We start from the raw sequence: 72,089 nt of genomic DNA, 5'->3' as shown, positions 1-72,089 counted from the left end.
CCAAAGTTCACTGGGGGAGTTGGTATCCTTGTCGTAGCAAAATGTCAGAGTCCATGCCACAGTCTTCGTCAACATAGGTCAGACAGTGACCAGCAAGTCCATGTGGCAGAGAATGTCATGTGCTGCTATTGGGCCAGAGGGCCAGGTGCCAGGCCAGGTGACCTGGGAGATGGTGATGTTCTGCTGACTCTCACAGTCTTTTTCGTGGACGACCCACCTTCCTGCGGGGACCCTCGGAAGCAGTCCGTGACGATGTCTGTGACGCTCCGTCGGATGAATCCTCCTCCTCCTGATCCCTCCCTGTGTCTGGTAATGGCCTTCGCCTGGTGCCACAGGGAGGGTTGCCCATGTTGTCGGCAATCCGACGGAGTACACCGGTCATTTGGGTTTGCACCGCCACGAGCTCAGCCTGTCTATCCTCCATCCTTCCTTGGTGTTGCAGTTGACAGGCATGTTGCTGGGACTGCAGGGTCTTCATCTCCTGGAGGGTCCCCTTGATGTCATTGAGGGTGGACGCAATCTGGTCCATGCCCCTGGTGTCACGCCGGTATGTATCCAGGATGTTGCTGACCTGGGACACTACCGGGTCCTGAGCTGCCTGGTCAGGTTCGCGCCTCCGCCGTCCTCCACTCCCGCCACCCCTGCCCACGTGCACCTGGCCTGCCGTTGTGGGTGCATCGGGTCTCCGGGACCCCTGAGGGATGGCATCTGCGTTGCCGCCTGCCTCCTCCTGGGTGCCCGGAGGACCGTGTCCCTCCTGGGCAGACTGGCTGGGTGGTCGTGTGCGGGCAGGGCTCCTGGACGTCTCCTGGGATGTGGCAGGAATGGGGGTGGTGGTTGGCACAGTTGTACCTGACGCAGGTGCTGCAGGTGGTTGGACACCAGAGGGGCCAGGTTGGTCTGGGTCATCCACGGAGTGGTGAGAGTCATCGCTGGCGGTGGGGTCATCATCCCGCGGAGCCTGGTCCTGTGTGACTTCCCCCCCAGTGTTGGGGGGTGTTCGTCGACGTTGACCTGTGTGTGAGAGAGACAATGTTAACAGTGTCACATGTGGCATCCATGTTGCATGCATTTCTGATTTGGCACTCTTCCTCTGGGTAGTTGGATCTGTCCTGCATTCCTCTCACAGTGCACTTGTGCATGGCTATGTCCCTTGGCCACAGCTGTCAGGGCTTTACGCATGTGTGAGACACAATCTTAGTTGATGCATCTATTTGGGTACACAGTCAGCAGTGTGGTGTGCGGGCGTAGCGAGCCATGCAGAGGCGCCTTACGTGTTGCACTGTACGTGGCCAAATGGTGTTTTGGCAAGGCAATTTGATGTTGCAGGTAGGGGACTGAAGCATTTGTGACAGGGTTCTTACCGACACGGTGGGTGGGTATACTGGGTGTGTGGTTAGGTCTGTGCCTGCAGCACGGATGGACTCGTGCACAGATTGACACATGGACCGGTCTTCATCTACGGAAGGGGGGGTTGAGGCACTGCCAGACCTGGTCTGCATGCACACAGTCCACCGGCTGACGAGTGGACATGGCCACACCACCCAAGGGTGATTTAGTCTCCCTGTGTCTCCCTTCCTCCCTCCCTCTGTCACCCTCCTCCCTCCCTCTGTCGGTCTCCCTCTGTCACCCTACTCCCTCCCTCTGTCTGTCTCCCTGTGTCCCCCCTCTGTCTCCTTCCCTCTCATTCCCCCTCTCCCTCCCTCTCTTTGTCACTCTCTGTCACCTCAGGCCAGCTTCCTGGGCACACACAGTTAGCCGGTCTTTGAATGGCCATTGGCTTGTTCATGTGAGTTAGTCCCTGTTCTCCGGGCACCCATTGGGCAGTGTGTCTGAGTGTAGGCTGCTGCTGTGGCGGTGTGTGCTGAGACTCTATCAGAGCGATGCATCTTCATTGTCTGCTGTTATGTGCAAATTGTGCCTTCAGACCCATGGCATCCTGCATGGCAGCCATCATTTGCAGGCAAGACAGTACTGTGTGGGTACACACAGTTTGTATGGCTGTGCCCTGGGCCATATGGGCTGAGGGCATTGTTGTGTGCTTGTGAGTTGCTCAATGTTAGTTTTGCTGCCCCCACTCCCAGCATCGACCACATCCTGTGTTGTGTTGGTGTTTTGTGTGGCCTGTGACTTGGCATGGCCCTGATTGATGCATGGGGCATGGAGGCGCCAGTGGCATGTGTGTGTTTGTGGAGTGTTGTTGTGTCCGGTGGTGGCTTGGGGGGGGTGGCATGCATGATTGATTGTGTATGGCATCCCCCCCATGTGAGGTGAGTTGTTTGTGTACTCACCAGGGTCTGGGAGTCCTGGCAGTCCGTGTAGTCCCTCCACCGCCAGCGTGGACATCACCTTCTCCTCCCAGGGATGGTATTGTACCGGTCTGGGGGGCGGCCCTCCTCCAGTGATGTTCCCCTGGTTGTGATTGTCAGTCATCTTCCTCTTGACCGTCCTCCGCAGATCGTACCACCTGGATTGGCACTCGTGCCTGGTCCTTCTGGTTGTCCCAACAGCATTCACAGAATCGACGATCCTCTGCCACATGGCGGTTTTTTCGGATATGCTGGTCTGTCTGACCAATGTCCCAAAGAGCTGTGGCTCGACTCTGAGGATTTCGTCGACAAGGATCTCCAGCTCCTCCTTTGTGAACTTTGGATTCTTGGTGGTGGACATGGCGTGGGGTGTGGTTGTGGGGGTGTGGGTGTGGATGGCTGTGGGTGTGTGGGTGTGGTAGTGGAGGTGTGTGTGTGAATGTGATGAGGGGGTGTTTGTGTAGGTGGTTGTGTGAAGGTATGCAAGTGTGAGGTTCAAGTATGGTGGTGTGGGTCGTCTGTGGGCTCTGGCAGCAGTGGGTCTGTTGCAAAGGCTCATGGTTTGTGTGTGTGGTCCATTTTTATTGGTCCATTTGTGGGTGTGGCTGTGTTTGAAATTTGTGTGGGTGTGTTATGAGGAGTGATTGAGTTTTGGGCCTCTGTTTGGCAGTTTGGCAGTTGCAGGTGAGTGTATGTGATGTTTGTGGGGTTGTTGGGCCTGTTTGGTGGTGTGGGGAAACTCTACTTGACTCTCCTTGTGTAAATATGGTTTGTCCGGGTTCAGTACGTGTTTTTTTGGCGTCAGTACGGTCCGTACATGCACTGGTGGGGGTGCGGTCCGTACATTCCCTGGTGGGGTGGGTGTTTGGTGCGTACATACACGGCTGGTGGTTCGGTGCGTACATACACGGCTGGGGGGGGTTCGGGGGCGTACATACACGGCTGGTGGTTCGGTGCGTACATACACGGCTGGGGGGGGTTCGGGGGCGTACATACACGGGTGGGTGTTTGGTGCGTACATACACGGCTGGTGGTTCGGTGCGTACATACACGGCTGGGGGGGGTTCAGGGGCGTACATACACGGCTGGTGGTTCGGTGCGTACATACACGGCTGGGGGGGGTTCGGGGGCGTACATACACGGGTGGGTGTTTGGTGCGTACATACACGGCTGGTGGTTCGGTGCGTACATACACGGCTGGGGGGGGTTCGGGGGCGTACATACACGGCTGGTGGTTCGGTGCGTACATACACGGCTGGGGGGGTTCGGGGGCGTACATACACGGGTGGGTGTTTGGTGCGTACATACACGGCTGGTGGTTCGGTGCATACATACACGGCTGGGGTGGGGGTTTGGTGCGTACATACACGGCTGGTGGTTCGGTGCGTACATACACGGCTGGGGGGGGTTCGGGGGCGTACATACACGGGTGGGTGTTTGGTGCGTACATACACGGCTGGTGGTTCGGTGCGTACATACACGGCTGGGGGGGGTTCGGGGGCGTACATACACGGGTGGGTGTTTGGTGCGTACATACACGGCTGGTGGTTCGGTGCGTACATACACGGCTGGGGGGGGTTCGGGGGCGTACATACACGGCTGGTGGTTCGGTGCGTACATACACGGCTGGGGGGGGTTCGGGGGCGTACATACACGGGTGGGTGTTTGGTGCGTACATACACGGCTGGTGGTTCGGTGCGTACATACACGGCTGGGGGGGGTTCGGGGGCGTACATACACGGCTGGTGGTTCGGTGCGTACATACACGGCTGGGGGGGGGGGTTCGGGGGCGTACATACACGGGTGGGTGTTTGGTGCGTACATACACGGGTGGGGGTTCGGGGCGTACATACGCGGGCGGGGGGTGGTGGGGTGTTCGGCGCGTATGCGGGCACATGTCTCCATGGTTGCTATGGGAGTTCAGTTCGGACGGTGTTTTTTGCGTACGGTTGTGAAATGGGGAGGACGGGAGGGATCGTACTTGCGCAGTCGGACTTTATTTTTCCGCACGGTGGGTTTCTCGCCCGGGGACGTGTCGGTGACTTTTCCCGACCCGAGGACGTGTGGGGAAATCTTCCCAATGCGATTCGTATGGACTTTTTTCCGTTCGAATCGTACTTGGCAGTTTGTACGCTACTTTGACGATTCGGACGGAAAAAAATCCGGATACGAGTCGGACGGGGAATTTTTTTACCGGATCGGAATTGGCACCTATGTGTGGAGGAACCTGACCTCTTACAGGAGCTTGGAAAAGATTCCATTTCCTCAGATGATTTTGTTAAAAAAACTGCCCAAACATGCCCCACCTAAAAAATGATGCTTGACAATCTTCGGTCAATTCTGGTAACTCAGTGGACTAACGATTTCCTCCAGAAATATGTGCTTCAGCTCTTAGAGCAAGGCTCACATCACAGTGAGTCCACTTTTATAAAATGAGTACCATCAAACTGGGTAACAAGAGTATACGAGCAGATGTGAAGGAGCCACAGGAACTGGGAGCAGTTCTACGAGTGGCCGTGTCCCCCCAGAACTTTGACCACCTCTGAAATCAACTGGAGTTAAAGACCCAGCAGTGATCATGAAGCCCAACCAATCTTTAGGAGCATCAGTGGATCAATCCACCAGAGGTGCCTTCATCTTGCGACCCTGAGGCTGCATTCTCCTCATCAAGCCTTTTCCTCAGGCGTAGAAGCTGCAGTCCCCCTGATGACGCTGCATCTGGTCTGTCCACCCGACTGTCTCTCGGATCAACTCTGCTTGTTAGGAAGTGTCCAGGGAATCAAGTAGGCAGCAGCCAGAAAAGTACTATGCATACTACAAGATCACGTACCTCCAACCCTAAAAGCATACTACAGATCACATCACTCCAGCCCTACAAACATACTACAAGATCACATCACTACAACCCTACAAACGTACTACAGATCACATCACTCCAACCCTAAATGCATTCTACTGATTTCATCATGCCAACCCTACAAGCATCCTACAGGTCACATCTCTCCATACCTACAAGCATACTACAAGATCACATTACTCTAACCCTGCATGCATTCCACAGGCCACGTCACTTGAACCCTACATGCATTCCACAGGTGATCCACGGCCCGATGGCCCTTCTGCAGGGCTCTCTGCTTTGATCGCTGTGTCAACCAAGGACCTGGACCTACATTAATCTGTTTGGATCTCCAAAGATATATTTAAGGTAGACGGTCTTCAGTACATCAGAAGATGTGCCTCAGTGGTCCAACATTCTCTATTCATGTGCCTAAACTCTGGAACTCACTGATGGTAGAGAAAGGAAATATCTACAAGTGCTTGGAATAAGGAAGGCAGTGAAGAACCACGCTGGACCCATCAAAGCCACCAAGGTGGACCACGTCTTCCCCAGTCAGGCCTACAGTGACCTAAATGGATGACTATTAGCCATGACCTATGTAGTAACACACACTGGCATGACACAAACGTATCCAAACCATGTCACATGTATGATGATAGGGAACTGATTCCAGTAATGTGCAATGGACAGACCTCCCATGAGAGGGGTGGCTAGCAGCCTCTCTCGAGAGGCAAGGGAAGAGGGGACTGTACCCCTAGATAATTCTGCTCTGTACTTCTTCTTGATGTGGGTGGTTATATCTGTGAGGATCTTTCAGTTTTAGTGGCAACATCATGTCTAGATCTTTGCTATGGCAAGTGAGTGAAGAGCACCTCTGGTCTCTAAGATATACATGTAGCAGGTGTCTCACAATAGGACTTTAAACCCTTTGTGGCAGTCACAGTAAGCAGTGTGAGGGCCCATCATGGACCTCTATCACATAGTCAATATGTGGCATGACGAGGGAGGTGGTCTCATGAAAGTAATCATGTGTGCAGTCATGCAAGTAGTCATGTGTGCAGGCACACAAGTAATCATGTGTGCAGTCATGCAAGTAATCATGTGTGCAGTCATGCAAGTAATCATGTGTGCAGGCACGCAAGTAATCATTTGTGCAGTCATGCAAGTAATCATGTGTGCAGTCATGCAAGTAATCATGTGTGCAGTCACACAAGTAATCATGTGTGCAGTCATGCAAGTAATCATGTGTGCAGTCATGCAGGCAATCATGTGTGCAGTCATGCAAGTTATCATGTGTGCAGTCATGCAAGTAAAAATGTGCGCAGTCATTTCATGCAAGTAATCATGCATGTAGTCATGCAAGTAATCATGTATGAAGTCATGTCATGCAATAATCATGCATGTAGTCACACAAGTTATAATGCATGCACGCATGATGATCAGTTCCTCAATGCTCATGGGGTAGCAGAAGACACATCACGATCCCAATGACACCCAAGGGTGACCTCTGTCCCTCTTTTCACCGCTCAACAGCCTCCTACTTCCCACTAAAGGACCAATGAAAGGCCAAGAAGTGAAAACTAGAAAGGGTAAACAAGGCTCGTAGAGCTGACGTTCTGGTCTGAGACCAGGGATAGCAAGGTCAGTGCCAGGGGTAGAAGCGAGGAAGTCACGGGTAGCAGCTGCTACCCTTGCCACCCATAATTGACATCCATGCTGTCTCCCAGGTGGGGATTGACAGATTTCACAGCCTTCTCTGTGTTTTTGCTGATAATGTTTCCTGCACACTTTTTGCGCACCCTGATGCCGGAAGTGGCACTGTTGTAAACACAGGAAGGTGTATCACGATGTGACAAGCGTTTACCTTGAGAGTGCGAGAACAAGGAGAGAGCGCTCCATTTTGTACCGCTCTTCAGATGGCCTTCTGGCCTTTATTCTTACTCCCATGATTAGAACATGGAGCCTCTTTTGTGCCTGACAGCATCAATTACAGGCTACATATGTCACAGTCAAAGCATGCCATCCACACTCAGGACCTTTTGTCAGCACTGGGTGTTCTTTCTCTAGACAATACACAAAAACCTGCTGGGCAAGGCTGTCATTCGTTGTATTGTATTAAATGTATTTGTGTTCTTAAAGCATTTCTTACCTCTTATGAGCTGCTAAAGTGCATTGTGGGCTGGGAGTGCCACAGATGTGAGTTCGTCTGTCACCTGGTCCATAGAGAAAGACCAGGTGCCCCGCATGAGGACCAAATAGCCTCTTATTTTGTTTTTGTCAGTGCATTGATGCATGAGCCTAAACCAAAAATGAGTGAGGGACAAGTAGTGTAAGAATAAGGGACAAAGTCATGCCAGGGTCACATATGCCGTTATGAATTCAGTCATGCAAGTAATCATGTGTGCAGTCATGCAAGTATTCATACATACAGACATGCAAGTAATCATGCGTGTAAGTCATGCAAGTATTCATACATGTGGTCATGCAAGTAATCATGCGTGTAACTCATGCAAGTAATCATGTGTGCAATCATACAAGTAATCATGCATGAAAGTCATGCAAATAATCATGTGTGCAGTCATGCAGGTAATCATACATGCGGTCATGCAAGTAATCATCTGTGTAAGTCATGCAAGTAATCATGCATGCAGTCACGCAAGTAATCATGCGTGTAAGTCATGCAAGTAATCATGTGTGCAGTCATACAAGTAATCATGCATGAAAGTCATGCAAATAATCATGTGTGCAGTCATGCAGGTAATCATACATGCGGTCATGCAAGTAATCATCTGTGTAAGTCATGCAAGTAATCATGCGTGCAGTCATGCAAGTAATCATGTGTGTAAGTCATGCAAGTAATCATGTGTGCAGTCATACAAGTAATCATGCATGAAAGTCATGCAAATAATCATGTGTGCAGTCATGCAGGTAATCATACATGCGGTCATGCAAGTAATCATCTGTGTAAGTCATGCAAGTAATCATGCGTGCAGTCATGCAAGTAATCATGTGTGTAAGTCATGCAAGTAATCATGCGTGCAGTCATGAAAGTAATCGTGTGCAGTCATGCAAGTAATCATGTGTGTAAGTCATGCAAGTAATCATGTGTGCAGTCACGCACGTAATCATGCGTGTAAGTCACGCAAATTCATGTGTGCAGTCATGCAGGTAATCATACATGCGGTCATGCAAGTAATCATGTGTGTAAGTCATGCAAGTAATCATGCGTGCAGTCATGCAAGTAATCATACATGTAAGTCATGCAAGTAATCATGTGTTTAGTCATGCAAGTAATCATGCTTGCAGTCATGCAAGCAATCATGTGTGCAATCATGCAAGTAATCATGCATGCATGCAATAATCATGTATTCAGTCCTGTCATGCAAGTAATCATGCGTGTAAGTCATACAAGTAATCATGTGTGCAGTCATACAAGTAATCATGCGTGTAGTCACGCAAGTAATCATGCATGCAGTCATGCAAGTAATCAGGGCATGCAGTCATGTCATCCAATAATCATGCATGTAGTCATGCAAGTAATCATGCGAGCAGTCATGCAAGTAATCATGTGTGCAGCCATGCCAGTAATCATGCGTGCAGCCATGCCAGTAATCATGCTTGCAGTCATGCAAGTGTTCATGCATGCAAGTCATGCAAGTAATCATGCGTGCAGTCATGCAAGTGACCATGTGTCTAGTCATGCAAGTAATCATGCATGTAGTCATCTTGCAAATTATCATGTGTGCAGCCATTCCAGTAATCAGGCGTTCAGTCATGCAAGTGATCGGGTGAGCAGTCATGCAAGTAATCATGCATGTAGTCCTCATGCAAGTAATCATGCATGTAGTCCTCATGCAAGTAATCATGCTCGCACAGCCACACTTCCGGAATGGCCATGTCTGGGATGGTTCTAGTATATGTTTAAGTCCCTATACTGTAAACTCCACCAGTTTATGATTATTGTAGTCTTAAATGTTAACGCTCAGCCGTAGTTTATGATGCAGATTCTATCCAGTGTGACACGGTGCACAATTGTTGTTCAGTTTTGATGCTCAAATTACCTACGTGTAGTCGGACCTCCTGTTGCGGTGTGCCTGGTCTTCAGAGCTTTCTAGAGTTCCAGGTGGATGTCAATAGCTTTTGTCTTTGCCAGAAGAGAGTTCTGAAGCTTAGCTGATTCAACAACTAAGATGATCGCCCCTCTTTACTTCTTCTTGATATGGGTGGTTAGATCTGTGAGTATCTTTCAACTTTAGTGGCACCATCATGTCTGGATCTTTGCTATGGGGAGTTTTGAAGAGCACCTATGGTCTCTGAGATATGCATGTAGCAGGTGTCTCACCATAGGACTTTAAACCCTTTGTGGCAGTCACAGTAGCAGTGTAAAGGCCCATCATGGACCTCTTTCACATAGTCAATATGTGGCAAGACGAGGGAGGTGGTCTCCATGAACCTTCTCTGAGAATCCTAGAGAAGGATAAATTCACCTTAGGGTCTTGACGGTGAGAAGGATTTTGTTTCGACCCTTTTCACTTGCAGATCCGGGGAAAGACTGGAATCCTTAATCTCTTCCACATTTCAAACTTTATCGATGATGCTGAAGGTACTTGAAGTTGCTGACGTCAGAATGTCGGAGGATGATAGTTCTTCTAGTATACGACCATGAGGACATCTATTGGTCGATGGCTCAGAGGCAGTGGTCTATCCTTCATCTATCAGGATAGCGTGGGTTTGCAATATCATGAGGATTTTGTGTCAGCTGCACACGTGCAGCTTTTTAGGCTGAGAGCTTTGATGAGTTCTGGTAGTAGACTGAAGTAGACATAGAAGAGGAATAAAGTAATGATGGATCTTTGAGTTACACATACCTCTGTATGAAAGGACGGGGTGTGAATGGTGCAGTATACCTAATCTGTCCTATTCCATGCCTCTCCCTAGGGCCCCATTTACAAGCCCATTGTGCCCCCGGTTCGTCACTTTTTTAGACGCACCAGCGGCACAGTGAGCCTACCCCTATTTACAAGGGCACCTAAAGTCATACTGCATGACTTTTCATGGCCTTAATATATATGGGCTTCTTTCCGTATTACTTTGCGTGAAAGGGGCCTTCCATTGGTGTTGCTGTGTGTGTTTCCATGCATCATCCATGGAGCCTGACACAGTTCCAGATTTAAAATGTTTTGTAAAGCTGAGAATGTGTCAGAATCCTATGCCTCCCGAGGGGAGGCGTTGGAGTGGTGCAAAGAGAAGAAATACTTTTATTTCTCCTTGTTTGTTCCTCTTTCTATGCATGCTGCATTCTGAAACATGCATTGAAAGAGGTGAATGTTATAAATGATTGTTTTTTGCAGGAAGACACCTTCCGACACAAAAACCAATCATCCCGGCAACACAGGCACCCTTGCAACATGACGATCAGGTGTACATATTGCTTCACGGCTTCTGTTTGTGCACCAGTGCAGGGGAGAAGGACGGGAGTGCGCCCTCATTGATTTTGTCTCTAAAAAAAAGAAAGCTTTCCTTCAGAAACAGAAAAATATATTGGCCCATATTAAACTTTTGGAACATGAATTTTATATCTCCTCTAATAATTCAATTTCACCAGAACTCATACGAGCTAAACTTGAGTTTAATAAAGCTACTACTGATAATGCATCATCAATATTGCTTCGCAGAAGTGCTCATTATTATGGTGGTCGAAATAGATCGGGGAAACTCCTTGCGAATTTTCTCAAAGTGCGCAAGGAACGTTCTCTTATAGACTCTATTTACTCTGCCGATAACTCTCTTTTGCATTAAAATCAGGAAATACTTAATGAATTTCAACTTTTCTATCAAAATCTTTATACACCAGAATCTCCTCCCACTCCTTCTCTCATTCAGTCTTATTTTGAGAAACTTCCTACTCCTTCTACTTCCCATCTCAATTTTCTTGGTCTTGAAACTGCTCTTTCCCTCAACGAACTCTCCAAAGCCTTAAATACTCTAACTAAAGGAAAATCACCTGGTCAAGATGGTTATCCTGTTGAATTTTATATGCATTTTTCTGATCTCTTACTTCCTAAACTTTTAATTCTTTTTCAATCCTTTTATTCATCCGGCACAACTGCAGGCACTTTTCAGGAGGCCACTATCTGTCTCATTCCTAAAGAGGGTCGGGACCCTCAATTTTGTAAAAATTATCGTCCGATCTCTCTCGTCAATGTGGATTATAAACTATTTGCTAAACTGCTTGCTTTGCGCTTGGACCCCCTTATGCCTCACCTTATTAGTAAAGAACAATGTGGCTTTGTCAAGGGCAGACTTACTTCGGATATTTCTCGTATTTTTCTTAATGTTTTAAATAAAACCCCCTCTCTTTCTATCCCTCTGGCTGCTATCTCTGTTGATGCAGAGAAAGCTTTTGATAGAGTCGATTGGTCTTTCTTGTTTGAATCATTACGCTGGCATGGTTTTGGTACTAAATTCATATCGCTTATCTCCTTATTATATGTTGCTCCTAAAGCTGCGGTCCTGGTTAACGGTTATATATCATCTTATTTTTCTCTTCACCGGGGTGTTCGTCAAGGTTGTCCTTTGTCCCCACTTCTTTTTGTTCTAGCTCTTGAACCCTTTTTGACTTCTATTCGTAATAATAACTCCATCTCTGGTTTTCCTTATGGGGATCGTCAGTTGAAACTTTCTGCATATGCAGATGATATTCTGTTATTTTTTTCTGCTCCTGAAACCTCTATACCCCCTTTATTACTTGAAATTAACTCTTTTTCACAGGTTTCTGGATACAAAATTAACTCTGATAAGACTGAAATTCTTCCTCTCACAAAGTTCTGTCTTCCTCACTCCTTCTCTTCCACTGGGTTTGCTTGGAGTAGTTCGAAAATTAAATACTTAGGTATTTGGTTCTCAAAGTCCATTGCCTCCTTAATTAATCTCAATATGTCTGCAACCCTATCTCAAATTGAAAAATCATTCTCCGCTTGGAATCCTCTCTTTCTTTCTTGGTGGGGGCAGCTGGATTCGATTAAAATGATGATCGCTCCAATTTTAATATATACTCTCTCTATGCTTCCAGTTCATATTCCTGCTTTTTATTTTAAACGTATTGATTTGTGTCTTTCTAGGTTTCTTTGGAACAATAAAAAATCCAGAATTGCTTTAACATCTCTTCGAAAGCCATAATCTAATGGTGGAGTTAATTTCCCAGACTTTCGTCTTTATAATAAATCCTTTTCACTTCGCCAAGCCTCAAGATGGCTCACATCAGACTCCTCTCCCTCTACTCCCCTTTGGCTTTCCATTGAACAAAAATTATTGTTACCCTTTTCCTTTAAGGAAATCATGCGTTTTTCCACCAAAACCTCTTATACTTCTCTACCCCTATTCTTATACACTTGTTCCCTCGTGAAATCCTTGATACATCCCGCCACCATGTCACGTGAATCTTTCCTAGACACTCCTATTTGGTACAATTCTTCTCAACAACGCACCCGTCTTTTGGAACACATGGAGATTAAAAGGTATCCTATGGGTTAATCAGTTTTTCGATGGAATTTCTCCTTGTTCCTTTCCCCAATTTCAGTCCTTGTTTCCTTGCCCTCGATCCTTTTTGCAGAGGTTTACTAGTCTTATGGCTGTTATTCTTGATACTTATTACTCTCTTCCGTCTTTATCTTCACCTCTTACTCAGCATCCGCGGCCCGTGGAGGGAGTTCCGTGGGGCGGTAAGGCGGGGCGGGGGGTTCTAAAAACTGGAATATGGATAATTGCAGGTAAGTAAACAGTTAAATAAATAAAACGAAGTCTGTAAAGTGAGGCTGATGTATTTGGATGTGAATAAAACCAATCTGGCCACTTTGCAACTGTCTTGCTTTATTTAGGTATGTATTTATTTTTCATATTTAAAACCTTCTATTTCTCTCCATCCCGCTGCACTTTGGAATAGAAACATGTCAGAAAAAGGGCATTTCCCGCAAGAGTGTTTTTCTTTTTTGGATCCATTTCACAAGGAAGCAACTAAATGAAAGATGGAAAGAGAGGTTGTGAACCGTTTCTTCAAGTCACGGTTTTCAGTAAGTGAGGAGCAAGACAGAAAGAGAGGGAATAATAGGAAGAGAGGGGGGCCAGCTGCCAGCACAAAAAAGAAGAGGAAATTGCCCGAGTCCTATTGCTTCTCTGCCCGTCCCCGAATGTCCATGAAAGCAAGCCGAGCCTTATCTGAATGCCTTTGTCCGCCCCCAAAATAGTGCCGCCTGGGGCGGACCGCCCCTACCGCCCCCCCCTAGCTACGCCACCGGGCCTTTGTGAAAGGATTCCTGTTAATCCCAGCACCAGTCATGCGCTGCAATTAACAGGAATATTTTCACAATGGCCCACAATCAGCACCCAGGTGCGCTGTATTTGGAAAAGAAATGAAGCAAGTCCGAAAGCACGATGTGTAAAGCACACGTCGTGCTGTTGGACTTGATGCATGTCTTTTCTCAATAGAGAGAAGCTGCGGGCTGATTGTGGGCATTTGTGAAAGTATTCCTGTTAATTGCAGCGCATGACGGGCGCTGGGATTAACAGGAATCCTTTCAAAAAGGCCTCAGGCAACCGGTAAATTGCCGTTTTTCGCCGCTCGCGTTTTAAACGTGGGCGGCGGCGAGAACGTGTGCGTGCTTCACATGGGACACTGCGCGCTCAGTGCCTTAAAGGTGCGCCAGGCGCACACGTTAGAGGGAACTTAGCCTGTGACGTAATTTCCCATAATGGATATGGGGCAGGCTGATCTAGGTGTTGAATGGACAATGACATAATATGTATATGGGGTATATCAATTCACGACAATACCGGAAAAAAAATGTCGCTTACACAAATATTGCTTTCCTATACTTAAGTAAATAATAACACAAATATCAAGAACCAAAATATTGCAGGGAAAAATATCTATTTCTACGGATCTATCGAGAACAAAAAAATCAGAAACAAAAATACCTTTACATTTAAATAAACATATAGTTGTCCCAAAATATCACAACACACAATATCGACTTCATTAATAGCACCAGACATGAAGACATTGATTACTGAACATTGAAATAAGGGCATTTTATGTTAACCAAAAAAAAAACCTAAATCAACATTATAATGATGTCTTATCACTAAAATATAATTAAACCACCCCTAAAAATATGCACTTCAATTCGTTAAAATATTATGTAAAAAAATAACTTTCAAGTCAGTTCCTATATAGAAAGATTAAACAAAAAGAATTGCAATAATATACATAAATAATACATGCAAAATACTACAAGAAGTAGAAATATTTAGTCAACATTATATCAATCAGTATTCACCATAAAAGGTAATAAGTGAAAAAAAATCAAACAAAATTACTAATAAAAAGAGAATGAAGTAAAGTAACCAATAAGACGAAATTATCAATGAAACAAACAGTATAAAAGGCATACAAAATGCGACAGCTTACTACATCAAAAACTATGAAAGCTGCAAGACAATGTTACTCTGACGGATTTGCCAAAGACAATCCGAAAACTGTACATACAACTACCTTTTAAAGTAAATAAAACATGTATTTAAACAAACTTAAAAGTTAATTCATGAAAAAATTAAAATGATAAATAAACAAATCACTCTACTTATTTTAGCTCTTAAACGTTAGATACTACAGAAAAGTTACTACGCCACTGAGAAAATACTTACATAACAAAAAAGTACAAGTATCACATACCTGGAAAAAGGTAAGTAAATAAAAAAATGTTTCTAAAGCCAAACCCACCCTAAAATGCTAAAAATTAAATTTAAACTCCCTCACCCCCACTAGCTAGCAACAAACAAATGTTTAAAATAAAACTAAAATAACTTTCTTTCCCCAACAATAAAGGAGCCACCTAACTCCGAATTACAACACCTCAAATGGAAATCGAGGAAAAAAAAAACTGCAATCGCCAGCAAGAACACATATGCATGTATAAAATGGAAAACGAGTAGCATAACTTTGTATGTCAATAACAAATGTAATCTAAATATTTTAACATTAAATTATTTGGATTATTACACTATTTTCAGAAAAAATGACAGAAAGAGCAAGATTCATCACATCACAGAAAGGGAAACACTTATACACACAGTCAAGAAAGTACAAGCATTGAAACTATCAATTGGAAATGTACTAAAGATTACTCTAATGCTTGCTATGGGAGGGCGACTTCAAAAGATGTGATTAATGTATGAGCAAACAATCACCCTCCAAATGTCACAAAAATCGAAGTATGGCATGTACTACAAGATTGAAGAGAGGCGAGCACTTGTTCCCAAAAGCCTACAACTAAAATACTAAAAGACATACTCCCTGAAGAATCTGAACACGTCACAGACCAGCCACCATCTATACCCAGCTTAAAGTGCTTAATATCACAAACTAAAAAAGCTCCAGTGATACCGCTCCTACCCCTAGAAGATACCAAGATATCCAAATTCCAGAACACAAAGAGGGACCCTTCCTCTTGCATAATAACCTTAATGAAAAATGCATCATAATATTTGCTACAGCAGTTAACTTATTATACCGAAGCCATTGTCGTACATGAATGATGGATGGGACATTCAAAATTTGCCCAAAAACATTCACTCAGACACGCACCATACTTGGTGATTATAAAACCACTAAGTGCAGCGGTGGTGGTGTTCTGACCACCCTATTACGACCTGGGCTATTCGACCGCCACAGCCCCACTACAGCTGCCAGGTAACCGCCCTTCTCTGGCAGTGTTACAGTGGTCAGGAGACCACAATATGCTTGGCAGGACTGCCCCGGTCCTGCAAGCATATTACAAGTTTGCTCTCCACTGGCGGTGTCATGGAAGTTCCTCCTCCATGAACACAGTGGTGGAGAGGAAACAAAGATGGCCCCTCCACATGTATATGCACACAGGAGGGACCACATGTGCACACCAGTTCCTGAACAGCAAGAACTTTTCAGTCCATGCTTTCCAGGAACTGTTTTTGGCGTGCACATTGCAGTGTCCATTTTCAAGGCCCCTCCTAATCTGGTGGCAGGTCTGACCACAGCTTTGGTGGTGCAGTGGCAGGGCGGGCCCCGCACCACACCGCCAAAGTAGTAATCAGGCCCTAATATATTATTCATATACGCTGTACTACCTAACAAACAAAGTAGAGGTTACTACAAACAACTAAACCACATTAAAATAAAATCAAACAACTACTCGCCACATAAAATGATTGATTCTGAACAAGCCACGATCGCAACTATCCGTAAACTATACCCACACAATCAATCAACATTTTTCCGTTGTGTCACCGTTGTGGGGTACTGGGCGCTTGGGTGCAAGGTCTCTGTCGAGTCAGCTTCCCCTGCGACAGGTCTTGAGGAAACTGCGGGAAGAGGGAAAAACAAGCAGAAAAAGGCAAATCAGAGGGCAGAAAAATGAGAGAGCAGACAAGGCAAAACAGAGCTAGGAACAAGCAGAGAAAGCATAAACCGGGGTCAGAAAAACGAGCACAAAAGGCAAAACAGGTGGCAAAGAAATTAGCAGGAAAGACATAACAGAGCAGAAGAGGGAAAAACAGAGGGCAGAAAAAGCAAAACAGAAGGCAGAAAAATGAGCAGAAAAGGCAAAAAAGAGCAGAAAAGCATGACAGGGGCAGAAAAACGAGCAGGAGTGGCAAAACAAAAATCAGAAAAGCAATCAGAAATAGGCGAAATAGAGGGCAGAAAAACCAAAACAGAGGAAGAAACAAGTAGAGGAGGCACAAAAAGAGGGCAGCAGGAGACAGGCAGCAGAGGGAAGTGGACTGTTGGCAAGCTGGACAGTAGAAGTGTTGCGGGAGAAGCTCGCATGAGGACCTGCACAGAGTCATACAAGGCCTTTTACTACCATTCTAACCAAAGCATTTGGAGACACCTGCAACAGTCTGCACTATGTGTAGAATTTGCTACAAACAGCCAATGTGCCTTCAATATAACGCAAAATGATTGCACTACACTGTGTCCCTGTACCAGAGGCAACTAACCGCCACAAGTCACTTATAAAAAGTCTATTCTACCAACAACAAAAACACAAACCATTGGGCATATTTATGAGAGGCTTGCGTCACGTTTGCACCACGCAACTTGTACATGCGTGACATAAACCTCCAAGTCAGATTTTTGAAGCCATGCAAAAAACTACTTTGCTTTGCTCAGAGTGGCTCTAAATATCAGGAGTAATACAACGCAGTGCAAATCGCTGCGTTGTGTTACTCTGCTCTGGGGAGGCATTACATCGGTGTTGCATGGGTCTTCCCATGCAACACCCACGGTTTTCGATGCATTCCCAGATTTTCAAGACTTTTCAAACCTGGGAATGCTTCAGAAATATCTGCCTCTTTGTTACTTCCTCTTTCTATGTGTGCTGCATTTTGCAGCACACATGGAAAGAGGAAAAAGCTTCCCAGCATTGTTTTTGTGCAGGAAGGTTCCTCTTCCTGCACAAAAAACAACCCTGCATGCAACACAAGCAACCTTGCACCATAAGCACCCTTGCACCATAAGCACCCTTGCACCATCGTGCAAGGGTGCCTGCATTGACGCTAGGCAGCCCGTTGTGCGCCAGGTCAGGGGAGAAGGTCAAGAGTGTGCTGTGTACCTCAATTACAGCACATTCCTGCCCTTTCCCAGTGACGCAGTGCAGCACATCAAGGTGACGCTGCGCAGCGCTGCGCTGCACTGCACCACTTTTACAATATAAAGTGCAACTCTTTATTGACTGCCAAGAAGTGCACTACTTAGAATCAATAGACAAAACCACAAGTAACCAATACACCTAAAGCAAAACTCAAAGATTCATAGGTAAAATATTTTTAACTAAATATTGAACAAATTATTTTTATATATAATACTATAAAAAAAATACACAATATACTATCATTTAAAAGTGTATATATGTATTAAAAACAACTGTACTACTCTCAAATAAAAGAAAATGTTTACATTGTTCAACACTGTCCATAACTTATCTATATGTTTTATTTAATAAAAATGTACTAATGAACATGTTTCTTTTGCATACAAATATATATAATAAATAAATGCATACATATACATTAAATAAATGTTAAAGAAATATAAGTATAAACTACAAACTGTGTTATGTACTTATATTATTTAAAAAAAAGAAAATATTAATAACATATGTGGGAAATGCAATACCAACTCATCTATACTATGACAATGCACACTAATGGGATTACATTGACTCTACCCACTACACTCTAAACGATTGTTAGGTCTTGCTGAGCCGAGCGCATGCGCTGGCTCGGAGAGACATTTTGTATGTGGCTTTTTTTTGTGCTGCTGGCTGGCCTAGCGCTTGCGTGCCGTGAGCATGCACGCGCACTGCCGCCATGCACTAGGCCAGCCAGCAGCACTCAGGAACGCCTTTAGAGCGTCATTGCGATCACTTTTGCTTTCACAGCGATCGTGATCGCGATCACTTTCGTGTTTTTTTAAGAAAGCATTAGCCGTGCGCGCATGCAACTCCCGCTTCTCCCGCTGCGCGCGGCCAATGCTTGTATTTATTTGCTTTGAGCTTGCCCTGATATATTTCACGTTAGTGTTAAATATCTGGCATTTTCTAGCCAGATGTGTACATGGCGGCTATATTTATCACCTTTACCTGCCCACTAATCTGTCTACCAAACTGTTTCTTTTAGGACTAGTCTTACATGTTAAGGAGCGTAGTATGTGGCGGAGATAACATGTCAAATGCAACATTTTCTTTTCTTTTTAATTTCACAGTCAACTTAATGATTTCTGGCGCCTAGATTACTGGGAAGATGACCTACGGCGACGTCGGCGATTTGTTCGTAACGCGTTTGGGTCCACGCACGCCTACGCCATGCTCAAAGCTGCCGTCGAATATGGTCAGTCTTTTTTCTTTACCATGCCTCCCCTCTGACGAGCGTCTCGCGCACTCTGTGTATGTATGGAAAGCGCCATGTTTCTGTGACGCAGGTTGTGGCGCAGTCTTAAATTGCGAGCAGCAAGGTCTGGGAGTTTAACTATGAGTATTGCTTTCAGTTTATTTCTGATATAAATTAAAATACAATATTAGAATATATTTTAAATTTACCAGCTGTGTATGTAACTTGACCAAAGTAAAGATTGTTCAACAAAGAAAACTCCTTAACCCGATGCTTTTCTTGGATTTTATCGAACTTTGCTTTGCCTGAAACATGCTTTGGACTTTTATTTACGATTTCGGTATTCGCATTATGTTTTCCTTTCCAGCATCAAACACTTATTTAACATCAATATTTCCCTTACGCCTCTTGGAGATATTAGCAAGTTGAATAATTGATGACATCGTCACGTTAAAAAGCAGACGTGTAGCAGTTTGTTGTATTTTCAGCCTCCGGGGTTGGGCTGTGATTTAAACCTGCTTGAGCGCTGTGTCATTTTTCATGGAGTGATCAGTTTCCATTCATTTGGAAATCATGTTTGGTTATGGTAATATTTGAAGTGGTGCTGACAAACATGCTCTCAATATTCTTTCCACAGACTCTGAAGGTATGTTCTTTAAATCTAGAGTTCCAAGATGGCTTCCTTTTGCATGTGTTTATATTAGCAGTCGTTGGTTGTTCTCAAATGATTTCTTCATGTTTCGTGTTTCTCTTCACTGCGCTTTCAACGAGTCTTGTTAAAGATACTTCATCAATATTGTTATTTTCTTGACTTCAAATTATCCCCTACGCTGTCTGTAGAAAGAGCGGATGAGGTGTGCAGTGCCTCAGTTTCCATCTGCAGGCTTCCTTGTGCTTTCCATCTGCAGGCTTCCTTGTGCTTTCCATCTGCAGGCTTCCTTGTGCTTTCCATCTGCAGGCTTCCTTGTGCTTTCCATCTGCAGGCTTCCTTGTGCTTTCCATCTGCAGGCTTCCTTGTGCTTTCCATCTGCAGGCTTCCTTGTGCTTTCCATCTGCAGGCTTCCTGCAGGCTTCCTTGTGCTTTCCATCAAAGGCTTCCTTGTGCTTTCTATCTGCAGGCTTCCTTGTGCTTTCCATCAAAGGCTTCCTTGTGCTTTCTATCTGCAGGCTTCCTTGTGCTTTCCATCAAAGGCTTCCTTGTGCTTTCCATCAAAGGCTTCCTTGTGCTTTCCATCTGCAGGCTTCCTTGTGCTTTCCATCAAAGGCTTCCTTGTGCTTTCTATCTGCAGGCTTCCTTGTGCTTTCCATCAAAGGCTTCCTTGTGCTTTCCATCTGCAGGCTTCCTTGTGCTTTCCATCAAAGGCTTCCTTGTGCTTTCCATCAAAGGCTTCCTTGTGCTTTCCATCAAAGGCTTCCTTGTGCTTTCCATCAAAGGCTTCCTTGTGCTTTCCATCTGCAGGCTTCCTTGTGCTTTCCATCAATGGCTTCCTTGTGCTTTCCATCTGCAGGCTTCCTTGTGCTTTCCATCTGCAGGCTTCCTTGTGCTTTCCATCAAAGGCTTCCTTGTGCTTTCCATCAAAGGCTTCCTTGTGCTTTCCATCTGCAGGCTTCCTTGTGCTTTCCATCTGCAGGCTTCCTTGTGCTTTCCATCTGCAGGCTTCCTTGTGCTTTCCATCTGCAGGCTTCCTTGTGCTTTCCATCAAAGGCTTCCTTGTGCTTTCCATCTGCAGGCTTCCTTGTGCTTTCCATCTGCAGGCTTCCTTGTGCTTTCCATCTGCAGGCTTCCTTGTGCTTTCCATCTGCAGGCTTCCTTGTGCTTTCCATCAAAGGCTTCCTTGTGCTTTCCAGCTGCAGGTTTCCTTGTGCTTTCCATCAAAGGCTTCATCTAGTAAGTTTGATAGGCCCTCAAGAGAGGAGTCCGGTATTTCTTGTCCAGCACAAACAAATGCAGCCATACTCGAAAGACACAATGAATCAGCTGCTTCTTTGGTGGGACATATGTGTGCTGAGGACTTGAGATAAGAGGCTCCCTAGGTTGCTGAGAGATGTGCCCGGCTGCTGCCCCCTGATTTACCCGTGCTCTGTCACGCCCAAAATGTGACCTTGATCAACAGAAGGAGTCTCTCTGAGTAAACATATATTAAATCAGCATTGAAAAAGCAAGCGTTGGTCCATAGCCTTGTTGCCAGAGTAGCTTGTTGAACAAGCAGTGTGAGAACATTCAATGTGGCCCAAAATCCAAACATAAAACAGTTCTGGTATATAGCGTATGTCTGATTGCATTCCATGCAGGAAGCTGTTTTGTTCTAAGTTTAAGTTATGTACTCGATGTTTTTTGTTCACTGTGGAAAGTTTTGGTTTCCCTGGGGTTTGTTTGTGTTTTAAAATTATATAAGGCATCGCACAACCTATTTTTAAAACCCTTTTGTGAGTGCCCATAGTGAGTCATTGAAGATTCAGATCCATTCAGCTTACAAGAGCGAGGTGTGAAAAGTATGGGTGTGCAAAATTGCTTAGTTTATTTTGTGAGATGTCATGAAATTTCATAAAATTATGCTTTTAGAGCGAAATGTGTTTTACAGGTATATTGCCTGACTTGTTTTCATGCAAGCTCACACTTTACCTATAAAAGTCGTGCAAGATACCACACAGGAGTCTAGTTTGAGCATTACATTTCTCCAGACAAGACATTTCCTGTGCGAATAAGCCACCAGCATGCAAACAGATAACACAAAATTTTAACCTTATAGTTAACTGTGTAAATTGGGTCAGAAATGCCATTGGTAATGTTTTTGAATACTTCCAGAGTTATGACATATTGGGTGTTCATAACATTCCCAGGGACCTCTACTTCTCATAAAAGGGAATCCTCTTATGAGAGGAAGTGCCAACTGCTTGAGTTTGAGAGAGCTAAGCTCAGAATCAATAGAGAGCAATTGGCCTTAGATAGGGAATCCCTGGAGCTCCAGGGAGCTTCCCAAACGTTGGAGCAAGAGCCCCATGGTGTCAGCAACAGTGTCCCTAGAGGTAGGGAACATACGCATGACCATAGGAACCTGAACAAGATTGTCCCTCCCTACCAGAGTGGGGATGACATCCACAAATGGATAACTGCACTGGAGAGGGCCTGTAAAGTACAGAGGGTCCCTGAGGAGCAGTGGGCAGCAATCTTGTGGTTCTCCTTTGCAGACAAAGGTATAGACAAGCTCCTCACTGTTAGAGAAGAGGATGCTGCTAATTACAAAGTCTTAAAGAGTGCTCTGATTGATGGGTTTGGCTTAATCACTGAACAATACAGGATTAACTTCAGAGATACCCAAAAGGCACAGACTCAAGGCCGGGTTGACTTTGTATATTGTGCTACTAAGGCTCTGGAAGGCTGGTTACTTGGCAGTAAAGTGTGTGATTTTAAAGGATTATACAATTTAATTATGAGGGAGCAGATCCTTAATAATTCAGTTGTTGCATCAGTACCTGGGGGACTCTGATCTGACCTCTCCCAAAGAATTGGGCCAGAAGGCAGACACATGAGTCTGAACCAGGGTTAGGCAGAACGATCAGAACCAAGGTGGTGACTCTAAGAAGCAGGATTCTAAAATCTCTGATAAAGGTGGGGGGAAGGGTAAAAACCAGAAGTCTTCTCAAGGGCCCCAAAAAACTGCATCTAGTAGGGAGTCACAATCTAACAAGGGAAAAGGCAAGAAGAAACCATGGTGTCAAATCCTTAAACGGAAGACCCATTGGACAAGTGATTGTACCATGTCCAAAGACTGAACTCCAGCCACCATTGCCCCTAAGGCAACTGTTCCCCCTAGTGCAGCTCCAAGGTTGGTACTCAGAATAAGGGTGTAGTAGGGTTAACCCTGGGATCTGAGATGGAAACTGGCCTAGTCAGAGTTCGTACTCTGGCTGTACTGATCTGTGATGGAGGCATGGATATGGCCTCCTTATTTGTCAGTCCCAGTAATCCGGGCAAATACAATCAGCAACCGTTGATAAATGTAAAAGAAGCCTTGGCATTCCGGGACACTGGAGCAAGTGTCAAAATGGTGACAAAAGATCTTGTGGTCCTGAGCAAATCATACTTGGTGAGATGTACCAAGTGACCAATTCTAGCAATGTCAGGACAGACCATTCTTTGGCAGTTGTTAATTTCACCTGGGGAGGGGAAACTGGCCCTAAGAAGGTTGTGGTAAGTGCAGACCTCCCTGTTGAATGCTTGTTGGGCAATGATTTAGAAATGTCAGCTTGAGCTGAAGTGGAGCTCAGGACCCTTGTAGAAATGCTGGGAATCCCTGCAGATGTGTTTGCTATGACCAGGTCACAGGCAAAAATGTCTCACACTGAACAGGCCCTGGATCCTGGAAAAATTGACCAGGCCCCTTCCAAGAAAAGGAGCAGTAGGGGTAAGGCAGTGTCTTCCGCCCGACTCAGAAAGCACTTGAGGGAGATGATCTTAGTCCTGAAGAAGGAACTGTCCCAGATGAGCTTGAACCTGAGCAGGTTGAGTTCTTAGGGACAGGGGACCCTTCCAGGGCAGATCTGAACCAGGAGCAGCTGAGCTGCCCTTCTCTTGAACCCCTCAGACAGCAAGCTGCTGCTGAGTGCGCTAGTGAATCCCATAGGATCTACTGGGATGATGGACTCTTTTACTCAGAGAGTAGAGACCCCAAGCCTGGTGCCACCAGGAGGTTGGTTATACCTCTGAAGTTTAGGGGCTCCCTATTGACTATAGCACATGACATCCCTTTAGCAGGTCACCTAGTCCAAAACAAGACCTGGGACAGAATTGTCCCTCACTTTCACTGGCCTCACATATCTGAAGACACCAAGGAGTTTTGTTGCTCCTGTGTCACCTGTCAATCCAGTGGAAAGGCAGGTGCCACAACAAAGGCCCCCCTGATACCACTACCTGTGGGGGTTCCCTTTGAGAGGGTTGGGATTGATATAGTTGGTCCCATGGATCCTCAAACAGCATCTGGGCACAGATTTATACTGGTGGTTGTGGACCATGCCACTAGGTATCCAGAAGCCATTCCCATTAGAACCACCACAGCACCTGTGGTGACAAGAGCCCTCCTGGGAATCTTTTCCAAAGTGGGTTTCCCTAAGGAGGTAGTATCAGACAGAGCTGCAAACTTCATGTCTAGTTACTTGACTGCTATGTGCAAGGAGTGTGAAGTAAATTACAAATTTACCACCCCTTATCACTCACAATGCAATGGGTTAGTTGAAAGGTTCAACACAACCCTCAAGGGCATGATTAAAGGTCTCCCAGGAAAGCTTAGGCGCAGATGGGACATACTTTTGCCCTGCCTTCTTTTTGCCTACAGAGAGTTTCCACAGAAGGGGGTAGTTTACAGCCCATTTGAACTTCTGTTTGGACATCCAGTTAGGGGTCCATTGTGTCTAGTGAAGGCGGGATGGGAGTTACCTCTCAAACCCCCTAAACAGGATATTGTGGACTATGTACCTCTGCTCCAGGATCAAATGAAGAAGGTAAATCAAAACCTTGAGGCTAGCCAGGAATTGCAAAAGGCCTGGCATGACCAAAAGGCTGTGCTGACTGTTTACCAGCCAGGACAGAAAGTATGGGTGTTGGAGCCTGTGGCCCCAGCAGCCCTCTAAGACAAGTGGAGTTGCCCCCATATCATAATTGAGCAGAAGGGAGAGGTTACCTACCTGCTGGACCTTGGAACTCCCAGGAGCCCGCATAGGGTGCTCCATGTCAACAGGCTCAATCCATATGTTGACAGGGCTGACATGGGCTTGTTCATGGCTACTGATGAAGACAGGAGGAAGAGAGTGATCCACCCCCTGACCTGCTCTCACAGAACCCTAATGATGGTTCAGTAGATGGTGTAGCCTTGGCAGGCAGCCTCACTGTCCAGCAACAAACTGATTGCAGAAAGGTTCTCACTCAGTTTAGACATATGTTTTCACTTACTCCAAGTCGGACTACCTGGTGCACTCATGAAGTGGACACTGGGGACAGTCTGCTTGTTACAAATAAGATTTACAGGCAACCTGACCACGCCAGGGACTGTATCAGGACCGAAGTTCAGAAGATGTTGGATTTGGGTGTGATTGAACCCTCAGATAGCCCTTGGGCTAGTCCAGTAGTCTTGGTACCAAAACCTCACACCAAAGATGGTAAGAGAGATGAGGTTTTGTGTTGACTACAGAGGTCTCAATTAGGCCTGGGCGAAGCACTACGCTACGCTCGCGTAGTTTGCGAAGTTCGCGCTACTTCGCGCTACGCGAACTGCACGTAGCACAGTGCGAACACGCGTAGCGTAGTGTTGCGTAGTGCTGCGGACATTTTTTGCTTGCTCGCGGTCCTCAACGTCAAGTTGGCGACCGCGAGCAAGCAAAATGACATCCTGGCGAGACTTTTTCCTTGTTCGCGATCGCGAGCATGGAAAATAAACCTCCCGGCGAGATTCCCAACGCGAGAAGGTCAGGTTTCTCATTGCGAGGGGTCGCGTATGCTCGCGACCGCTCGCGATGAGAAACTACCAGTTCGCGTTGAGAAAGCTGCAGCTCGAGTAAAAATCTACTCGAGCAGCAGAAAACTACAGCTCGCACTGTGCAAGATGCCATTTTCAATGATTGCACAGTGCCGGTTGCTTGTCCGCACTGTGCAATCATTGAAAACAACATCTTGCACAGTGCGAACATGTTACTTCGCAGTTCGCGAAGTGCTACGCGTAGCTCGCGTAGTGCGAACTTCACTTTGCGTAGCCCACCCTTAGTCTCAATGCAGTCACTAGGACTGATGCCCATCCAATCCCTAGGGCAGATGAGCTTATAAATACTTTGGCCTCAGCCAAGTCTCTGAGCACATTTGACCTAACACCTGGCTAATGGCAAATCAGACTAGCTGCTGATGCAAAGCCAAAGACAGCATTTTCTACCCCTAGTGGGCACTACCAATTTGTGGTGATGCCCTTTGGATTGCAGAATGCACCTGCCACTTTCCAAAGGTTAGTGAACAGAATTTCTTACAGGCCTGGAAGCCTATGGTGCAGCATATCTAGGTGATATTGCTGTCTTTATCTCCACCTGGGAGGATCACCTGGTCCACCTGAGGAATGTTTTGGAGGCCCTGCAGAAAGCAGGCCTAACTACCAAGGCCACCAAGTGCCAGATAGGGCAGAGTCAGGTTGTGTACCTGGGCCACCTTGAGGGTGGAGGCCAGGTTCAACCACTGCAGAGAAAAATCCAGATCATCATGGACTGGGTTGCTCCAACCACCCAGACTCAGGTCAGAGCTTTCTTGGGCCTGACTGGGTACTATAGGAGATTTGTCAAAGGTTATGGATCCATGGTGACCCCTTTGAATGACTTAACCTCTAAGAAAATGCCAAAGAAAGTTCCGTGGACAGTCAGCTGTCAAAAGGAATTTGATGACCTGAAGCAGGTGCATGTGCACTGCTCCCATTCTGCAAAGTCCTGACTACTCCAAACAATTCATTGTCCAAACAGATGCATCTGAGTTGGAGGTTGGGGCTGTACTGTCACAATTGAATGATGACGGTCAGGATCAGCCAGTAGCTTTTATTAGCAGAAGGCTGACCCCCAGAGAGAAACGTTGGTCAGCCATTGAGAGGGAGGCCTTTGCTGTGGTTTGGGCTCTGAAGAAGCTGAGGCCATACTTGTTTGGTACTCACTTCATTGTTCAGACAGACCATAAGCCCCTATTATTGCTAAACAGATGAAGGGTGAAAACCCCAAACTTTTGAGGTGGTCCATTTCCCTACAGGGGATAGACTATACAATGTAACATAGACCTGGGAGTAACCATGCAAATGCAGATGGACTCTCCAGATATTTCTACTTAGAACATGAAGACTCAACTGGTCATGGATAGTTTAATGTCCTAACGTTTTGGGCGGGGGTTGTGTAGGAGAGTAGGATCTGCTTCATATAGTTACCCCCACTTTTTGCTGATGTTTCACTGTTTTCGACTTTAGTCTGGCTGGGATCCTGCTATCCAGGACCCCAGCCTACCTGTTTCTCCTATAAATTGATTGCATGTACTTTAGGTACACCACAGATTGGATTCTGGGCTACTCTTATAAGTCCCTAGAATATGGTATACTATGTACCTAGGGCATAGGTACCCCAGAGGCGTCTCAGGGGCTGTAGCATGTATTATGCATCCCATGGGACACCATTCATAATGACACAACAGGTCTGCTACAGCAGCCTGTGTAAGGTGGTTCATGCGCCCCTTACTTAGATATAGGTTCACTATATCTACCCATATCACTGCACATATAAACCTATCAGTCACCCCTATGGCAGGCCTTATGAATCCTGAAGGCAGGATGCTGGGTTTTATGTGAGAGGGTGCCCATGCATGAGCAGAGCCCCTCTGCAGCCTTCGGAACCTCTATTCCAGGGTTCTTAAGTGCATTATAACCTCGCGGTAAATGCTAACTTTAAAACAGCTGCATGAAAACATGTTGTGTTTGGTGTCAAACACCTTGGAATCATACCTCTACACCAGTAACTGGTGTGGGAGGTATGATTCAACCCTACTAGAGGGAGAAATATGACAGCACCGGTACACCAGGGACGAGCTGGCATCAAAAAATGGATGCTGCCAGCCACAGACACAAGTCTGCCCTCCTGCTGCTGGATGAAACTCTGGCAGGGGACAGCTGGACAATAGGTTTCCTGTCACAGGGAGGTGTGACCACCTCCCAGACAGGCTTTAGTGTATTGGGGCTGGGTGAGTGCTTTGATGTCTGCACTGGGGGCACATTTGGAGTCCCTGTGCATAGTCCAGCTCAAACCGGTCGCAGGGGCTATCAGCCCCTGCTCTGGCACGAAACTGGACATAGGACATGGGTGTAGCCAACCCTCTGTCCTGACCCTCCCATAGGTGGGTCCCCAGAGTTTGTCCCACTCCTTCCTTGGGTATAAAGTAGGAACCACTGGCTACAGAACTTTAGACTTACCTGGACGAAACTCTTCTACAGAAACCAAGTACTTCACCTATCTACACTACGTTGGATGACCAAAGAATCTCCCTTGGAGTAAAGGAGTTACTCCCCTGCAAGGCAGGCACCTGAAACGCATCTGACCGGTTTGCATCTACGCAGCTCCTGAAGGACTCTGAAGATTTTGCAACAGAGGAGGTGGGTTCCTAAGCTTCCCTGAGGTCGACCAGTGCTCTCAGCAAACCTGAGACCCACAGCCCTCGTGGGGATCGTGCAACCCAAACCCCTGGACATCGTGCACATTTGCAGCAGCATATGCTTTTTGGCAATCCCTGAGGCTGTGCTTTGCGCTACTTGTAGTCCAGACCTCGAGCACTGATTCCACCGAAGATTACTGGCCTACACTCCACGAGTGTTCCGTGGGCTGGCATTTTGTGATCCCTTCGTGATCTCTGGTCCGTCGACCTGTGGGCCCTGAGAAGGGTACTTTAACTTTCAGTGGGCTTTCCTGGTTGCTCCAGATATGCCCTGACTCTCCATTGCTTGGGGATTCCACAGGACCTTGCTGGTCCACATCGGAGCATCTTTTCTCTGACTGCATGGGTTGCACTTGCCAAGGCTTTTTGTTCTCCAATCTGGACACTGACCCCCCAGCACTTGACATCCTTCGTGGCACAGCTCGCCTGCGGACTTTGGTTGTTGTCGACGTCTCCTGGTCCCTGTGGCTGCAGAGTCAAGCTTCACCTCTTCGCACCTGAAACACCCGACATCGGTGGACATTCGTATACCGAGTCCCTGGTCACCCTGAAGTGACCCAGACTCTGTCCCCTCTGCTTTCAGGTTCTTCTCAGCTCCAATCCAGGCTTGGATCACACCGGACACTTCTCAGCTTCCCGGCAGCAGCACTTTGCAGCATCACGCCATTGAAAACGACGAAGACTCCCGACACCTATGCACCCGGCTTCCCTGGGTTATGTAACACGAGTACTCCGGTGCTTACATGGGTGCTGGCCTTAGAACCTTCTAAGTTTGAAAGGGTTTGCTCAAAGTCCTCTCCTAAGAGTCCTTTAAAATTCCAACCGCGACTTTCCCGTAGGCTTGTTCAGAGCTCCCGGCTGTGTTCTCACACTGCACACGTCCCGCGTGGGTCCCCTGTGTCACTACCTTGAGTGGTTCCTTGTGGTCCCAGCGATTCTACGTGCTCTAGGCACTGTGTCTAGTCAATTCGTGGTTGTTATACCACTTTCTTAATATATGGTTTGGTCTACCCCTGGGGTCCACTGTGTATTGTGCTATTTACTGTCATTCTAGCGTATTAAAATTGTGTACCTTGTTCTCTAATCTCAGAAGGAGGTTAGTAGAGAGTGTTTAGTAATAAATACATATATTTTATATATATACCTTGTGTTTTTCTCCTTTCATTTGGCCATTCAGGAGGTTATAATCTGGTAAACCAAGCTGCTTTACATTCCTTCAAGACTTAGCCTGAAGGCTGCTCTCCATAGCTACCACTAGGATAGCTTTCAATAAAGGTTGTCTTCAAACCTATCATCAATAAGGGTCGTTTGGACTGGTGCAAGGTGCCCACTATAACTAGTGGACAGCATATACCAGGCCAACTTCTCACAACTATTACTATTTCCACCCTCATCTAAACCATCTTGGGGAAGGTATTGGACAAAAATATGTTTACATATTCTATTCCCACTCCAATATAAACCATTTAGAGTAAGGTGTTGGAACTAAAGGGGTTAATATACTATCACCAGACCATAGTAAGACATCTTACTTCCTTTTTTTTTAACAGTAAATAAATAAAATAACTTATAACCCACCGCTACCTAATACATATTTGTAACATAATTAACAGTACAAATTATCTAAAGAAATAATTATTCATTATATTTAATAGTACTGCTAACTAATTATAAAATATTATATGTACTACATAAAATGGCGTATTAACAATAAGTAAACAAATTACAAAATTACAGCCATAGATTTTTAAATTATATATTTAAAATACCATGTATTAATTATAAAACATATATAACATATAATCAGTCAGTCAGTTAATCAATCAATAACTTTGGGGCTCATTAGGATGTCGGTGGGACCGACTTTGACGGCACTGTGTGGTGCCTGCCATACAATGCAGGGAAGTTTAAAAGCATGCCTGTTGGCATTGGGGCTTGTGCTGTGGCCCTTTTGTGGGCGCAACCTAGGCCTCAATGCAAAAGGCATGTTTCCGACCGCCTCCACAGCGGTTGGATCCTAATTAGATGGTTGGGATTGCCGACTACCTGTCGGGTTGTCCCTTTACCTCAATTATGCCAGTTGAACGCTCGTCCGACCTGCATCGTAATTAGGGCCTTTATTTGTTACTCTTCAGTATCATAAAAGTACATACAAAATTCAAGCACCATAAAACTTTCAAATTATAATTCACAAACAATAGAACTCATAATTCTGCAAATATATATTTGGTAAAAAATCAGTAAAAATTCATAATTATGCAAATGTATGTTCCAATTGAGGAGAAAAAGTCAGCCCCCAAATCTTCACATGAATGGGAGTATAAAACATACCAAATCAATACACTATTTAATTATTGCAAGGCTAGCATAAACACATATTTGTCATAAAATGTCATATTAAAAATGTATGAACAAATGGGGCGCAGCTTGCCTGGCTACAAGATGGCCACTGCCTGAGCGAGCTCCGTAAGCCATCTACACTATCCTTCAGGAATCCTGGTACATCCGTGGACTAATTGCATAATACCCGTTACCACTTAAAGCGATTGCAGGGTGCATCCTGTTGGTATGTCTGTTGCTGTCGGTCAGGTTGCTGCCGGGTAGTATTGGTGAAGTCTGTGTGGGGCCTAGCTGGTGACTGCAGTATGGCCTGCGGCCTGCGGCTGCGGCGATATCGCGTTGCTCCCTGTGGTCGTTGAATGCCCCGAGACCTGAGACCAATGATTGCCGGAGTGCAGTGAGTACACTCGGTCTTGTAGGCAGAAGCTGGCGAGGGTTGCACCGGACAGCTCGGTGTGTCACCGCGGACTGCTGAGGAAATATGAATTTTGTGATCAGTTATGTCCCCTATCGTAGACCCCAACGGCTCCATGTGCATGTTACAAGTACATGTATGTTCCCTCCAGTTCCAGTTATGAAGACGCAAATACATGTGCGTCCACCGTCAACATGTCCTCTTTCAGATCCGCCATGAATGGGTCAGATATTCCATTCCTAAGTATGAAAGGCCACCGACTTTATGTGGTTCACTTTCCACATTTTACAGATTCAGGTGAGTAGGCCCTGAATTCTGCCATCAAGCCTTTTCCTGCCTTCTGCCTCTGAAAGCTCCAGTCCGAACCTGCATCTGTATCCATGAACTTTGTCCTACTCCCTGCGCGGCTAACGGTGCCTGATCCAGCCTGTTGCCTGCCAAAAACTGTATTTCACCTTCAAGATTATCTGCTCCGCTCCTCATCCGATGCATTCCTGTCTAGTAGTTTAGGTAAACATTCTTCCAGCTACCGTGCAAAGGGCCAGGCCTCACTGTCCTCATGCAAGTAATTCATAGCCCCTGTTACCATGGAAGATTCCTGCCCCCTCGCATCTCATGTAGACATTTAGACGCTTGTACACACACTAACAGTCAGTATAGAATAGATTCCGTCCGAGAGACCTTTCCTTTTGGATAATACAGTTCTTTAAACATAAGATATTAGATATGATTTGGGATTAGGTTGACATGACCCCTCAGACTTCTGTCTCCACATGTAGAGCTAAATGTCAAGTCTCCTTCACCCTCTAGTTGCACGTCAATCACACGTCATGCGGCTGCGCGTGCATCTCTGTCAAGTATTTCTGCTGACATTGCAGGATTCTCTTATGGATCCACCCACTTGTGACATCATGTTTAATGACGTATTTAGTTACGCCTATGTTTACGCCTTTTTTCATTACGTATGTGTATCATTATCTGTATTATCAGCTGTTACGCCTCTTGCATCTGTCTTAATGTAATACTTTTCATATAAATATCATTACTTGTCAATAATGTATTGCCTTCCCTTCCTGAACCTTCGTGGTGATGGAATTTGAAGCCTACAGTTCGAACTGTAATTCCTTTATAGAGGAATAAAGCCTTTTAGAACCTCTAATACCACGGATTCTGCCTCTTATATTTACTGAGTTATTCTTACTAGACTTTACCGCATAAAAAATAGTACCGGTAATGAAATATTTACCACAGAAATTGCCACAGCTGAACGGACAAAAACGCGTACCTGCAGGATTTCCTGTATCTCCCTCCGGCCAAGCGGGGGCGACTGAGGCTGCGATCAACACCCAGACGAGGCGGTGAGAAGTGCGAAGTATCCCGACCAGAGCCTAGCTGAGAGAGCAAGATCCGAGGTATACAGAGGCCCACCAGGTTCCGAAGTTCCGAGTCCAGTCCGGTCCAGTTTCAGTTCAGTTCCGAGGCCTTCCGTTCCACGCTACCCGGTGAGTACCATTGCCGGGGAGGCATTTAAACGTGCACATAGGTTGTGCCGGTCAAGACGGGTTTGGGTACACAAATCCGGTCTGCACTGTTTTAGCAGTGTATCTGTACTGTTTAGCAGTATATCTAGTATGTCTTGCATATAATTCAGTATTATTTTGTGTCAGTATTATGTCAGTAACTAGTTTTCTATTAATTATCATCGTTCATTAAATGTTAAATGTTTTAATACGTTCTACATATTGTGGTGTGAATGATTGTTCATTATTGTATTTATTGTATTAAGTGTGTTCAAATAATAAGGTCTAAAAATGCCGCTCTTTTCAAAACTAAGACAGATCAAAACCAGAAAAGGGGTACTCGAAGAAGCTGTTCCCATTCCACCTAGGGACACTCCAGGATACTTTATGTATCATAAGCATGGCCTAGATGCCGTGTTATTTCTTGATTTATGGGTGGACTACACCAAAGAGGTGCCAGAAAGTCAGAGGTGGCCCGCAGCGGGGACCTGGGATGCAGATTGCATCATGAGAGTAGAAGAAGAATTATGGAAAAAGAAAGCCAGACAGTCACAGAAAGATGCCATTGAATTATGGCGTAAAGAATCATATAGACGTACAGAAAAAGCGCTCAGACAAGAAGAGAAAGGTAGGGAGAATTCGAATAAAACCCGAGAAAATTTATTAATTGAGGAAGGTACCCGAGTAAAAGCAGAACAAGTAGACAGACAACGAAACACTCTTATGAATGGTATGTATCCTCTTTTGGCCGAAGGGTTACCTCAGGCCACCCCGGAAATACCGAAAAACTTGACACCCCCATTGCTCCCGATAAAAGCACATCCCAAAACAGCAAAAGATATTTTCCTTTCTTCCTATTTAGATGATGTAGCTCCTGAATATGCTAATGCTCCGCCACACGCACAGCCCACCGATGGTGCTCAACGCCAAGATCATCCGTCTGTATCCCCGCAACAACAAACTCCTACGCCCATTCCCACAGGTCCGTCCGTTTCTACCGTTTTTCCCGCATCTACAATTTCTATCTTACATCCAACAAATCCTTTCTTGCCCAGCACCTCAGATGGTGCTACAGGAGGTACGACAGACATGTTTGCCACCCCGCCGCGAAATAAACAGACCCTTAGAGATTTAGCACTCCAACGTACACCCCAACTAGCGACATCCGACATGTTTAAAGAACACCTTGTGGATTGTAGATACGATCCAGTGCCAGGTAAACAGGACAGATTGCTACTATCATCACTACGTATACGACGAGCTACATTGTATTTAATGACGATACCAGGAATGGTTGAACACCTAGACAATATATATCACTTTGTCCAAACAGGGCGAGGCCCAGAAAGTATTAACGAAGCTATGGAATACCAGAAAGTGGATGTACAAAGACAACTACTACGTTTTTTCATAAACTGCGTGATCAGGAACCAAGACAGGCCTGAGGCAGATCATGATACCATGCAAAAACTTGCCAAATGGGGTCAGAACATATCAGACGAGAAACATGATAGACAGGCGTGTATAATCGCCATGTATCGAAAGATCCGCAAGGAAGTAGAACGAATACATAAAGAAAGACGAGAAGCAGACAGAATTGAATCAGAGGGAGAGGAGGAGCAAGAATCAGAACAATTAGATACGATAGCTTACGTAGGTAGAGGAAGACCCCATAATGATACTAGAGGCTTTAATGATCCGATACGTCCAGAATGTAACAGACATTTTCAAGCCCCTATGTTAAATACAAGGTCCCCTGAACACCTATTCCAAGCCGCTGATAAATTACTCCGAGATCGAAGGGGGTACCATATGCTCGATTCCATGGATGAACAAGAATTAGCCAGGTCAGCAGTACAATGGGCTGACAGTCCCGGTAAATACAGTGATGATGCACTAGCACACACGTTTCTGAATCTTGCCCCAGACGAACAGCGTTTAGCTAGTATATACATGATTCAACACCTCCTTATATTATATAAAAGCCAACACTCCGATTTTGGACCCTTACCTGACATATTGACAGAACTACTCACGGATAAATGGAGAGGGTCAGGTACTGATTTGATTAAAGAAATTCTAGAATTTCGAAACCAGTATATAGTTTCCGCATACCCAGAACACGTTCCAAATCCCACTATGGGAAGAAAAATGTATCACATAGATAGACAGAATCCGTTACGCGAAGTACACCCAATCAGAGGTGAAGATAATAACTTTACACGCGTGTTTGTGTACACGCCTATAACTAAAATTGAATTATTAGAAATGAAGAAAGTAGTACCCAGCCATGACAAGGATCCAGCAGGTTTCCACCGTGAGATAAAAGACATGTTGCTCATGGGAGAGTATACCTACCCCGACATTATGAAAATATTGAAAGTGTTAATGCCTGCCGGTGTTTACGAGAAACTCAAAGAAAAGGAATGGGAGGTGGGAGACCAAAAGATAGATTGGACAGCATTAGAAAACGAAGAAAAGGCCCGAGCTGCAGGATCAGGGCTTGGGGAAAAGACTACAGCACTACCAGGATTACTAGTACAGGTACTGCCACGTTTATTAACTACGAAAAAGGAGGACTGGGGTGCAATCTCAGCCTGTAAACAAAAGCAAGATGAAGACACTAGTGATTTCTATTCCCGATTTGAAAAATGTTTTGGTATCAATAGTGGCATAAAAGCAAGTAGCGAGTCATATCCACATCTGTTTGTGACAAAATTAGTTGAAAATTCCCTGCCGCAAGTTAAGAATAGAGTATTGAAATTTGAGAGTACCTGGCAAGGTAACACCCCGTCACAGATGTTACAGATGTTACAATATCACCACAATAGAATTAGAGAAGAACAAGAACATGAACAAAGACGTATGAAAGATACGAAAATGAAAATGCTTGTTGCCCAGTCAGTTCCAGCTGATGGTCATAAAAAAGGTGATTCCGCAGGTCCGACGAAAGGGACATGCAACTATTGTAAGCAACAAGGTCATTATATACACGATTGTCCAGTTCTGAAACATAATATCGCCACGGGTAGAACACAGGAAAGACCACGTCCACCTAGACAGGATCAGAATCAACAACAAATCCCTCAGCATGCACAACCTAGGTCAGCTCCGCAACAACTAGCTCCGCAACAGGCAGCTCTACAACAGACCGTAGCACCACCACAAGCGCAGCCTATTGCTGCCACACAAGCAACAACGCAACAGATGTACCAGTATGCACAAAATGACTATCCCGATTATCAGCGATACACATGAAATAGCCTAGAGAGGGAAATTGGCTTACCCCTTATCGAGGTTCCTGTAGATCAAGAGGGACCTTATGTACATAGTGAACTATTAGGGGAAGACAGAAAGTTTTTACTTGATACAGGGGCAAGCAGAACAACTATACGACGCAGTGAAGTTCCAGGGGCACCCCTCTCAGGCTCACAGAATATTTCCCTTGGATTCTCAGGAAAGCCTATCATTAATGAAGTAACGCAACCCCTTCCACTTACGGTTGGTCCATTGACACGAACCACAGATTTATTGCTTACTAAATCATGTCCAGAAAACTTGTTAGGTATAAAAACATTGAAAGCTCTAGGAGCTATAATATGTTGTTCTCCGGAAGGAGTACGATTATTTTTACGTGATTTCAAAGGTCACTACGTGTCCATAGACATGGATCACCGGCTGCAGAATTTACCTACACATCTATGGGCACAAGGCCCAACTGATGTTGGTTGCATGAACATTACACCATATCGAGTCACACTAAAAACAGGAGTAGTACTACCACGAATGCGACAATACAAGTTACCACCAGATGCTGTTGTGGCTTTGCTGCAAATCATTGACGAGCTCATTGCACAAGGAGTGGTTGTAGAAACCGACTCCAATGTATGTAATTCCCCGATAATTCCGATTCTTAAAAGAACGGATCCAAAAGCATCACCAGTATATCGATTAGTTATTGATCTGCGCGAATTAAATAAATGCATTGTACCACAATACCCTGTGGTCCCAGATATCTCTTCATTACTAACAGCTATTGACTCAGAAGCAACGTTCTTCACTGTAATTGATCTCAAGAATGCCTTCTTTAGCGTCCCAATAGATCCGGAAAGTCAATATTTGTTCGGATTCAGTTTGAATGGACGAAGTTTTAAATTCACACGCGCACCTCAAGGATTTACAGAAAGCCCCAGCATCTATAGCCAAGCACTGAAACGAGAACTTGACAGTATCCACATGCCAGTTAACACTGCCTTGCTTCAATATGTCGATGATCTGCTGATCACCGCCCGAAGCGAACCTGAATGTGAAAAAGCGTCACTGACGGTTTTAAGATTTCTGGCCGACAAGGGGCACAAGGTGTCCCCTTCTAAGCTGCAATTCTGTGTCCAGCAAGTTGTTTACCTTGGGCACTCGCTGTCCAAGGAGGGAAGACAGCTTACACCCGACCGCATCCAGTTAATTGCTAACATGTCACCACCAAAGACACAAAAGGAGGTGCGGGCTTTTATAGGTCTCACTTCATACTGTAGGCAGTGGATCCCTCAATATGCATTTCTAGCAAAACCACTCATCCAGTTGACAACACAGGAGGCAGCCACATCGACTGTCCTCCCTTGGACTCAAGAACATACACATGCCTTTGAAAGCTTAAAGAAAGCTTTATGCCAAGCACCTGTTTTAGCAACACCATGTTACAGTAAGCCTTTTACACTCTTTGTTACAGAACGCGAAGGTACTGCCTTGTCAGTACTCACTCAGGAACAAGCAGGATCACACAAACCATGTGCTTATTTCTCTAGTACATTAGATCCAGTAGCTCAGGCTCTTCCTGCGTGCCTGAAATCAGTGGCAGCAACAGCTTTAGCAATCAGACAAAGCGATGCCATAGTGTTAGGACATCAATTGACAGTACAAGTACCACACGCAGTAGAGGTTCTCTTGAACCGCACACAAACACAACACTTGACTATAGCAAGACTCACCGGTTATGAATTAACATTGTTTCAGCCACATATAGAAATCAGACGTTGTAATACGTTAAATCCTGCCACACTTTTGCCCGTAAATGGAACAGATCCATTAGCACATGATTGTATTGAAGTCATTACTATCACGACGAAACCCAGACAAGACTTGACAGACATCCCTTTATCAGATCCAGACCTGACATTGTATGTAGATGGTTCATGTATGAGAACAAGTACAGGAGAGTTAGTGGCCGCTTACGCAGTCACAACAGACACTGAAGTCATTGAAACAAATTGTATTAACACTTTGTCAGCTCAAGCAGCAGAGCTCATCGCTCTGACACAAGCCTGTATTCAAGCCAAAAATAAGAAAGTCAACATATACACAGATTCACGTTATGCATTCGGAGTCGTCCATGACTTCGGCGTACTGTGGCGAGAGAGAGGTTATTTAACTTCTCACGGTGCCCACATCCAACACGGACCCCTCATTCAAGCCCTATTAGACGCGATTCATCTACCTATTGCAATATCGATTATGAAATGCAAAGCCCATACAAAAGTTACCGATATCATTTCTCAGGGTAATGACCTAGCTGACAGAACAGCTAAACAGACTGCTCAGAATCAGACCCATACAACTGACACGACAAAGACAATATTCCGACACCAACACATTGCATGACAGTTAAGGATCCCGCCCTTGATGTAATTGACATACAGACACATGCTACACCAGAAGAAATAAAGAAATGGACTGAATTAGGAGGGATCCAAACGGATCAAGGATGGATGACGAAGGAAAAATCTATATGGTTTCTTCCCGACTCCATGGTTCAAGTCATCATTAACACAATACATAGTCCAGCGCACCTAGGAGAAAAAGCTATGCTAGACAGTATTCAACACATTTGGTTCAACAAACACTTGCGAGCAGCAGCCAAACAGAAAGTACGTACCTGTATGATATGTTGTCAGTTTAATCCAGGTAAAAGCATCCCCGTAGAGCAGGGTGGATTTCAACCTCCCGATCATGCTTTTGAAGTCCTCCAGATGGATTATATCCAGATGGAACGATGTCGAGGATTCAAATATGTTCTCGTAGTTGTCTGTGCTCTTTCCCGTTGGACAGAAGCCTACCCGGTTTCAGATTACACTGCCCCGACTACTGCCAAACAGCTAGTTCGAGAATTCTTCCCACGATTCGGTTTACCACGTGTCGTGTACTCAGATAACGGCCAGCCATTCTCATCTGAACTAATGAAACACGTTTCACTTCTGTTAGGTTACCAATGGAAATTCCACTGTGTTCGACATCCCGAGGCAGCAGGTCTTGTGGAACGTCATAATCAAACTCTGAAAATTAGATTGTCCAAAATATGTAGAGAAAAAGGTGTCGATTGGATAGTAGCCTTACCAGTTGCGCTCTTTTATATGAGAATGGTAGCACATTCTCGAACAGGGCTATCCCCGTACGAGGTGATCTTCGGTAGACCACCAAATATGTGGGGGACGCCTATACCTCGCAAAATCACTGATGTTGACTGTAATATGCTGACAGATTACCTGGCTTCCTTGATGTCTGCACTACAATCTTGTCGTTCAGAGGTAGCTGCAGCTTTTCCCGATAACACTGAGGTGAAGCCCCATGACGTGGTTCCAGGTGATCTGGTTCTTGTGAGGAACTTCGACCGGAAGACCCAGTTGGAGCCCAGGTGGAAATCGCCCAAACTCGTCTTGCTGACAACAAGGACAGCCGTGAAGGTTGAGGGACGTAAAGGGTGGTTACACTCGAGTCATATCAAGAAATTTTATGGACTACCGTCCGATGTGAACACTCAGCCCTGCATTCCCTCACAGACAGACTCAAAGCTCCCCTTGGTTGAACAGACAAAAAATGAACTCTATAAACTGAAACTAAGGTCTAGCAAGTCAGACAATTTGATTGTTTAAGTCCTCTCCAAGGTGAATCGGTTGAATTTGTCTCTGACATGTATCCTCTAGACCGAAATAGAGAGAGAAATAGACAGATAAAGCTTAAAAAACATGCGTACTGTAAATCGCTTCGTAGTCACTGCACAGTTACATTATTAATTTTGTTTTTTCTAAGTCTTTTGATCATCATTTCTAGTGTATTGTTACATATGTATTACCCTATTTCTAAGCATGCTTACAATGTTACCGCAGAACATTCTTTTAGCGAATTACCTCCGCATGAGTTGTCTTATAGATTTGCGCTGCGCAACAACACTTTCATTAGTATGTTACATCATTCCCATCAGACCAGAAATGCTACAAATTGTTGGATATGTGGCCGACTCCCTCCCTATCAGAACTATAAGGGAGTTTTGCCCCTCTTTCCGTATCCGTTCACACACAATGGCTCCTGTGGAGCATGGTTTAGTTTGATTAATTCCCTAGATTCAAATCCCGTAGTTTATCAAGACAACTGGGTATGGGGAAACCTGAACCTAGTTTTGCTTAAAGTCTGCTACCCTAACAAGGAGGGACTTCCCAAAAGAACAGGAACTGATCTAGAAAATGAAGTATATGGATTAGGTAATTTTACACTTAACCTCCTGATTCTGAATGTTGAATCCGAAGCTACGCCAATCTTATCCGTTATGTCAGTATTCCCAGTTAAAGGGGAATTATGTGTAAGAAAGAATGGTTCCATACACATGGGCCATAGTAAATGCACCACTGTAATAAAATTCAGTGATCAAGGCAAGTCTACATTTAGAGCTTCCCGTCATTCCTACTTCATATGTGGCCAGACCGCATATATACGTCTACCTCTAGATTGGGATGGTACCTGTTACATAGCATTCCTTCTGCCACCTGTTTTCCTAGCCCCTCCTGATTATCACAGAAATACCCATTTAGTACACAATAGACAGCAGAGAGATCTCCCGATTGTCGATTACACTGAAACGGCATGGGAACAATACACAGATTTCAATAAAGGTTTCTTTCCCTATATAGGTACAGTCACTAATAGTAAGCTGATACGTAGATTAACTAGAACCCTTGAAGCAGTAGTGAACGAGACTACTTCCGCCTTAGGAAATTTAACAGAAGAGCAGTCTGCGATGCGGATTGTTGTGCTTCAAAATCGTCTTGTCCTTGACGTCATCCTGGCCGATAGGGGCGGAGCTTGTAGGGTCATCGGATCAAGTTGCTGTGTTTTCATACCAGAAAACTCGCCGTCAGTATATAAAGCCATAACTCGCCTTCATAAGATTATAAGCCAGATACACCAGAGTCCAGGCACCTGGACTTGGTCCGGTTGGTTCTGGAGCGTGTTGTCAGCCTGGGGATGGAGGATCCTATCCTTCCTAGGTATTGGCTTTCTCATACTATTCAGTTGCTGCTTATGTCTACAATGTGGGCCAGCGATTTGTGGTCTGTGTGCCACATCGTGTATCCCGCATCCAAGTTTTCGTTCAAGATCCCGGAAGAAGAAAGAAGAACAAATGATGCTATATGACCAGATCGATGGATTGATGAAGATCGATATCTCCTGAGGGTCCGTAGGGGACAAGGAGGGAATGAGGAAATATGAATTTTGTGATAAGTTATGTCCCCTATCGTAGACCCCAACGGCTCCATGTGCATGTTACAAGTACATGTATGTTCCCTCCAGTTCCAGTTATGAAGACGCAAATACATGTGCGTCCACCGTCAACATGTCCTCTTTCAGATCCGCCATGAATGGGTCAGATATTCTATTCCTAAGTATGAAAGGCCACCGACTTTATGTGGTTCACTTTCCACATTTTACAGATTCAGGTGAGTAGGCCCTGAATTCTGCCATCAAGCCTTTTCCTGCCTTCTGCCTCTGAAAGCTCCAGTCCGAACCTGCATCTGTATCCATGAACTTTGTCCTACTCCCTGCGCGGCTAACGGTGCCTGATCCAGCCTGTTGCCTGCCAAAAACTGTATTTCACCTTCAAGATTATCTGCTCCGCTCCTCATCCGATGCATTCCTGTCTAGTAGTTTAGGTAAACATTCTTCCAGCTACCGTGCAAAGGGCCAGGCCTCACTGTCCTCATGCAAGTAATTCATAGCCCCTGTTACCATGGAAGATTCCTGCCCCCTCGCATCTCATGTAGACATTTAGACGCTTGTACACACACTAACAGTCAGTATAGAATAGATTCCGTCCGAGAGACCTTTCCTTTTGGATAATACAGTTCTTTAAACATAAGATATTAGATATGATTTGGGATTAGGTTGACATGACCCCTTAGACTTCTGTCTCCACATGTAGAGCTAAATGTCAAGTCTCCTTCACCCTCTAGTTGCACGTCAATCACACGTCATGCGGCTGCGCGTGCATCTCTGCCAAGTATTTCTGCTGACATTGCAGGATTCTCTTATGGATCCACCCACTTGTGACATCATGTTTAATGACGTATTTAGTTACGCCTATGTTTACGCCTTTTTTCATTACGTATGTGTATCATTATCTGTATTATCAGCTGTTACGCCTCTTGCATCTGTCTTAATGTAATACTTTTCATATAAATATCATTACTTGTCAATAATGTATTGCCTTCCCTTCCTGAACCTTTGTGGTGATGGAATTTGAAGCCTACAGTTCGAACTGTAATTCCTTTATAGAGGAATAAAGCCTTTTAGAACCTCTAATACCACGGATTCTGCCTCTTATATTTACTGAGTTATTCTTACTAGACTTTACCGCATAAAAAATAGTACCGGTAATGAAATATTTACCACACTGCGAAGACGGGCCCAGAGTGAGGCACGGCCTGGGGTCTACTGAATGCGAGGCTGGGAGCCTTTAGCTAAATGGCTGCGGGGAGCTGCGCATGAGGACCCTGCTGGCTCACCCATACCTTTAGCTGAGACAGAGAAGAAGCACATGGGAGATGGAGGCCTCTTGATCTGACGCAGGCCACAGTTTGAGATACCACTCGGCAGCCAGAGATCAGTGGTTGCCGTTTCCATCTGCCGTTTGGAGATGAGGCGGCTACGGCAAGGCGTGTCGTTGAGCAGGGTGGCTTGTTGAGCCCTCCGTGCTGGGATATTCACACTGTGTGCGTCTGCCTCCACACAGGCCTATAATCCCTGTGGCGCTCGCCTGGCAGTTCGGAGGGTGGCCTTCCCTTGGTCTGTTGCTGCCCCGCTTCACGCTGCCTTTGAACCTACGGTGGGTCACCATTTATCTGTGGCCTGTTTAATTGAGAGTGGAGTGCAACCCTGTCCCCTTGGCTGGAGGAGAGTTCCATCATCATGCTGCAGGGAAGCCTGAGTGGGCCAGGCCTTAAGGGACCATGGGCAAGGTGGACAAGTCCCAGTCTGAACTGCAGTTTGAGCAGCATAAATTGAGGCATTAGGAGGGAGGGAGGCGCAGACATGGCAGTTGTTGAACGGACGGACACTACTAAGGAACCTGAAGGGGACATTCGTCAAATACTGACTGCCATGCAAAACAGCTTGTCCACCATCGATGGGAAAATCAACTCCCTGGCCTATCGGATGGACCCCATGTCTGAGCACATTGACAAACATGTTGAGCGCCTGGACATGGTGGCGAGACGGGTGTTGAGGTAGAAGAGGCCCAAATGGAGACAGACAACACATATAAGCAGATGGGGAAACTACTCACGGTCCTGCAATACAAGGCAGAGGATTTAGAGGCCAGGTCGACGCGTTGTAATATTCGCATTACGGGCCTCCCTGAATCTACGGCTATGGCAATATGGAGATGTTTCTTCAGAAGCTACTGGTGACTCTACTGGGTCAGGACACATTCTCTGATATGTTCGTGGTGGAGCGCGCTCATCACTCCCTGGGCCGCAGGCCCCCTCCTGGCGCTCCACCTCGCCCTGTGGTCGCTAAACTGTTAACCAACAGGGACAGGGAAGCTGCACTGAGGCACCCGAGGGAGCTACGTGATCTTCATTTTAAGGCATTATCGCTCTAGCTTTTTCCAGATTTAATCATGAAGGTGCAGAAGGCGAGATGGCAGTTTTCACTTTTGAAGCGCCAGCTGCGGGAGCACAACCTGGAGTATGCTATACTTAGGGTCATAATGAACGGTAAATCAAGATTATATACTGACCCTAAGTCACTACAGAAGGCCCTTGAAGAATAGACTAAGGCTGATGTGCGGAAACAAACAATGAAGGAGCTGGATGGGGCATCTGGCAGCGACTTGGAGGAGCAAGACTGATATGTTTGTGAACTGGCCCTCTCTCATTTAATTTTACAGGTATGTTAAACATGTCCTGCTGGCTGTGACGCTCATGAGATGGCAGGAGCTGCCTGGTGACCGGAGTCTGGTGGGTCGCACCGGCAATGACTGCTTGAAGTGGCTGTCAGCAGCGTTGGGACAAACTGTGACACTGCCTGCACCATCAATCTCTGTTGGCTTACTTTGGCCCTGTTGAGGGGCCTATATAAGGTATAAGATTGACTGGCTCAACTCTCTCAGGGTCCAGCTAACTGATCTTGTTTAGATGTACACATTGTGAAAGATGGCTACGTTTTCTTTCTTTGCTCATGGAAGTTTGAGTGCATTGCCGGTAACATCCGACCCTGTGTGTTACCCACTGTATGGCGATATGCCAGAATTGTTATTTTGGTGCTTTAGCCTTTGTTGAAGTACAACTGGTTATGGGGGGTGAAGTATCGTCTATGCTAAGTTGAGGTTCGCATAGCGTGGGAGGGGGCGATATGTTGTCATTTTAGTTCTTGCAGTGTGCTCACAGTACATACATGATACTCAGGAATCACATGGCTTCCCGGGGGGGGGAATGGAGACATAAGGCTGGCACCCGCTGTGCAAATTTGGCAGGGGTACCTCGCTATGACACAAGGTTGCGGTAATAGAGTCCGCCTGTTAACCTGGAATGTTTGGGCCCTCAATGATTTTAGGAAGCTGCGTAAAGTAGTTGCCTACCTCACACAACAGAATATTGATATTGCTTAACTCCTGGGTACCCATCTGCCCACGGACAACAATATGCTCACGGGCAGGTGATTACACATGCTCTTCCATGTAGTGGGATTCACTACACATGCTAGGGGGGTACTCACCTGGGTCAACCCGAGATCAGGGATTACGCTAGAGGCACTTGAAGCGGACCCAGGTGGCAGGTATGAACTTTCGAGGTGCTATGGGCGGGGAGTTGACTTGCATATAAACAATGTTTACGGACCTAACTATGACAATCCGCAGTTTTACCATTATTTACTTAGACGTATGCATGTGAAGACTGCTCTGTCGCAGCTGCGGGGGGGGGGGTTGATCTAAATCGTGTCTTGGAGCCGGCCCTGGACCAATCAGGAGGCCCTGTGCGATGCCCCTCAGCTGCGGCCAGAGCTATATGTGACGTTGCTATTCAGTAAGATCTCCTGGATGTCTGGCTGGAGCGCTCTCCGGGAGTGGGGTTTTCACCCATTACTCAGAACCGCATGACCTGCACACTAGAATTGAATGTTGGTTTATTTCAAGGTCCCTGTTCCCTCAGGAGGGCGCCTGCATGATACTCCCCTGTTCTTTTTCTGATCACTGCCCAATACTGTTGGACATTGAGAGTCCGAGGAAGAAACCCGCTCCCTTCCCTCCATACTCCCTGCTAGATAGTGTCTTCAAGTCTGAGCTGCCTGAGGCCATAGAGACCTTTTTTGACAAGAATATTGGCTCTCTTCTGCAGTTTTCCACTGTGTGGGAGACTTTTAAAGTTTTTATTAGGGGGGTGGCCATGTCTAAACATTTTGGGGTCCTTCGATCAATCAGGAGGCGATTGATGGCTCTTGAGGAACGACTGACTGTTCTGGAATGGAATGGAATGGAATGACATTTATAAAGCGCGATGGCTACCCTTAGGCCTCCCAGCGCTGCAGACACACAGGACAGAACAGTAGACAAAGAAGGAAGCTAAAACAGCCAAGTTTTTAGTAGCCTGCGGAAAAGTAGAATGTTAGATTCCTTCCATAATTGAAGCGGAAGAGCATTCCAACCATTGGCACCATTATATGAAAAGGATCGGCCACCACATCTGGCCCTCCTTATTCTGGGTTGAAGGGCGAGAAAAGATCCAGATGACCGAAGGTCTCTCTTCGGATAATAAGGGGTAATCAACGACTGAAGAATGAGAGGGCCATTCTTCCAGAAAGCTTTGTGGACACATAGCTTTAACCTGGATCCTTTCTCTGATAGGCAGCCAGTGCAAGCTCTTTAATGCCTGTTTGGCAGAGTGCCATCGGGGAATCTGAAGAAGTCTACGGGCAGCACAATTCTGAATAACTTGGAGCTTATTGATGGTATACTGCAGTGCTCCCAGATATAAAGCATTTCCATAATCCAGGCAAGAAAGGATCAGGGCTTGTACCATGATCCTTCTAGCGTGGAAAGGGAGAAGGGCAAGAACCTTATGCAGCATCCTTAATAGCCCGAAGCAGGTAGCAGAAAGTATTGCTGCCTGGTAACTAAACGAAAGAGAATGATTAATCCAGATGCCCAGGCTCTTGATTTGATCCTTAGGGGCCGGAGCCGGGCCTAGGCAGTCTGGCCAGAGAAAGGCCGGATTGAAGACAGGAGAGTTGCCCAGGAGCTTAAGCTCCGTCTTAGCCCCATTGAGCTTAAGGCATGATCGTTCCATCCACTTGGCAACCTCCTCTAGGCAGCAGCCTAGCGTGCTAGATGACCCTTGGATGGACGATCTCTGCCAGAGGTTTCAAATAGATATTAAATAGCGTGGAGCTCAGGGCAGAGCCCTGAGGGACCCCGCAGTTGAGGGGATACTGATCGGAAACTACATCTCCCTCAAAGACCCTAAAAGAGCGGCCACTAAGAAAGGATTGCAACCACTCTACTGCCATACCAGACACTCCCAGATTCAGGAGTCTAAGAAGAAGGGTGGCATGATTAACAGTATCGAATGCAGCGCTGAGGTCAAGAAGGATAATAGCCGCAGTGCCCCCTTGATCCAAAATCCTTCTTGATTCCTCTGTCCCTGCAAGGAGAGCAGTCTTAGTACCCATTTGGGGACGAAACCCAGTCTGGGAGGGGTGTAGTAAATTATTAGTTTCTAGAAAGGCTACCATAGTGTTATTTACATGCCTCTCTAGAATTTTACTCACCCAAGGCAGGAGGGAAATAGGGCGATAATTACCTAGATTGTCCTGATCCAGGTTAGGTTTTTTCAGAAGGGCTTTAACCATTGCACATTTCCACGCTTTCAGAACTGAACCTGAGGAAATAGAGGAATTCATCAGGTCCAAAATTATAGGGCAAATTGTATCGGCTATGTTGTGATCTAATGTACTTTTAATGTATTTGTTATATGGTGATGTCACCATATGGTTGCCTGGCAGCTGTGGCTTAGCGACAGAGGTTCTGCTACGTGACACCAGTCTGTGGAGTCACGGAGAGAGGACAGCTGTGTGCAGGGAGACAGCTGTTGGGGGTTGCTGATTCTTCACTTCAAATAAACCTCTTCTTCACGCAATTGTTCCCATTCCTTCTTCAAAAGCTACCAAGGTGAGAGCCTGGGGGGGAGCCGGGTCAGTGGGAGAGCCCGATTTTATGTGTGCCATAATAGGACCCAGCGAGGCAGAGTCAAGAAGAGGGAATTGTGCCAAATGGGTGTGGGGCCCTACAGTCGACTCAACAGGAGCTGGTGGATAGAGAAGGTGAAAATGCCTGATAGATAGTTTGAATTTTCTTTTAAAAGAACTCTGCCAGAGTATTGCAGTGTGCCAAGACATCACGCAATCTGGGAGGTTTCTGAGGCAGTTTCGTGAGGGTTCTGGCAATTTAAAAAATGTACTTGCGGGAATTGGCAGCTAAAACAATTTTCTGTTCATAAAAGGTAGCTTGGGTGACATTAATTTCGGATTTGTAATGTCTAATAGATTCCCTATATTCCATTTTACTAAGATCAGAGTAGTCCAGCCTCCATTTCCTTTCAAGTCGTCTGCAGCGCTGTTTGAGTTCCCTCAAGTTATGGGTAAACCAAGGTGCAGTTTTCAGCCTGTTGGATATAAGAGCAGGTTTCTTAGGAAGTACTATATCCAAGGAGCCTTGGATCCAGGAGTAAAATCTCTCATTAGCTTTCCCCATATTAGAGTTACCCTCACAAGATGGTCTATTCATTTCCAGAACCGACTTCCACTGATCAATTGGGAGTTTAGACCAGTTTCGCTTACACACTGAGGTTATTTTGGAGGAGCAATCGGGTCCAGGGATTTCCTACATTAACGGAATCAAGAAGTGATCCGTCCAGGGAAGGGGGACAGGGAGTCCGATAATAATTTCACCACAATTGCTAAAAACTGGGCCCAGAAGATGACCTTTGGAATGAGTAGGCCTAGCCACTTTCTCTGTAAGCTGAAGTGCTGACAAATTCTCAATCAGCTCCATTGTCATTTTATCAGATGGATTATCTAGGTGTAGATTGAGATCGCCCAGTATAGTAAAATTAGCTGGTCCCATGGCTAGGTCCGCCACTACAGTAGCTAGTGCATTGAGAAATTGTCTAGCATTACCTGGAGGGCGGTAAACTAGGATGCCAGAGAAAGTGCTAGTGGAGAAGATCTCTAGGGAGAAGGCCAGACTCTCGCAGTCTAATAAAGGGTCTGCAGTAATACGATAGTGATAGAGATCAGGGTATCAAAAATATGCCCACTACCACAGATAGAGTAATCTCACAGTTACACGCACATACATTCTTCATACGCTAGGGCCCATTTCACTAACATACGCTCAAATACTCTACCAGCATAAGACCTGTGGGAAGAAAAACCCTGCATCTATATCTAGGACGATAGGTTCTGATTATAGTGGTTATCCTTAATCATACTCTATACAAACTATACAACAACAATAATCAAAATGTACCCAATAATTGACAAGAAAGAATATTCAACACCATGTTTAAAAGTTATATTGCTTTATCTAAAATTAGTCAAAGTAAATCAATCAGAATAAATCATTTCTCATAGTTACCTATTCTAACTAAGTGTCAGAACGGGTCAGGACCAGTCTCTCGGTAAAGTCTCTCAGGACAGTCCTCAGCATCAGGCCTCAGCAACGCAAGTTCACGCGGCAAAGGCGACGAAAGAGTGGGGGGAGCCCTCCCTAAGCTAACAGTTTTTATAATGAAAAATACAATGGAAACTCACATAAAATTGGCAAGTAAAACTGTATCACTGAGCAGAACGAGAAGGAAGAGATGTAACTTTGCAACATCTTGAAATCTCCGCTCAGGAAAAGTCACAATACGTAAACCACGGAACAGGAACCAAGAAACAGAAACTATTAAAGTATCCATCTCGTTCATTTCCCTCGGCAACCCGGCTTCAACACATTGTTCATTTCAGAAGCTCCTTTGTGCACCAAGGACAAATCATTTCTTTTGGAGATCCTCCAAACTGCTGATGTCCTCATGGAAAGTTTTATAGAAGGACTACGGTCAGTTGTCTTCAACCGATTTCCAGCAGGGGTCTCTCTTGCCACATCACAGATTGCTTGCGCCACGGCTCAGCCAGGCTTCAAAATATTCTCAGCCATTTCATAAAGGCCTTCATAGGCCACAATAGACCATCTTTAATTAAAGAAATAAAAACAACGTTAATACAACATAATGATTAAACAGTGTTAACCCCACTAATACCCTTATGTGTATGCATTTATCTAGCTTTGCGACATAAAAAGCATTAATTCTGACAGCGTTTTGTGCTCAAAATAAATAGCACACAGCAACGTTTGAACATGAAAACTTGCACGTTATTGTAAATACATGAACAGCACACATAAGCTAACCCTCATGTAACTTTCTCTTATGTTAGAACAAACGAGTTGATTATTGAAACATACCTTCACAAGACAAATAATTTATTGTTAATTATTAATGAAATTAATAAAACGCATAGACATGCCAGAGCTTCAAAAGCCCAGAATTTTCTAAAAGAAAACTCTGCTCCAGCAATCCCCCCTTTGGTGATTTTATCACCAAATAAACCCCAAAAAAAAATTAGTGAAAATTTTAGTCCCATTTTAGGAAATCAGAAATGTCTCTTCCCTTTAGACAACATTTAAACACCAGTCACTCTTTCATCATCTCTCTTTGTCTCTAAATAAACACTCTCCCTCAATTCTTCTAGTTCAATCTCTTCTGGTTCTCTCTTTGAAATTTTCGAATTCTTGTTTTTCTTTTCATTTTTCAATTTCTCTTTCCCTCTCCTGTTTTTACAACACACACACACCAATCTTAGTATCAGTAACGCAACAATTATACAAGACAAAGGAAACAATATTCTACCTATAATAGTACTACCCATTTTTGCAATAAAATCCTTAACAGCTATCATTTTATTAGCTAGTTTAGTCCATAAACTCCCAGTCTCAAGTGGTACTAAATCTTCATGCAAATCAGTAATATTTTTGATATAGACCTTCAGGTCTTTACTTTCATCAGGAATGTAAGTGCAACAATGTTGGACTTTCAAAATTCCACAAACTCCACCCTCCTTAGCCAAAAGAATATCAAGGGCAAGTCGATTTTGCATGGACATGGCACGTACGGCACTTAATTCCGTATTCACCAAAAGAAACCCTCCTGCGGTATTTGTCGATAAGCGATCAACCACTGTGGACAGTTTCCGGATTCCATAAGCATTTAAAGAAATTCCCACTGCTGGAATTAAAACCCCAAAAATGTCACCCACAATTTCAGACCAGGTTTCTCTCTTAAAGCGTGTTAAAAGGTTAATGTCTTCCACATCTTTTACTTTATCCGTATGAAAAATCTTAGGGAAAACCAGGCCCACATAACATGTGCCATACCAATGGTCAGGCAACTTGTAATAAGCCTTGTTCCCACACACATAGTACACTCCTGGAAAAATCGTATCTTCTCCACCTCTGAAACCCCAACCTGTCGCAATGAAGTATGTATCATGGCACTCACTAGTTCCCACAAAATATGTATCATATTGGGATTTCCTTCTGGTAATGCATAGTTTACCCCACTAATACCCTTATGTGTATGCATTTATCTAGCTTTGCGACATAAAAAGCATTAATTCTGACAGCGTTTTGTGCTCAAAATAAATAGCACACAGCAACGTTTGAACATGAAAACTTGCACGTTATTGTAAATACATGAACAGCACACATAAGCTAACCCTCATGTAACTTTCTCTTATGTTAGAACAAACGAGTTGATTATTGAAACATACCTTCACAAGACAAATAATTAATTGTTAATTATTAATGAAATTAATAAAACGCATAGACATGCCAGAGCTTCAAAAGCCCAGAATTTTCTAAAAGAAAACTCTGCTCCAGCAATAGTCAAAAGTATTTTTAAAAATGGCTATACCCCCTCCTCTACCAGTTTTCCGGTCAATCCGATTTATAGCATAATCAGGAGGAATGGTTTGCACAAGGGTAGGGTCTGACTCGCTATGAAGCCATGTCTCAGTTAAGTGCTGAGACGAATGGGGGTGGCAGAAGTTTTCCTCAAATTAGTGGCAGTTCTTTATAACTACCCTGTTGCTAGGGTAAGAGTTGGTGACACAGTCACGGCCCCTATCAAGATTTCGAGGTGTACCCGGCAAGGTTGCCCGTTGTCTCCGCTGCGATACACCTTAGTGGCTGAGCCCCTTGTGTGTGCCCTAAGGGAATACCACGGGCATCGGAGGATTCGTTTCCCTAAATATAACCTCATTGTGTCAGCTCACACGGACAACACGTTACTTTATGTCAGAGATCTAGGGTCCAATTTGTCCCCAGTCCTGGATGAGGTGGTGCGGTATGGGGAGCTTTCTGGACTCAAGATCAATTGGGCTAAGCCGACCATCGTTCCCTCGTCTCCGGCTATGGTGCCCATTGAATGAGAATACCCTCTCCAGTGGTTTTCTGACCAGGTGCAGTATCTGGGCATACAAGTCCACACGGACTGGGAGTTGGTTCTCGGTGAAAACTATGTCAACGTGATTGCTAGGATAGAGGAGGCCTTGGTCCTTATTGGGACGCACATCCCTTATGAAAATGGTGGGTACTTCCCAGATTTTTATTCTTGCTCTTAAACATCCAGATGGTGCTCCGTGGGCACATGTTCAAGGTTATTCGTTCTCTTCTAGTGCAACTGGCCTGGGCCGGGAAACATCCTCGAGTCAAATGGGATGTTCTCACATTAACCTACTCAATGGGGGTCTTGAGGCACCGGATCTAAAGTTATATTATAGAGCGGCACAAAGCTCATATGCATCTCACTGGATTCATGACGGGCTGGGCCTCCCGCACTTGCAGATAGAAAAGGTGGCAGCGGAACCTTCTCCTCTCCCATTATTGCTGTTTCATGCTCCCTCTATGCCGTCTGGTATTCTGGACTCTGTCAACTCTACAACACATGCCTGGTAGAACCTATTGAAGAGGCAGGCGGGCACGGTCCTGTATTCCCCCCTGATTCTGATAGAGTGGTGTCACTGGTTGCCAGTCTGCAGGGAAAGGGAGGTGGTACACGCTCTTGCGATACTTTTTATCACCAAGATTGCCACTTGTTTTCTAAGCAAAACACACAAAAGATGATTGGCGGAATGTTGCATATTGGCACAGGGTCAAGACTGATTTGCATATGGCTGGGTTCAAACTGGAATAGCATGGTAAGCAAAAAACTGATGGATTTAGGCCCAGATCTCTGCACTGGGGTGAATGTATGACATTGTTCTGCATTCTGTCCATCAACTGTTGTTTTTGCAAATGTCACCCTGAGTGGGAAGGGTATGCCCAGACTTGGGTCCCGTGCTCTCCATGCCACTGGAATCAAGCTATCCTGGCTGAAGAAGGGTGAAACCCCGAAACCGGTCCTAGGATGCTTGTTTCCAGTCCAGGGGGAACTGGCTTGGCAGTTCGGGCTGGACTGTTCCCATGAGGCACAGGGTCAAGACTGATTTGCATATGGCTGGGTTCAAACTGGAACGGCATGGTGAGCAAAAAAACGATGGATTTCGGCCCAGATCTCTGTACTGGGGTGAATGTATGACATTGTTCTGCATTCTGTCCATCAACTGTTGTTTTTGCACTTGTTTTCTAAGGGCAGAGCCCGCGGGTGGGCCGTGATTGAGGTTGACAGCCATGACTATACGCCACTTGATTGGTTTCACTTTCACAGGGTGAGACATGCTCTTCGGGAAGTACTGGGTGAGAATATGTTGCAGCCGCCTGAGCTGGTGTCTTTTTCCTTCCTCCTGCACTCCTCCTCCCCCTGAAAGATAGTTTCCAATATTTATGGCATGACAAGACTATAGAAGAAAGCACTTCACCAAGGTTAGATTGGAATGGCAGAATGATTTGGGGGTAGCTCTTAACGACGCTACTCAGCGGTACTGTTGTGAGGTTCTTCAACATGTCTCCCTGAACAGTGGGTATCGTCTTATCCACTTTAAATTTCTTAACAGAGTTTACTATACACCGGAGAGGTTGCATCGCTATGGCCTGCGGGACACTGCGGACGGTGAGCGTTGCAGAGCTGGTTCGGCTGGGTTCTTGCTTATTGCCTGGACATGTCCAGCAATTGCGCAATACTGGGAGCAGATATTTCAAACAGAAAGTGAAATCACGGGCCTTTCGCTACAATTAGACCCACGGCTGGTCTTACTGGGGGGGTAAACCGGGCAATGGCAGAAAGAGATGCGCCGATCAATAGTCATGGGTCTGTTGCTTTTGATGAGTAGGATTGCGAGGTGCTGGGCTCTTAGACCGGCGCCTTCAGTTGCAGACTGGTCCAAAGATATGGAGTATTGTAATACACAATCTGAACTGTATAGTGACCTATGACCTCCCCAGAGCCGTCCTAAGAGCTGCTGGGGGCTCTACCAGCAGTGTCTGGTTGGGAAGGGAACGGGAGAGGCTGAAGGTAATGGCCCTGCTTAACCTGGTTAATCTGGCTGATGGTTTGCACGGCATGTTGGGTGGTCTCCTGCCTGGTGGTTTGCTGTGTGCTTTAGAACTATAAAGTCTGATGTCATGTTGGTGGGGGATCATATATGGCCGCTGGTCATCCCAGCTCTTATGCCCCTTAAAGTGTGGCTGTGTTCTCGCGTCACAAGAGGGGTGGATGCTCTGTGACAGCTCATGGTATTGTACACTATGTGATGTTAATGTACCACTGGAATTGTTTTTCTTTTTTTTCAATAAAATTCTTATTAAAAAATAAAAAATACAAAATTGATGAATAGGACATATAGTTGTGCAAATGTATAATTTGATTAAAAAACTTCCACTCACAGATTTTTCCTAATTTTTCCTGCTATAAATCGGAGCTCATTGCACAACAAACCAGAGGATTATTTAGTTGTTGCACAAATAGCAACGCAGGTCTGCACTGTTCGAGGGTGGAGGCGCCACCATCAATGGCAGCCGATTAGCCCTAAATCAGGTCGGAATAAACCAATGCCGTGCATCCTGTACTAGGGTCAAATACATTTGTAAACCTTCCAGAGGGGACATGTTACTATAGACTAAAACTGATGACTTTAGTGTTTCCACCTCCCATCTTTTGCTCGGGGCTTCATTTTGTGCATGAAGTTTCAATTTGCCCTTGACAAGCATTCTACAAGAGTCAGGTTTATTAAAAAGATCCGCTGACGCAATCTCCTCGCGGTAGGACTGTACATATCTGCGCCTCGCGATCTCCAGTGCGTGATCGAACTCAAGCTGTCCATGGGGATCAGTTTCTTCAAACATGTTTCCTCACGTGACCCTATGGAATGCCTCAAGAGAATCGGGCCACCTTAATTCTATCTGCTATATATGGGGCTCCAATTTCCGAATGAGAGATAACATTCGCACAACTTTTAGGGAACTATGGGGCATATCAACAAGGGCTTTATCTCTGCTTTTTTGACTTTAAAAGCCAAAAAAGCAGAGATAAAACTAGCGCCCTATCAACAACAGGGTACTAACACGCAAATTTGCATGTTAGCACCCTTTTACTCTGCGCTTCCCCTTGCATCTCTAATGAGATGCAAAGGGGGCGTTCCAGAGTAAAATAATAGGAGAAATGTCGCTAAGCGACATTTCTCCTATTATCAAGAATATCGCTAACCCAGTTAGAGACAAAAAAAGCAGCGCTAACCGCGGTTAACGCTGCTTTTTTACGTCTGGTAATTTTCAGACTTAGCCATGATATCCTATGGAAGGAGGATATCATGGCTAAGTTTGCCTGTCCCTATCAACAAGGTAACGTGTGATTATCGCTGGGTTTCCAGCGATAATCTCACGTTAGCCTGTTAGCGTGTAGATTTTTATCGCTATTGAGATAAGCGTTGCTAATAGCCCGCTATCTCAGGGATAAAAATTCACGCTAGCCGGCGATAATTATCCTCACGCTAAGAGCGCTGAGCGATAATTATCGCCGGTTGTTGTTGATATGCCCCTATGGGGCATATTAACAACGAGGCGATAAAAAATTATCGCCGCTTTTGCGGCCGTTTTCGGCCGAAAAGCGGCGATAATTTTATCGCAATATCATCAAGGACACGCTAGCGCGTGTTTCCTTGATGTAGAGCCCGTTTTTTCACAGCCTCGCCTCGCATCGCTAATGAGATGCAAAAGAGGTGTGGCTGTGAAAACAACACATGTTAATATCGTGAAGGCAGCTTCGCGATATTAACAAGGAGGTGCAGCGATAAAAAAAATCGCGCTACCTCAGCCTTAACTCAGGAATTTAACACCTGTTAAATTCCTGACTAAGGCATACTTTTAATAGGATATGGATTATGCTGATAGGACCACAGGGTCCTATCAGCAATGTTATCGCTGTTTTCAATGGAACATCGCTGGAAAACTAGCGATGTTCCATTGAAAACACCGCTATCACTGAAATATTATCACCATAGCGCTATGCGTTGTAAATATAGCATTATCATAGCGATAATATGCAGCGATAGCTGGCGATAATTTTTCTGTCGCTATGAACGGCCAGCGATAATTATCGCTGGCCGCTGATAATATGCCCCTATAAAAGATGCTTAAAAAATACTTTTTCCACCCTTCGCATACTCTGTGTATTGGCCCCTCCCCAGACCCAGCGCCATATGACGTCATTGCTACACTTCGACTCGGATATCTGAGCAGGAGTTTCCTGATCGCCTCAGTGCCCAATTTTTCTTCTAAAAGAAGTCACTCCATTGATGGATGTTTCCATTAGGGCACACCTGCTCGGGATCCATGAATGATTACTATCGAACATGATCCCCAGGTAGGAAAAGATGGGGGGTTCACGGAATGTGAGCCCCTCAGCATAAAAAAACTGTTGTTTCCTTGGTTTAGCGCCGCAAGTCCTGGTGTACGCCTCAGTGCCATTTACTCTCAGATCCAAGTTGGCCATAAAATGATGAAATCATCAGTTCGGCTTTGCAGCCCCCCCCTGATCTGGTAATCAATACCGCATCCTCTGCATAAAGTATAATGGGGGGTGGGGGGTATGAGCCAGTGTCAGCGGCGTAACAAAACTTGAGGGGGGCCCCCTGCAAAGCACATGGAGGGGGCCCCCCTCTCCCAGCGGCACGGCCCTCCATCTACCACTTTGCCCTACCACCCATAAATCTAGCATATTTTGATTTGAAGCCTCCAACATTTAAATGAAATGCCTCTATAGTGTCTTTCTCTAAGTTCTAATGAGAAAGTGGGAAACACTCTTAACATACAAGCTACGCCATTTGTAACAAAACTGTCAAAAGCAGATTATTTCACTGAGGCAGCAATCATGGATAGTGGTGGACAGGCCTCCAAGGTTAATCCACACTTGGCACCGATAGGGTCCACCTGCTGGTGCTAAGACACCAGGGCTTCTAAGGTCTTGCGGCGGCTTCTAAGGTGTAGCACAGAAATGTGCTCCCTCAGGAGAGTGGTCTGGGAACCTGGTCATTAAGGAGGAACCTGGTTCACCATTTCCACTTCAGCAACTCTGACCATAGCGCCACATCCTCTATCCCACTGAACACTATACTGCCCCACTGAGAGAAACTTGCAATGCACTGACCCGCTATAAACACCTGGATGTGACTCAATTCTAATTTCGCACTAGACAAGAGCAATATGCTGCCTAAAATAATTAACAACATCCTAGAAAAAGCAAACACTCATAGGGAATGCAAGATTAAGTAAAGCATGTGAAATGTAAGCAGGAATAACATGGTTACCTTTTTCCTTTTACACGCATTATTCTGAAATTAATGAGTGCTTTTGCGTGAAAAGGTAAGGCCATGACTACAGGGCCCGGAAGGGACCCGTTTCAGTGCCCATTGCTTATATTCTTTCAAAACATAGGCAGTGTGGTTTAAAAAGACCACATTTGTAAACACACAGTCGCTGTACACATTTTGTTTTCCAATTCACACACCAAGCAGGTATTTCAGTACCTTCAGGCAAGGTGCACTTTCCCACACAGGGAAAACTATGGGGCATATCAACAAGGGCTTTATCTCTGCTTTTTTGGCTTTAAAAGCCAAAAAAGCAGAGATAAAACTAGCGCCCTATCAACAACAGGGTGCTAACATGCAAATTCGCATGTTAGCACCCTTTTATTCTAAGCTTCCCCTTGCATCTCTAATGAGATGCAAAGGGGGTGTTCCAGAGTAAATAATAGGAGAAATGTCTCTAAGCGACATTTCTCCTATTATCAAGAATATCGCTAACCCTGTTAGAGACAAAAAAAGCAGCGCTAACCGCGGTTATCGCTGCTTTTTTACATCTGGTATTTTTCTGACTTAGCCATGATATCCTATGGAAGGAGGATATCATGGCTAAGTTTGCCTGTCCCTATCAACAAGGTAACGTGAGATTATCGCTGGGTTTCTAGCGATAATCTCACGTTAGCCTGTTAGCGTGAGGATTCTTATTGCTATTGAGATAAGCGTTGCTAATAGCACGCTATCTCAGCGATAAAAATCAACGCTAGCCGGCGATAATTATCCTAGCGCTAAGTGCGCTTAGCGATAATTATCGCCGGTTGTTGTTGATATGCCCCTATGTTGTTCAAAGAGAGGAGAAAACAAAAGTAGCGCTTCACTGGCAAACACTGTAAAGTGGCGCTAATGTGTTTAGGTGTGAATAAATCACTCTGGCCACCTTGCAACCACTCTGTCTTGCTTTAATTAGTTATTTATTTTTAACATTTGGAATGTTTTATTTCTCTCCACCCCGAGGCTGCACTGGTGTTAGAAAAAGACAACGTTTCCAGCAAAAATGTTATTCTTTTTTGGATCCATTTCGCAGGGAAGCAAATAAAGGAAAGGAGGAAAGAGAGGGTAAGACCCGTTTCTTGAAGTCTCGGTTTTCACTAACTGAGGAGCGAGACAGAAAGAGAGGGAAGACTCGGAGGCTTTGAGGCCGTCACCCTGCCGTGCGCGCACCGTTTAATTTATGGGGACTTGGGGCGGCTGAAGAGGCTTGCTTGCAGGCGCAGACGTCTCCCTCTGCTTAGAGTGAGGGGCCCCTGGAGCATGGGGGGCCCCCGCACCGCGGGGGCTGCGGGGGCCTGTGTTACACCCCTGCCCTGCCAAAACGCATCGTTACGCACTCGAGCATCAGCGTACTGGTGCCGAATACAACCCCAAGATCCTCCATCATTTTCCAGTTTTGAGCCGCCCCCCCTCCCCCCCCCCAGCTGCCTCTCCCCCTCTCACATTCACAGTGGGTTTGTTTAACGTGGATTCGTGTCACTGACCCGCCCTAATGGTTTTTCCGTCTTAATGCCCGCCTGAGGGCTGGGAACTTGGAGGGGCCCATTTGCGGGTCCTTTTGTTTAGATTTCTGTTTTTTTGGGGGAACTGTGGGGAATCCTGGGGAGGGTGCATCAATATGAACAGGAGGAGAGACATCCCGAGGGAACTTTGCAGACCTTGGGGCATATCAACAACAACCGGCGATAATTATCTCTAAGCGCACTTAGCGCTAGGATAATTATCGCCGGCTAGCGTGAATTTTTATCGCTGAGATAGCGTGCTATTAGCAACGCTTATCTCAATAGCGATAAAAATCCTCACGCTAACAGGCTAACGTGAGATTGTCGCTGGAAACCCAGCGATAATCTCACGTTACCTTGTTGATAGGGACAGACAAACTTAGCCATGATATCCTCCTTCCATAGGATATCATGGCTAAGTCTGAAAAATACCAGACGTAAAAAAGCAGTGTTAACCGCGGTTAGCGCTGCTTTTTTTGTCTCTAACAGGGTTAGCGACATTCTTGATAATAGGAGAAATGTCGCTTAGCGACATTTCTCCTATTATTTTACTCTGGAACGCCCCCTTTGCATCTCATTAGAGATGCAAGGGGAAGCGTAGAGTAAAAGGGTGCTAACATGCAAATTTGCATGTTAGCACCCTGTTGTTGATAGGGCGCTAGTTTTATCTCTCCTTTTTTGGCTTTTAAAGCCAAAAAAGCAGAGATAAAGCCCTTGTTGATATGCCCCCTTGAGTCAGTAACACCAAAGGGATATACCTGTATGGCCGTAGACGCTCCTGCTAGTGCCCCTGGGGCACTGGACTCTTAGCTTGTGTTGCCTCAGTATGCATTATCTCATTGTTCAAAGCTCCCATTGCCCCTGTTAGAAATACTTCAAGGGGGCCAGTGATGGCGCCAGCCGTCGTGGTGTGTTTCCTTTTACCCATGCTCACTGTGGCCAGAGGCCGTGTTCTCTTTCACAGGAAGGAATAAATGCCCCCCCCCCCCCCCACCTTAAAGCAGGCTTTTTTTTTCAGAATAGATGTTGGTCATACTGTCCCAAAGGGAAACAAAGATTGCATCTGATAGAGCCCAGCCAGAAACTGGTGGAGAGTGATTTTACCAAAGATTGTTGACCTGTGAGAGGTGAGGTTCAGAACCCAGACATGTCTTAGAAATAATACAAACTCTCACAGATGTTTCCCAAGTTCCTTCGCTACTCTGGCAGCAGATGCAAACCTCAGAAACTTCTTCCTAACCAAACCACCTTCCCTCTCATTCAACAGATGTGGGGATAAAAACAGCTGCGGCCCCCCCGAACTTTCAGCGGTGGTCCTACTAGCCATGGGATTGTGTGCCGCAGATCACATGCCAAAGTGTCAGAAATGATCTCCCTATTCGAGTCAGTGTGTGTATCCCCCAAACTGTGATGCAGAGGAGAAGGGGTGCAAGCTTGAATGATCTTCCACACAACTCAGGCCCAAAGAGGCCTACCTGGTCCGACCCGGAGCCATCGCCTACAACAGCGACTCTTCGGAGCAGTCCCGATAACCCCATAGAGATGCCCCAAGTCCCGATAACCCCATAGAGATGCCCCAAGTCCCGATAACCCCATAGAGATGCCCCAAGGGTGATAATCGGTAACACCTAAGTTCATACACCTCCATTATAATAGAATCATTTTTGATTACACACAATTATTTCAGTTATATTTACAATTATCTAATTTATAATTATGTTTTTCTCTAAATAAAATATAAAAAAGATATCATATGCAATTAAAAAATAATGCAACTCAACATTATTTTTAATTTTTAAACCTAAATTAATTTTTTGATTAAAAGCATTTTATTGGCATTGTCAAGTGATACTTGTACAATCCCATATTTTAGCACCACAGGTAAGAGTAGTCAAACAGTATGGATGGTGCACCTTCTAAATTAAGCCAGTCACAAGAAGCACATGTACCCATCTATATTGGGCATCCATCGTATCTCTCAATGCGTTTTCCACATGTTCACCCACCCCTTTCCTAGCCCCTCCCCACATTCTGCTGGCCCCAACTGCAGAAGGTTCATAAATCCAGATGTATCCACATAGAATGGCAAACTGACAATGAATTTGTCCTAATTCCCAAGCGTCACAGCACAGCTGTCTCACAGCAGCTGCAATGTAAGATGGGATATGGGAGTCTGTCCCCTCCTCATCAGTGAATGAGATCTAGGGTCCCCTCACCCAGATGCCCTACCAGTGACTTCCATTTGAGTTCAAATGTGAGATGGGATCCCTGGATGTTGCTTGTCAAGACTTCTAGAGCTAGAACAGCCCACAGTCTCTGACACCACTGCGTGGATGGCAGGCGTTCTGTGTCTGCCTCTGACACCTCTGCATGGATGGCAGGCGTTCTGTGTCTGCCTCTGACACCTCTGCATGGATGGCAGGCGTTCTGTGTCTGCCTCTGACACCACTGTATGGATAGCAGGCGTTCTGTGTCTGGCTCTGACACCACTGTATGGATAGCAGGCGTTCTGTGTCTGGCTCTGACACCACTGTATGGATAGCAGGCGTTCAGTGTCTGGCTCTGACACCACTGTATGGATAGCAGGCGTTCAGTGTCTGCCTCTGACACCTCGCCACTGCATGTATGGCAGGCGTTCAGTGTCTGCCTCTGACACCACTGCATGGATAGCAGGCGTTCTGTGTCTGCCTCTGACACCACTGTATGGATAGCAGGCGTTCTGTGTCTGCCTCTGACACCTCTGCATGGATGGCAGGAGTTCTGTGTCTGCCTCTGACACCACTGCATGGATGGCAGGCGCTCAATATCTGCCTCTGACACCACTGCATGGATGGCAGGCGTTCAATGTCTGCCTCTGACACCACTGCATGGATGGCAGGCGTTCTGTGTCTGCCTCTGACACCTCTGCATGAATGGCAGGCATTCTGAGTCTGCCTCTGACACCAATGTATGGATGGCAGATGTTCTGTGTCTGTCCCTGACACCATTGTATGGATAGCAGGCGTTCTGTGTCTGTGTGAGAAGTTGGCCTGGTATATGCTGTTCACTAGTTCTAGTGACCACCTTGTACCATGCCAAGCAACCCTTATGGTGTGGTTGTAAGTCAACCTTTTTGGACTAGCTGCCCTAGTGGTAGCGTAGGCTAAGCAGTCTTTGAGGCTAAACTCGTGAAGCGTGTTAAGCCAGCTGTTTTACCAAATGCAACCCCCTTTTATACCAATGAAAGGACACCACACAGATATATATTCAAAATATATATGTATTTATTTCTCAAAGTAACCCCTAGTCTCTTTATGAGCACAGGAGCACAAATCGTCAAACAAGATTATCACAGAATACACAGAAGTTGCACTTTATATGGATAGGCCCTGGTGGCCACTCAAACCATATACTAAAATAGTGGTATAAGTACCACGAACAGAAAAGGGAAAAGGCCTAGGGCCTCTAGAATCGCTGGGCCTACAAGGAGCTAACGTCAGTTAGTGACCAGGAGGTCCACGGGTGGCGTGTGCAGAGCAAATAGTCACACGCGTGCTCCCATAGGTTTCAATGGGTGCGTAAAAAGTACAAAGTTACTGCAAAAGGAATCTTCCGGATGACCTAGGAACTTAAGATTTGGAACACAGGCACTAGAGATGTATTACTACACATGGGCACCGGAGTACCAGCTTTACCTCACCCACAGGAAGCGGGTGCATAGGCCTCAAAGTGCGTCGGGTTTCTTCTATCTGTTCCGTTGAGCCTGGGACAAAGATGCTGCAGGCGGTCGGTCGGGAAGAGATGCAGTGGATCCAAGAGTGGATCGGAGATGTTAAAGACCTGTAAGCAGAGGGGACAGTGTTCACAGTCACTAGCCAGTGACCAGCGTGGCACCAGGTGGGTACCAGGCAATGTCGGGTGCAAACAGGAAGGAAGGTGTAGCTTGACTCTGCAGCCACGTGGTCCCTGAAGGTCGACGACGTCCAGGAGTCGAGTCACGAGCTGTCCCACGCAGGCTCTCGCTGTCGGCGGTGTCGGCGACTTGATCGAAGCAAACAAGCCTTGGCAAAAGCAATTGTTGTAGGCAAGGAGTTTAAGCTGATGGTTCTGGCCAGCAAGGTCAGAGGAACTGCTCCTTTGGAGGGGAGCAAGGGCCAGTCTGGAGCAACCAGACCAGCGGTGTTTGTCGTAGATTTCGTCGCCAAGATGGCCACTAGCCAGCGGGCCAGCAACCGGTTAGGCGCGTCGAGTGGCAAAATGCAGAAGGGCCCCACGCAGATCGTGGAGATGCTGGAGGGCTCACCTTTGGTGCAGCTGCTGCTCGAGGGTTGGGCTTCTCAGGACCCAAAGCACAACTTGGAGGGAGCCTCGGTTGTTGCACTGGTCAGCTTGTCGTAGTCGTTTCAAGATGGCTGGCTCCACGTGTCTCGGTGCCTCCACGGGTCTCCTCTTTGCAGGGACTGTGGATCGGGCGGTGAGAGGTCTGGAGGTCCAGGTCTTGTCAGTCTCTGGGCTCGGGCTCCGGCGGGAGGCGGCGGCAAAGCAGACGGTGATTCGCTGGATGGTGCTTGCGTTAGCAAGGTGGTCACTCCCTGACCACAGGGGAGATTTTCTTCAGTCTTCTGTGCAGCAGAATGTCGAAGTTCCCGTCTTCTTCTTAGTTTCAAGTTGATTCCAGGATGTCTGAAGTCTTAGGACACAGCTCCTACCTTTAAGCGGATTCTAGGGGCCGGACTACCTGCTAGGTCCCTCCCTATGGGTGGGACCAGGAAGGGGGGTGGTTACACCCCCAATCCTTTGTCCAGCTCGCCCCAGGCCCGGGACTGGTGTGCCCCAGGACCGGTTTGAACTGGCATATGCCCCGAGGCTCCTTGTGAGCCACAGGCATGTCTGGTTTCTTTCAAGCCCTACCTGACCAATACACAAAATCCTGTCTGGGGTGGTGCACGCACCTCCCCTGGCAGGAAACCCTTTGTCCACACCTCCCAAGCTGGAAGGACTCCCAGCAGCAGGAGGGCAGACTTGTGTCTGTGGTGGCAGCATCCATTTTGTGGAGCTGAGGCTATGTCTGATTTTACCCGGGTTTCAGGTACTGTACATGTCGTGTCCCTCTAGAAGGGTGGAATGCTAACCCCGTCGCCAGAATTGGCGAGGGGTTAGTATTCCAATTCGTATGACACCTTACTCGACATGTTTTGATAAAGCCAAACCAAAGATAGCATTTAACCGCGAGGTTCATAATGCACTTAAGAGTATATGGTATGACGATATCTGGAAACAGTAGAAGGAAGTTGTTCCGACCACTGCAGACAGGCTCAGCTCATGCCAGAGCACCATCTCACATGGAACCAAGCACTCTGCCTTCAGGATTGTTAAGGCCTGCCATAGGAGTGACTTATAGGTTACCAGGTGTCCCATTTAAGGTTAGGTATAGGTATACTACACCTAAGTAAGAGGTGATTACACCAACTTACCCCAGCTGAGTGATCAGCCAGTTGTGTCAAATTGTTAGGCCAAGCCTGGGGTGGCATAATACATGCTTCAGCCCTTGGCAGGCCTTGGGTACACCAATGCCCTGGGTACCTAGTGTACACTGGTACAGGGGCTGACAGGGTGATCCAACCAATTGGGTATGTACCTAGGGTACATGGAGTCCATTTTAAAGAGAGAGCAGATGGGCTGAGGTCCTGAATGGCAGGATCTCAGGCCAACTAAGTCGAAAAACCAGCTAGACACTAGGCAAAAATTTGGGGGTAACCATAGTCAGATATCCACCTTCCTACACAACCCCCCCCCAAACGAAGGGAGATAAGGCTGACCTTGACCAGGTAAGCCTATATTGCCCAAGTGGCCATATAAGGAGGAACCAGCACTGGCATGGTTACCCCCTGTCTCATGGTCCACTAAGCGATCCCTCACCCTAAGGGTATCAGAGGGTCTCCACCATAGGGAATCTCTACCTTTGGTGTGTCTTGGCAAAGTAAAAGGCTGGTGTCGAGATGGAGTACTGAAGTGAGTGTCCTCAAAGTGAGACCTCAGCTTCCTCCAATCATCCTTCACCATGGATGCCTTTCTTTCCTTAACTGAGTTGCACTGTGCTCTCAGGGTCAGCCTCTGGCTACCTAAAGCTGGAGGCTGGGTCCCTTTTGTGGGCTTACTGGAGGGACAGGTCAGGTTTGGGGCCCTAAGGTCCCAGGTTTGCCTGTGCCCAACAGAATCCCTCTGGGGGAGGTCCCTAACTACCTGTAAAGGAGATCCCTCAGGAATGTTTTTACCCATCACCTGACTAGGGCTACTAGCCAGGCAATCCTCATTCTTTTGATGGGGGGGTTCTTGTGGACAGGGGCCCTCTGGGGGTCCACTGGCCTCCCTGACCTCTGCAGCCCTGGGCTGACTGAGGCAGGGTAGAGAGAGGCAGGCTACCTGCACCAGACTGGGTCCCACCTTGGAAGGGGCCACTGACATCAGAGGCTCTGCCAGGCCAGGCCTGGCTACCTCTGGGGCAGTTCCTTCACAAGGGGTGAGGTCAGATCCCTGAGGAGGCTGACCTTTTCCTAATGTCTGGGGAGAGGGAGACTTTTCTTCCTCCCCACTACTCTCAGTTTGTGTGGAGTGATCCATTGTTTCAGGCTTCACTACACCTATGTCAGTCTGAGTATAGGCTGAGACCATTACAGCCTTGCCAACCTTTTCAGGGTGGCACTCAGTTTGTGTTTGAGCTGTGACTGTCACAGCTCTGCCAGTCTCTACAGGGAAGTCTGTCTGTGCCTGGGCTGTGGCTACCACTGCCCTTCCAACCTTTTCAGGGAGGAAATCTATTTGGACAGGGGTTGTGAATGGCACAACCCCCCTACCCTTTTGTGACAGGCCTACCATTTTAGAATGGGTGTCTTGTTCAACTCCAGCCCAAGCTGAGAGTTCTAAGTCATTCCCCAGTAAGCAGTCTACAGGCAAGGTTGGGGACACTGCCACCCTTTTAGGGCCAGTGACACCTCCCCAGCTGAGACATACCTCTGCCATGGGATGACTGTTCTGTTTGCCATCAATGTTGGTCACCTGGTAGGAGAAACCAGGCAAAAGCTGCTCAGAGGGAACTAGCCAATGGGCCACCATTGTGATGCTAGCTCCAGTGTCTCTGTAGGCCTCAGCTTTTGTACCATTGATGTAGGGCTCCTGTCTGTACCTACCCAAAGTGTTGGGACAGGCAGTGAAGTTGGCAAACCCCATGCCACCATCACAGACAAGAGTATCTGCTGCAGGGGAATTGGCTAAGCCAGGGTCCCCCTGTGTTCCCCAAGTAAACCCACCCAGATTTCTGGGGGCACTCCCACCACCTGGGGGATTACTGCTGACAGTAATAGGTGGTGTGACAGGAGTAATTGGAGGAACAGTTTTGTTTTTAGCCCTTGGGCAACCGCTGTCAGTTTTCCAATGCCCAGGAGTTTTACACTCATGGCAGTAGGGCTTTTTGGCTGTGGTAGAGGAGGGAGCTTGGGACCCACCACCCTGTGTGGAGTTTTGGGGCCCTGAGGAAGGTTTCTCTTTTTCTTTATCCCCACCCTTCTCTTGAGGCTTGGTGGTATCTTTCTTTTGGTCACCACCCTGGTTTTTAGGCCTGATCCTGGTCCTGACCCATTTATCTGCCCTCTTTCCCAATTCTTGGGGAGAGGTCAAATCTGAGTCTACCAGGTGTTGATGGAGAAGCTGGTTTTGACAATTACTTAAAATCTGCTCTCTCATCATCAAATTGTACAATCCTGTATAATCAGACACCTTACTTCCCAGCAACCAACCCTCCAAAGCCTTAGTGGCACATTCCACATATTCAGACCAGTCCTGAGTCTGTGTCTTCTGGGTGTCTCTGAACATTAACCTGTACTGTTCAGTGGTTAAGCCTAACCCATCAACTAGGACACTCTTCAGGACTCTGTAATTTCTGACATCCTCTTCTCTAACAGTGAGGAGTCTATCTCTGCCTCTCCCCTCAAAGGAGAGCCATAAGATTGCTGCCCACTGGTCTTCAGGAACCTGCTGCACTTTGCAGGCTCTCTCAAGAGCAGTCATCCATTTGTGGATGTCATCCCCACTTTTGTAGGGGGGCACAATCTTGGACAGGTTCCTATTGTCAAAGACCCTATCTTTGTCCCTAGGGACATTGCTGCCACCAGTGGGTATAGACCCACTCTCTCTATGCTGCCTAGCCTTGCTCAGTTTTTCTTCCATCAGGGCTACTTCTAGCTCCTGCTTCCTGATCCTCAGCTGGGCTTCCTGCATTCTGGCCTCATGTTCCCTCCTCTGAGGGGTGGTCAGTCTCCTTCTGGAGTGACCTTGAGAGCCTCTAGAGCCATGGGAAGCATTGGAGTCACCTGAGCGATTCCTTTGCCTTCCAAGCCCTGTGTTAAGTCCACTGGGGAGATCCAATGGGGTGAACCCACTGTCAGTCCCCAATAGCCTTAGTTTAGCTGGGCCAAGTATAACACTTGGCACTGGGCTAGTTCTCCCTTCATCCCCACTCACATCTGTATCCCCATCACTTTCTTCCTCTGTGGTAGGCATCCCATCTAAGGGGTGACTATTGGGAAGGGGTACTTCAGTGGCATCTTCAGAAGGGGGGCCTCCTGTTCCTGTCCCTAAGGGGGCTAACTGGGAAGCTTTCTTGAGTGCTCTCTGATTCTCATCATTCTGTAAGAGCTCTCTGAGCTCAGCAGAGTTTGGGTTCTTGGGCTGTTTAAGGCCTCTAAGAGTTGCCAAATGCCTGAGCTCATTCTGATTAAGGGTAGCAAAGCTGGATGGTGCCCTCTGGGGGTCACTCTCAACAGAGATGGGTACAGTGGACCCCTCTGCCCCGGCCATTGCTCTTAAGTGTGGGTGGATGTGTTGCAATCTACCTACACTTGGGTTTACCTACTAAACCTATCTAGTAGTTGTAGTCAGGGTGTGCTACTCCCTTTGCTCTACAACAACTAAGTTCAGTAGAACTTAAGTATATCTAATCTTGTTTTATATGTACCTACAGGTACCTATGTGATCTTTCAATTGGTAACCAAGAGATTACAATGGTAAAACACAGCAAGCTCAAATCCAACCGCTGCTCACCAATGTGAGAAGTTGGCCTGGTATATGCTGTTCACTAGTTCTAGTGACCACCTTGTACCATGCCAAGCAACCCTTATGGTGTGGTTGTAAGTCAACCTTTTTGGACTAGCTGCCCTAGTGGTAGCGTAGGCTAAGCAGTCTTTGAGGCTAAACTCGTGAAGCGTGTTAAGCCAGCTGTTTTACCAAATGCAACCCCCTTTTATACCAATGAAAGGACACCACACAGATATATATTCAAAATATATATGTATTTATTTCTCAAAGTAACCCCTAGTCTCTTTATGAGCACAGGAGCACAAATCGTCAAACAAGATTATCACAGAATACACAGAAGTTGCACTTTATATGGATAGGCCCTGGTGGCCACTCAAACCATATACTAAAATAGTGGTATAAGTACCACGAACAGAAAAGGGAAAAGGCCTAGGGCCTCTAGAATCGCTGGGCCTACAAGGAGCTAACGTCAGTTAGTGACCAGGAGGTCCACGGGTGGCGTGTGCAGAGCAAATAGTCACACGCGTGCTCCCATAGGTTTCAATGGGTGCGTAAAAAGTACAAAGTTACTGCAAAAGGAATCTTCCGGATGACCTAGGAACTTAAGATTTGGAACACAGGCACTAGAGATGTATTACTACACATGGGCACCGGAGTACCAGCTTTACCTCACCCACAGGAAGCGGGTGCATAGGCCTCAAAGTGCGTCGGGTTTCTTCTATCTGTTCCGTTGAGCCTGGGACAAAGATGCTGCAGGCGGTCGGTCGGGAAGAGATGCAGTGGATCCAAGAGTGGATCGGAGATGTTAAAGACCTGTAAGCAGAGGGGACAGTGTTCACAGTCACTAGCCAGTGACCAGCGTGGCACCAGGTGGGTACCAGGCAATGTCGGGTGCAAACAGGAAGGAAGGTGTAGCTTGACTCTGCAGCCACGTGGTCCCTGAAGGTCGACGACGTCCAGGAGTCGAGTCACGAGCTGTCCCACGCAGGCTCTCGCTGTCGGCGGTGTCGGCGACTTGATCGAAGCAAACAAGCCTTGGCAAAAGCAATTGTTGTAGGCAAGGAGTTTAAGCTGATGGTTCTGGCCAGCAAGGTCAGAGGAACTGCTCCTTTGGAGGGGAGCAAGGGCCAGTCTGGAGCAACCAGACCAGCGGTGTTTGTCGTAGATTTCGTCGCCAAGATGGCCACTAGCCAGCGGGCCAGCAACCGGTTAGGCGCGTCGAGTGGCAAAATGCAGAAGGGCCCCACGCAGATCGTGGAGATGCTGGAGGGCTCACCTTTGGTGCAGCTGCTGCTCGAGGGTTGGGCTTCTCAGGACCCAAAGCACAACTTGGAGGGAGCCTCGGTTGTTGCACTGGTCAGCTTGTCGTAGTCGTTTCAAGATGGCTGGCTCCACGTGTCTCGGTGCCTCCACGGGTCTCCTCTTTGCAGGGACTGTGGATCGGGCGGTGAGAGGTCTGGAGGTCCAGGTCTTGTCAGTCTCTGGGCTCGGGCTCCGGCGGGAGGCGGCGGCAAAGCAGACGGTGATTCGCTGGATGGTGCTTGCGTTAGCAAGGTGGTCACTCCCTGACCACAGGGGAGATTTTCTTCAGTCTTCTGTGCAGCAGAATGTCGAAGTTCCCGTCTTCTTCTTAGTTTCAAGTTGATTCCAGGATGTCTGAAGTCTTAGGACACAGCTCCTACCTTTAAGCGGATTCTAGGGGCCGGACTACCTGCTAGGTCCCTCCCTATGGGTGGGACCAGGAAGGGGGGTGGTTACACCCCCAATCCTTTGTCCAGCTCGCCCCAGGCCCGGGACTGGTGTGCCCCAGGACCGGTTTGAACTGGCATATGCCCCGAGGCTCCTTGTGAGCCACAGGCATGTCTGGTTTCTTTCAAGCCCTACCTGACCAATACACAAAATCCTGTCTGGGGTGGTGCACGCACCTCCCCTGGCAGGAAACCCTTTGTCCACACCTCCCAAGCTGGAAGGACTCCCAGCAGCAGGAGGGCAGACTTGTGTCTGTGGTGGCAGCATCCATTTTGTGGAGCTGAGGCTATGTCTGATTTTACCCGGGTTTCAGGTACTGTACATGTCGTGTCCCTCTAGAAGGGTGGAATGCTAACCCCGTCGCCAGAATTGGCGAGGGGTTAGTATTCCAATTCGTATGACACCTTACTCGACATGTTTTGATAAAGCCAAACCAAAGATAGCATTTAACCGCGAGGTTCATAATGCACTTAAGAGTATATGGTATGACGATATCTGGAAACAGTAGAAGGAAGTTGTTCCGACCACTGCAGACAGGCTCAGCTCATGCCAGAGCACCATCTCACATGGAACCAAGCACTCTGCCTTCAGGATTGTTAAGGCCTGCCATAGGAGTGACTTATAGGTTACCAGGTGTCCCATTTAAGGTTAGGTATAGGTATACTACACCTAAGTAAGAGGTGATTACACCAACTTACCCCAGCTGAGTGATCAGCCAGTTGTGTCAAATTGTTAGGCCAAGCCTGGGGTGGCATAATACATGCTTCAGCCCTTGGCAGGCCTTGGGTACACCAATGCCCTGGGTACCTAGTGTACACTGGTACAGGGGCTGACAGGGTGATCCAACCAATTGGGTATGTACCTAGGGTACATGGAGTCCATTTTAAAGAGAGAGCAGATGGGCTGAGGTCCTGAATGGCAGGATCTCAGGCCAACTAAGTCGAAAAACCAGCTAGACACTAGGCAAAAATTTGGGGGTAACCATAGTCAGATATCCACCTTCCTACAGTCTGCCTCTGACACCACTGTATGGATAGCAGATGTTCTGTGTCTGTCTCTGACACCACTGTATGGATAGCAGGTGTTCTGTGTCTGCCTCTGACACCACTGTATGGATAGCAGGCGTTCTGTGTCTGCCTCTGACACCACTGTATGGATAGCAGGCGTTCTGTGTCTGTCTCTGACACCACTGTATGGATATCAGGCGTTCTGTGTCTGCCTCTGACACCACTGTATGGATAGCAGGCATTCTGTGTCTGCCTCTGACACCACTGTATGGATAGCAGGCGTTCTGTGTCTGGCTCTGACACCACTGTATGGATAGCAGGCCTACTGTGTCTGCCTCTGACACAACTGTATGGATAGCAGGCGTTCTGTGTCTGCCTCTGACACCACTGTATGGATAGCAGGCGTGCTGTGTCTGGCTCTGACACCACTGTATGGATAGCAGGCGTTCAGTGTCTGCCTCTGACACCTCGCCACTGCATGTATGGCAGGCGTTCTGTGTCTGCCTCTGACACCACTGCATGGATGGCAGGCGTTCTATGTCTAGCTCTGACACCACTGTATGGATGGCAGGCACTTTGTGTCTGGCTCTGACACCACTGTATGGATGGCAGGCGTTCTGTGTCTGCCTCTGACAACTCTGCATGGATGGCAGGTGTTCAGTGTCTGCCTCTGACACCACTGCATGGATAGCAGGCATTCTGTGTCTGCCTTTGACACCACTGTATGGATAGCAGGCGTTCTGTGTCTGCCTTTGACACCACTGTATGGAAAGCAGGCGTTCTGTGTCTGCCTCTGACACCACTGTATGGATAGCAAGCGTTCTGTGTCTGGCTCTGACACCACTGCATGGATGGCAGGCGTTCAGTGTCTGCCTCTGACACCACTGCATGGATAGCAGGCGCTCTGTGTCTGCCTCTGACACCTCGCCACTGCATGTATGGCAGGCGTTCTGTGTCTGCCTCTGACACCACTGCATGGATGGCAGGCGTTCTGTGTCTAGCTCTGACACCACTGTATGGATGGCAGGCGCTTTGTGTTTGGCTCTGACACCACTGTATGGATGGCAGGCGTTCTGTGTCTGCCTCTGACACCTCTGCATGGATGGCAGGCATTCAGTGTCTGCCTCTGACACCACTGCATGGATAGCAGGCATTCTGTGTCTGCCTTTGACACCACTGTATGGATAGCAGGCGTTCTGTGTCTGCCTTTGGCACCACTGTATGGAAAGCAGGCGTTCTGTGTCTGCCTATGACACCACTGTATGGATAGCAAGCGCTTTGTGTCTGGCTCTGACACCACTGTATGGATGGCAGGCGTTCTGTGTCTGCCTCTGACACCTCTGCATGGATGGCAGGCGTTCAGTGTCTGCCTCTGACACCACTGTATGGATGGCAGGCGCTTTGTGTCTGGCTCTGACACCACTGTATGGATGGCAGGCGTTCTGTGTCTGCCTCTGACACCTCTGCATGGATGGCAGGCGTTCAGTGTCTGCCTCTGACACCACTGCATGGATAGCAGGCATTCTGTGTCTGCCTTTGACACCACTGTATGGATAGCAGGCGTTCTGTGTCTGCCTTTGACACCACTGTATGGAAAGCAGGCGTTCTGTGTCTGCCTCTGACACCACTGTATGGATAGCAAGCGTTCTGTGTCTGGCTCTGACACCACTGCATGGATGGCAGGCGTTCAGTGTCTGCCTCTGACACCACTGCATGGATAGCAGGCGCTCTGTGTCTGCCTCTGACACCTCGCCACTGCATGTATGGCAGGCGTTCTGTGTCTGCCTCTGACACCACTGCATGGATGGCAGGCGTTCTGTGTCTAGCTCTGACACCACTGTATGGATGGCAGGCGCTTTGTGTTTGGCTCTGACACCACTGTATGGATGGCAGGCGTTCTGTGTCTGCCTCTGACACCTCTGCATGGATGGCAGGCTTTCAGTGTCTGCCTTTGACACCACTGTATGGAAAGCAGGCGTTCTGTGTCTGCCTCTGACACCACTGTAT

The sequence above is a fragment of the Triturus cristatus genome, chromosome 11 (assembly GCF_964204655.1).
Source record: "Triturus cristatus chromosome 11, aTriCri1.1, whole genome shotgun sequence".
In the NCBI taxonomy this organism is placed as follows: Eukaryota; Metazoa; Chordata; class Amphibia; order Caudata; family Salamandridae; genus Triturus; species Triturus cristatus.
The sequence above is the reverse complement of the archived record's forward strand: the minus strand, read 5'-3'. Positions refer to the sequence as shown.